Source organism: Pseudorca crassidens, chromosome 7, assembly GCF_039906515.1.
Source record: "Pseudorca crassidens isolate mPseCra1 chromosome 7, mPseCra1.hap1, whole genome shotgun sequence".
NCBI classification, from domain to species: Eukaryota; Metazoa; Chordata; class Mammalia; order Artiodactyla; family Delphinidae; genus Pseudorca; species Pseudorca crassidens.
In genome coordinates, this window is record NC_090302.1 from 109,828,496 (window position 1) to 109,899,262 (window position 70,767).

General features: G+C 48.7%; 1 protein-coding gene and 1 long non-coding RNA gene across 4 annotated transcripts; one reads left to right on the forward strand and one right to left on the reverse strand.

The window, feature by feature from the left end:
• Positions 1-12,376: 12,376 nt before the first annotated feature.
• HAND2 (heart and neural crest derivatives expressed 2) lies at positions 12,377-15,176 on the forward strand. Its single transcript, XM_067745352.1, has 2 exons — positions 12,377-12,941; positions 14,274-15,176. The coding sequence occupies exons 1-2, from the start codon at positions 12,387-12,389 to the stop codon at positions 14,370-14,372; spliced, it is 654 nt and encodes a 217-aa protein (XP_067601453.1). The 5' UTR covers positions 12,377-12,386; the 3' UTR covers positions 14,373-15,176.
• A 20,381-nt stretch (positions 15,177-35,557) lies between these two features.
• On the reverse strand, positions 35,558-39,378 carry LOC137228220 (uncharacterized). Of its 3 annotated transcripts, XR_010945206.1 has the most exons (4): positions 37,218-39,378; positions 36,998-37,065; positions 36,320-36,569; positions 35,558-35,893 (listed from the first exon to the last, which is right to left on the reverse strand). It is a non-coding gene; the product is annotated as an uncharacterized lncRNA (long non-coding RNA). The 3 variants fall into 3 exon arrangements; XR_010945204.1 differs by having other exon boundaries at positions 36,998-39,378; XR_010945205.1 differs by lacking the exon at positions 36,320-36,569 and having other exon boundaries at positions 36,998-39,378.
• Between the last annotated feature and the right edge of the window lie 31,389 nt (positions 39,379-70,767).

A 70,767-nucleotide genomic window follows, 5' to 3' on the forward strand; every position in this document is an offset into this window, starting at 1 on the left:
TTTTGACATAGCTATTTTAACCCTGATGAACCATCATATTTATCCTTATGAATACTTCTTTAAATATCACTGTATCTGAAAAAGGAAAAATTCAGCTTTCAAAGAAAAAGCACTTCAACAGCCCACATATAATTCGTATTTGTAATAAAGCAAAAATAGCCGCTGATTAGATTATGTAATTTTATTGCTAACATCATCTTGACTTGACTAGCACAAGATTCAGAGAACTTAACAATGTTTGGAAAAGCGGAAAGAATTACTAGGAATGTAAGGAGGCAGTTTCTCACTTTATTTATCCCAGATTAATAACAGTTAAAGTTGCCTTGTTTCTTCCTGAAAAAGTTTTTTCACCGTTTTCTCCACAAGTTGGAGTTTATGGAAATCCTCTCATGGATATACTTTATTACTCCAGTTTAACACCAATTTGAAAAAAAAATCAATGCTTTTTGACACCAGTTATGACAACATGCATTCATTTAGAAAGAACAGTGGTATAGTAGGTTAAAGGTCCTTATATTTTAACCCAATATGAAAAGTCAAGGTAGCTAGTATTTTCTATATACAAGAATTTGTATATATTTCCTTGATGGGAATTCTTCACGCAGTGAAAAATCTATTTTAAAAATCACTGAATTGAAACAAACAAACTCAATCTATTTGGTTTTGCAGATCCAACCCATGCCTCTCCTGTTATACACAAAGAGCCAGATGCTGCCTAAGGAAACTTTCCTTTTTAGATTTTATGTTTCTGCATTCCTCCTGTGTCATATTTTGCATCCCTCTTTAAGCCATCATTTCATAACTGTCATGAGAAAAAGCATTCACTCATTTTGTCTGATTTTACATCTTCACAGAATTTTTTTTAGTTGGACCACAGCAATCTTATAGGAAAACTCCATTTTCTGGTAGGTTCTACAAAGGGTAGAATCTGAATGTCCAGTGCACTGTCTGTTTGTCACCCAGCACAAGTAGGGACTCCTATTACCTACAAAGGTATTAGGAAAGTGCTCCCAGCTGAAAGTATTTATCCAATTCCAATTGTCGTTTGAAAGTCTAAAATACTAAGGGTGGTACTGTTCCAGGAGCTACTGTTTAAAACAACGCAATGCCTGTTTAGAGGGAAAAAATCAGTACTTGAAAATCTGAGTTGGTTTAAAAAATAATAACTATGCATCCAAAAAAGAATTCTTAGAGAAACATTTATATGCCAGGCACATGTTTTTAATTTTAATATCATTAGCTTACTGAAATAAATATGTAGAGTCTAATAATTGTTTTCTATATTTTGATATTTTTATATTATTCTATTATAGTGAGTTTGCAAAGAAGCTAATGAATAACAATGAAGGAAAAATATGTATCTGTCAGGACAAAGTTGCTGTGGTTTGTAGGCACTGCAAAATGCTGTGTTGAAAAAAAATCTGTTAAAAAGTAATTGAAAACTGCTCTGATTTAAAAAGAAATGAATGTGTAGCCCTATACGATAATGTCAGATAAAAAGTAATCGTGTTCCCCGTACAGTTGTGTTTGTTGGCATTTATATAAGCATAATAATGCTTTCAGGGTATTTTCATAGTTGTTCACTTAACGTGGGATTAACATCAAAACCTTTATAATTATTTGAGATCACGAATTTGAAAGTGATGTGGTAAAACATGTTAATGGTTAAAACACTCTAGCAGTTTTAATACCAAACAGATTAACACACATGAAAGTAATATAATTTGTGCACTGAATAATATGTCAAGCCAATTCTTTTGGTGAAGAGAGAATTCTTTCTAGCTACTGCTTTGTATTTCTTATAGACATACTAAAGCAATCAGCTAGAAAACTGCATGAGAGATATACATAGGTGTGCACGACTCACGGACTTGAAATATTATTCTGTGTCTTTGTCATCGCACAATTTCATGAAACCATCATTTCTGAAGTTCGCTTTAAATAAAATTGAGAACCATAACATGACAATCTAGAAGAATGAAGGTGGGATTATAAAAAAAAAAAATGCTAAAAGAGATTGCTAATGGGCAAGAACAGCTACGGATTTCTTTTATAACCACCAGCAAAGAAATGTAGATCCTTAATGCATTAGAAGCATATTTTAATATGCACCCCAGAGTCTCATAAAAATATTTCTTTGCCTCAACTTTCCCATCTGGACAGGAGAGGAAAATGGGTAGTCATTTAGAAAATAATATGAAACTGTGGATTAATTACCCATTTTGCCCATCTTTCTTGAATTCGTATGAAAATGGACCTCACATCTCAGACCTAATTATATTACAATCCTTGTTGCACTCAGCTACACAGGTCAGGGTGGGGTGGGAAATCTTGGAAACTATACTGAACGTGACAAATGCAGGTGCCTCCCCCCAGACACGGAGACTGTGTATTAAAAGCCGGTATCTGTATAACTTCAGCTCCGCCTGAAGGGGCGGGGGTCGAGGAGTTAAATCATGTGGTTTCCACATATACAGAGAAAATCCATAAAAAGAGATTTATTATCATATTTTCTTTTTGAAAAGTAGTATTTGTTTTTGACTTTAAAAATGCTCCTCGGTATAAAGCAAATATTACAATTTTGTGAAACAGCAGCCAAGATATAATTATCTGTGAAATATAAGGCTTAGGACCTGGTTCGAGTTAACTACTGTTCTGCTGAGACCAACTAGGCTAGCCCGCAGTGGCCGAAGGAGCAGGTTCAAGGAGGACTGGGCGGCCGCGGGAGCCGGGCCAGACGCCTTGGAGCTTTATCCTCCTGCAACCGAGTTAAAGTTACTTTGCACAAAAAGTCAAACAAGAATAAGCAGCCATGGAAAACGGCACGGAGCCGGCTAGTAGGTTTAACAGCGAGAGAGCGGGAAATCCAGGAACCGCCTGGAAGTACTGGAGGAAAATGGGATGGGATGGACGAGAGGGGAACGGAAGAGGGGAGAAAGGAAGCTGGGCAAGGGCACACCCTGGATTCCACGTGCGCGCTGCACGGTGCGTTACCACTAGGTGCGCCCCAGCCGCTCGGCAGGGAAGGAGAAGCCCTTCAACTCGGCTCCGCGCGCCTCCGCACCGGGTGCAGGAAAGGCCCCCGGCCCGGCCCCCTACCCGCCTCCTCTCCACCCCCCCCCCCCGCCCCTCCCCGCGCCGGCTCTGCGGGTCCTTCCTCCGCCGCCCGGTGCGGAGAGAAAGCGGGCGGCGGCAGATTTGCCCCGGTGGCACCGAAGCCACAAGCCTGCCCGTAATTGCAAAGCAAACAAGGCTGAAATATTGGATTGGTCTCAATCGTGACAAGATCTACGCTTTTGCCGCCAATTTGTTTGTGCAGCTCTATTTAAAGGCCCTTGATTGAGGAAATGTTGAAAATAGCGGGGAGGGTTCCCTAATGAGACCTCGGGAGGGAAGCTGGGGGGGGAGGGGCGCCGTTAACCCCTTCCTGCCCGCCTCGGGCGAAAAGCCCCGGAGCCGAGCGGGGTTAGAAGGGGGAGCAGAGGTCCGTCCCGTCCCGCCCCGCGCTGTGACCTCCCGCCCGCCGCGGCCTAAACTCCGCCCGCGCTCGCATCTCCCCCCCGCGCCCGCGGCCCGCGCGGTTGGGGCCCCGAGGCCCGGTGGCGCCCTCCGGCGCGACCCGGCCCTGGTTGTCGGGCTGGGGGTCGCGGCGGCTGGAAGTCAAGGCGAGACACGCAAGAGGAAGGAAGAGAAAACACATTTATTGCGCGCAGCCTGTGCGTCCGGCGTCCATCCCCACGCGCGCCTTGATCTCATTCATCTTTCATGCGCATCCTCGCGGCCGGCGTAGCTACCCCATTGCTCAGATGCGGAAACCAAGGCTTAGAGAGACCAGTCCGCGGCGTCCGCCCGGCCAGCTGTTGCTCCACAGCTCAGGAGGCGGAGGGGCCAGGGGAGACCAGGCCGGGCTGGGTCCCCGCTCTCCATCCCACGCCGGCGATGCGGAGCCCTCGGACGTGCGGTCCAGCCGAGGAGCCTTCCCCTACTTCTCCCGAGGGCTTGGAGATGAAGGTCTGTGCCCTTCGGGACGACGTCCGCCTCCACCGCTGTTTTGGTCGCTTTCAAAACAAAGAAAATTGCAATCCGATTGCAACTGGGATACGCAGAATTCACCAGATTTCTCTGTCATCCTTTATACAAGTTGTTTAAGCACCTACTGGGTACAGTGCCTCGATTGGGCTCTCAGGGAACCCACAGTCACAGGAGGGGAAAGATGTGTGCCCAGAGATCGACCGGAGAGCAGATGGGGGTGGGGGAGAGGGCATCAGAACGGAGTTCAGAAGAAGGGAGACCTGATTTGCGGGAGCAGAGAGAAGGAAAGCCGTACCTGGAAAGGCTTCCTGGAGGAGGTGGCATTTACTCTGGGCCTAGAAGAAACCAAGAAGTGTGGATTCTTTAACATGGGAGAGACATGGGTTGTTTGCCAGCTCCGCTGGCAAGCCGAGGGGTGCCAGACACACAGCTGAGGACAATGTAGGGGTCACACTTTCGTCACCTGCTGATCCCCCAGCTGCCCCTCTGACTTGGAGAACTTGAGCCGATCGAGTCCTGAGCAATAAGTTCCAGTCTCTCTTAGGACTGAAAACCTAGGGCTTGCAGATGACACCAGTGGCTAGACTTTGACCTTTCAGGAGCCCTGGACTTGGGCCAAAAGGGACTGTTAAGGGCAGGCAGGGGCAGGAAAATGGCACTGGGGCACTCTCCCCAGGGCTCTTATTAGAGCTACACGTTCCCAGGCTTTTCCCAGAGGGATGTGGTCAGAGATGTACCTTGGCCAATCAGAAGTTTGTCTTTCTGGAGTCACAGCCAAAGGTAGACTGGGCAAATGGAGACCCCGTGTGGGGGGGGGAGAACTGGCTCCGTTGGTACTTCCCCAAGAATGATCTGTGCCTTCTGTCAGCAAAACAAGAAAAGCATCAGTCATCCGCGTCTAGTGGAGTCTCTCAATGTGTTTTGAATGGAATTCTGCTTTTTCTGTATGCAACCAATTCCTTCGTTTGAAGTTGGATGCTTTGCAATAAGAATGCAATTCCATTTTTTGTTCCTCGAGGTTTTGGCCTGTGTTAACTTAAGTGGGCACTCACACAAGTATTAAAAGGAAATCCATTCTCTCCTGGAAAATGAAACAAAGTCTCGCCTGTCCAATCACACTGCAGATATATAATCTGTAACAACAAATTCGCCTCCTGGTGCTGCGTATTTCCAGCAAGCATCCTGCCTTCTCTGTTTATGTTATAACTTTTCTGCCTGCAATTATTTTTATTTTAATTTTCTGTCCCTTTAACAGAATCCAGAGCCTTTTCCTTTAATGTTTTGTACACAACATGTTCATTTGGATAAGATGTCCTTTCCTATCCTCTTTTAGCTTGCCTTTCCTTGTGTAGCATTCTGTATCGGGAGTTTCTAATATTTCTCTCTCTCTCTCTTTTAAGAACTTGTCCCTGTCTTGCTTTATTTGTTTGTGTGAAATATAGTTTGAAAGGAGATCAGAGAGAGCAGGAGGGGTTTGTAATAAGAGAATGACCGAATGACCCAAAGGCTGATTATCTGTCATTAACTGGAGACTCGGTGTACCCAAATTACCAGGGAGACCTCAGTCTGCCGGATCCAGAAAGGCAAGCTGGAATGCAGGGCTGAACAGGCTCGTGGCGTTGCAAACGAAGACACTTTGCCAACACATTTTCTTAAGGAGGTTTCCTTCAAAACTCAGCTCAGCTTCAGTGGACAAATGTTTTAGATTCTGACAGGTTGTACACAGGTTAAAAAAAAAAAATCTGCTGAAAGACTACCTTCAGCGTTTCTGGAACGAACTTCCCTGTGTTGTTTCGTTAGGAGCAAAATTGCAGTTAATTGTCTAAGCTCCAGAGAATATTGAGAAGTCAAGCCAAGCTGCTTTTGATCTGCTGAAACCAAGCCTTGTAAACATCGAGGTTTGCCATTAATATCGACAATAAAACGGTTTCTTTTTGTTAACCTGAAACCCAGCCATCATGGCGAGCCCTCGTCTAGAAGCAAAGGCCCCGGAAGAAACTAGCAAGGGTTTGGAAGCAACTGCCAGGGCTAGAGAAATCTATCTCTGTGAATTTGCAAAGGAGGCTTCAGAACAGGAATGCGAGCCACACTGCAGTTAGAACTGGGAAGGCACCGGGGCTTCCAGACACAAACAGACCCTTCAGTCACTTGAGTGGTTTGTCCAAAGCCCTGCACTTCAAGCTGCCATTTGCTTTCATATTTTATTCTGAACCGCAGACTGTATTGCAGACTAGTTGAAGTCTATTCCTTACCATTTCCTTAGAGCGTGTATGCAAAATTACAATTACTTCCTCTTCTGCATGTTGAATGCTCTCCTCCCGGCTTGGAAGAAAATATTGCTTGTGTATGTAGGTGATTTGATTGAAACAAGAATGTGAGTGAGTAGTTGACATAAATCCTGTGAGGTGTATTTTCTTACACCACTTCTGCTCTAAACTCCATCTATATTTTACTACAAAGTAGCGAAGATCAGATTTATCATACCTCTTAGGACCACCATAATTACATTAGTAACACTTCCCATGTATATATACATCATGCCGCCCAGAGTGAGGCCCCTTCATGTGCATTATCTTTTGTTCCCTTCAGTCTGAGTAAGGATTTTAGCTTTACAGACACATGTGGATACCTGGCAAAGGTTCCCCCTTATCAATAAAGACCTTCCAGAGCAGCAGCACATTTGCCAGTTAATATGAAGATCTAGTCATTGATTATTTGGAGAAAATGCAAATTCCCACCACCCATCATAGTGGACATTAAGATGTTTCTTGTACAGTGTACACCTTAATTATTGTACACAATGTAATATGTCCGTCATATTTCAATTTTTAAAAATATTTTTCTAAAGGACTTTATTTAAGGATGAGCCAGTGTCTTATTCACCACTTTCAGGTTCTATGACACCAAAACCCCTATAATTCCAAACATTGCTGGAAGGCAAATTAGAAGCAAGGGAAGGAGAGAAAGGGGAAGGAGGTAGAGAGGGAAAGGAAGGTAGAAAGGGAGGAGAGAAGAGAGAAAGAGAGAGAGAGGGGCTAAATGCGGGGGGGGGGTGTTACAAGCACCCAGCAAGTTCCAATTTTCTCCACTGACTTAACTGTTTCCTGATCAACACGGAGCAATCAGCCCCTCCAGAGTCATCACTGCAACTGGATCAGCCCCTCCCCACCCTGTCGCCACAGATCTGTTCGGATGGGAAAGAGGAGGGACAAGGGCTCGCTCACCAAATACCCCAGGCCCACCCCAAAATCCAACAAGAAAATGCTCACGAGAAATGAAACCTCCGAAGAGCCAAGGGCAGCTCTTCCTGCCCTTCGTTTCTGAAACAGACGTGAGTCCGATCAAACTTGATTCTGCTTTGTAGTGTGTACTTCGAGCACCCCCACGTTTCTGGGGCCACTGTCACTCGCCAAAAGGTACACAAGAAAGGGAGGGGCTACAAAACCCCAGTTAGGGGAGACTCTTGCTGCCACTTCAGACAATATGTCTGGTTCTAGATTGTCCTAGAGGTTCTGGGGCTAAGTGGCCCGCAGGTACAATGACTCAACCCCACCCTCTGACAGACAGAAATGCAGAGCAATTAGGGCGTCACAAGAAGCACATCCTTGCAGCAGGTGAGGCTGGGGTGACGTCTTCAAGAACACACTGCTTTTGCTGCCACTCTCTGGGTTTCATGTTCTTTCTGGGCCTCTTAGCACGTTCTGGGGTTCACCTCACAGAAGAGCATTATAGATATTTAAAGGAATGCCCAGAGTCACTTCCACTACGTGGGTTAAGAAAATAAGGGAAAATGAGATTTGAAAGATGCTGAAGGGAATTGAGCCATAATTCCCGTAAACATAAAATGTGTGTTTATGGCCCTCTGGCCTGGTTATTTTCAGGTCCAGTTTATTTTGAGTTCTCATGAGCAAAACACAAGATACAAACTGCCCTTGCCTTTGAAATAATAAATACCTCGAAAAGATCTGTATTTTCCCTAAAAACAGACTGAAGTTTTTAAGAAAATATTTAGTTTAAACCAGATTTATTTTAAAAGTAATATCTCACAAGACCAGAACGTTTGCAAGGGAGTGTGCAGCCATTCCCGTGCCCTTTGACTCCCTTTCAGGGGAAGGGGTAGGATTGAGGGAAAAGAGACAGGAGACACGGGCCCAGAATAAATGTTGGACCCCAGTTCTGTCTGCTTAGCTGAAAAAGGCAGATGTAATGTGCATCACAGTGGGTACACCATCAGCTACAAGGATCGCAAACATCATCCCCAGCCCCCCTCCTGTGAAGCAGTCTCCCCGCCTAGGTAAGACTGGTTGCAGCTCAGCTCAGGGCCTCAGAAAAGGGCAAGATGTTAGCACGCCCTCACCCTTGCAGGATTCCTCCTGCAGGCACCCCAGGTGGCCCCCAGCCCGCATCTTCTCAGCTGCTCAGTGGTCCTCAGCCTGAATCGTGTCACCTCCCCTGGAGTACTCGGAATGCATGCCCTTTGGGGAGCAGCACACCAGAGGCCACACTATTGCAGACCAGGATGGGGTCCCTGGGCTGATAACTAAGCCAGGAACTTCCCCCTCCTTTACTTTTCCCACTTTCCCCTCCATCACCACCACTACCACCAGCTCCATCAGTAGCCCCTCAGAAGGCACAGGCCACCTAAACTGGGGGCAAACCTGAGATGGCATCTTTGCCTCACAGCTTTCCAAGGTAGCAGACTAATCCAGCATCCCACTAGACCCAGAGCAAAATGTCCCAAAGACAGCACTAACAGAAAAAGGTAGACTCGGTTGTGCATTCAGAGTGGAACTCAGCCAGTTAGGGACCCTAGAATTCTCCCATTTGTTCCCTGCCTCCAAGCCCCCTTTCTAGGGCTGTAGCCTCTGCATTTTGGCCTTCGGAGATTCATGAAGCCCTAGACCCTCGAATCACATTAATTAACTGATAATGACACTGTCAATGAGAATGGATGTTCAGATTAGCATCTTTTATGACTTTTTTCTGTCCCATGTTGTCCATCTCTTCTATCACTTGCCGGGCTCTCTGGGACCACGAAGGGGTTCGTCCATTTTTTGTTTCAATGGAAAGAGCATGGGAAAGGCTGAAAGTGGCAAGTTCTGATGCCTTTCCCATGGAGGCTCCTCGCCTCTGGTGGACACTGCATCCCAGTCCCCCGCTCAGCCCTCTGCCTGGCCTCTTCCTCCTCCTTTCAATTCCCCAAACTCCCCCTGGCCTGAAAGCAGCTTGCATCTACTTTCCCTGCATTTTTATCCGTTCCCAGCCAGGGTGCAATCATCTTACTTTGTCTACCTGCTCCCAAGGCCTAGATGTGTTTTTATAAACAGACTTTTTAAAAATGTATCAAATGTCAGAGGACTGAACTACCAGTATTTACACATTTAGGGTTGGCCTCCCCTGGTGATAATGTAAACAGAACCCTGACCACACTACCTATATTCTTTCCTTGAAGAACAAGGTCTTTAAAAGACTCTCCTTGTGCTCAAAACTGCAGACCTACCCAAGGTGGGGGTTCAAAGCTATAGGTGGCTATTTTGTTCTCAGCCCAAAGGGCACTTACCAACCAGTCTGGTTTCAGCCACTCCCCACCTCCTGTCCTCTGCCTTAACACCTCTGCTGGGGGCATCCAGGGAAACTGACCCCTTGCTGAAGGGACTGAATGGGCCGTCATGAGGACTTCCAGACTGGATTTCTACGATCCTCCCTGGGTTCCTTTCCCTCTCCTGCAGCCCGGCCACCGAAAACCTAAAACATGTTTCCCAAAGCTGTTGCCCAGGGCTCTGGGGTTAGTGGCTGGCGGCTGCCCCAATCCCTGGCAGCTCAGGAGTTGGGTACCCCCCAACCCCGCCCTCTATTCGTGCTGACCTGGCCTTCCATCCCCAACCGTGTACCCCGCAAAACGCACGCAGCAGGCAAGAAAAGGACTGTGCTCGCTGAGTCCTTTGGATGGGACTCCCTTTGCGGCCTGGGGCCTGACTCTGCCTGCCTGCCAGAGACGACGCCCAAGGTAGCGTAGTTGGTCTCCCCTGGGCGACCCTCGCCAGGCCCAGCGGCAAGTCCCAGGCTCAGCGCGGGCTCCTGCACACTCCGCGTGGGCTCCCTCTAATTTACGGCCCGCGGGCTCCTGTAGACACCCTTTTCCACACCGACCCTTTGGGCGGAATCCTCAGCTACACATCAGCCTCCCCTTGCGGCTCCTGGCCAAGCCCCGGGGATCATTTCAGTTCCTGCCACCGTCCACCACCACCACCACCACCCCCAACCTCCTGCGAGCTTTCTGGAGACGCTCACGCCGCTCGGGGCACCGCGGCCCCGGTACCCTGCGGCCGGGTGACTTACAAGTGGAGATCCATTTTCGGTTATAATGCGTTCAAGATCACCAAGGCCAGCAGTCTAAACATCCACGAGCCGTCCTCCCGGCCTGCCTCTTAAACTGGTGTTTAATGGTTCCCCTCCGATAACTAAACCTGCTTTCCACAGATGCCCGCTTTTATGGGAGAGGCAGGAATGTCGAGATGTATTTATATATTTGTTCATAAAAACTGGAAAATAAGCTCAGAACACGCTGTAAAAAATATTCAGTTACTTACCAGACTGGCTAGTTAAACCAGGGGAACACCGATACCTGCCACACAACAAATTCGGGGAATCGAGGTGTCTGCGCTTTGAAATAGCTCAAGGTCTTCCTTCGCTGGGGCTGGTGTCCCTGAAGAACATGGAAGTAAAAGTATTTATAATCGGCTTGGCCGTCGGTCCCGGGGTCTCCACCATGATCTCCAAAAGCAGCCACAATAACATGAGCTACCCAAGACGGCCCTGGCCTGGGTAACGTGATGGTGGGTAAGTCCAGCGACGCTGTGGCGGGCGTTTCCAGACCGTGCCCAGGTCAAAGCCGCAGCCGTGCCCCGCCGCGCCCCGCGCCCCGGGCCCCGGGCCCCGCGCCCGCCTGGGCTGGAGACGCGCCTCCGTGGGGACCGCCCGCCGCCTCTGCTCCCGGCCCCGCACGGAACTGCGCCCGCTGCCTTCTGGTTTTCTTGCCTCGGTTACCTACAAAACACTTCGAAAAGCAATATCTGCTTCCTTTTTTTTTTTTTTTTTTTTAACCAGAAAAGAAAGCGGAGTGATACCGTACCTGGTTTAAGATTCTTCGATATTTGAGACTTGGGGGGAAAATATTTTAATAGTGAAGCATCTGTTAAACACTTGCATTAACCTCCGGCTGATAAAAAAGTTTTTTTAACCCTCCCCCCCTCGTTTTAATTATCTTCTGGTTATGAAGGGGCAGCCAATCCTGGATGAGGACCTCGGCAATTAGCAAGGAGAACATCAAAAAGTTTTATTGCAGAGAGCGCGAGGCGCCGCCCCCGCCGCCCCGGGATTGGCGTGAGGAGCCTCTGACGACATATATTAACCCGAGCGGCCCTAAAGATGTAGCTGTACATGGAGATCTCGCTGGGAAAATCCTCTTGCTCCCCTCACGGTGTCCAGTCCCGGAGAACCGCCGCCGTCGCCGCCCGGGAGCTCCCAAGGCCGCCGCGCAGACCCCTCCGAGCCCCAGCCGCAGCCTTCGCGCTCCAGGGCGCCTGCAGGGCCCAGATCCTTTCCCCCGAAAGAAGGAGAGGATCTGAGAAAATGGATGCACTGAGACCTCTCTGAAAACCCTCCGAGGGAGCCCGAGAGGAGCGCGGGACACGTTACTCGCAGCTAAAATCACATTCAAGGACCAAAACAACAACAACCAAAAATTCATTAAAACAATAAGCGCCCAAGAACACAGATCAGGCTGGTGGGGGGAGGGGAAAGGGCGGGAAGGGGAGGGTCGCATGGAGGTAGCTTCACAGTGAGCAGTCGACCCCGCCGGCTCCTCCAGCCGCGGCTTGGACTCGCCCCGGGACTCCGAGTAGCAGCGGCGCCGGGCGCGCGGCCGGGGCGCGGAGCCCGGCGACTCCTCCGAGCAGCCCAGCCGGAGCCCGGGCACCTTTGCATGAGCACGAGAGGACTGTGCCTGCCCGCAGACGCCCGGGAAGCAGAAGCCCGCGAGCGGGCCGTGGAGCGAGGCGGGAGCCGGCGGCGGCGGCGGCGGCTGCCAGGGGCGCACGGTGCCGGGACCACCTCGCCGCGCCCTATGGGGAGCCGGCGGCCGCGGCGCTGCTGAGGCGGGCCCCGCGGGCCAGGCGGGGGGCCGGGGCCCGGGCTGCAGCAGCCCCCTCTGCGGCTGCCGGGCCGGCCGGGGCGCCCGGGGGCTGGGGGCTGGGGGGTGGGGGAGGCCGCCGAGCGCCGGAGCGGGGCCCCGGGCCGAGGGCGCGGCGGGACTGTGCGCACGCTGGGGCGCGTGGAGGGGCGCGGAGAGCGAGATGAGTCTGGTGGGGGGCTTCCCCCACCACCCGGTGGTGCACCATGAGGGCTATCCGTTCGCCGCCGCCGCCGCCGCCGCTGCCGCCGCCGCCGCCAGCCGCTGCAGCCACGAGGAGAACCCCTACTTCCATGGCTGGCTCATCGGCCACCCCGAGATGTCGCCCCCCGACTACAGCATGGCCCTGTCCTACAGCCCCGAGTACGCCAGCGGCGCCGCCGGTCTGGACCACTCCCATTACGGGGGGGTGCCGCCGGGCGCCGGGCCCCCGGTCCTGGGGGGGCCGCGCCCGGTGAAGCGCCGGGGCACCGCCAACCGCAAGGAGCGGCGCAGGACTCAGAGCATCAACAGCGCCTTCGCTGAACTGCGCGAGTGCATCCCCAACGTGCCCGCCGACACCAAACTCTCCAAAATCAAGACGCTGCGCCTGGCCACCAGCTACATCGCCTACCTCATGGACCTGCTGGCCAAGGACGACCAGAACGGCGAGGCGGAGGCCTTCAAGGCGGAGATCAAGAAGACAGATGTGAAAGAAGAGAAGAGGAAGAAGGAACTGGTCAGTACCAGGGGGCAGCGGGCAGTGGGGTACGGGGGACCGGGAATTCCGGTCTCTTTAAAGTTGGGCTGAGCAACGGCACTCCGCGTTCTTTGGCTGCGTCTTGAGCCAAGGTTGCTTGCACCAGGTTCTGGTCGGGATGGTTTCCCGCAGAAGCGGAGGGGGTGGGGGAGGGTGTCAGCACGCGGAGGAGGTTAAGAGGGATGCTTCGCGCTGGTGATCTTACCCGCGGGTTATCGCCGCTCCCCCCGGCACTCAGGGCGGGCCTCGCGGACTCAGGGTCCGGCTTGATCTCCCGATCGCACTGGCCCGGACCCCTCATTCCCTGTCCTGTAGAGCCTTCATTTGGCCTCCAATCCGATCTTGCTTTCAGATATTTCTAAAATAAGTTGCTCAGAAGCGCTTGATGCCAACTATTTCACTAGTGATCGCATTTCCCCCTCTTGAGAATGAGGCAGCCACTGATCCTAAGAATCTTATGCTTGTTCTGATTTCTGTGCCGGGAAGACGTCAAGGTAAACATTAAATAAGTACTTTTAACTTCAAAATGCAGTTTCTCTTTGGCAGTGAGACTAAAATGTGACTTCCCGGATGAGTATACTTCACCGTATTTCTTGTTTAGTTTGCATGAGCCTGTACGTTTTGAGACAAATAGTAAATATTACCTTGGTCACTGTAATTGTTGTTAACAGTAACAGGAAATTATAACTGAAAATTAGTTTTCTCAAGTTCCTACCAGGTGCCCAGAGGGTAGTGGTGTTCAGAGCAGGGCTATTGCCACGAAGGGCCTGGAAAATTATCCCATTTGTCGAGGTTTTCTTCTCTGGGGCCTATGGTGCTTTAGTCGCTACTCAGTCCCCTGAGTAACCGGAGATTTCAGAGGCCTTGGAAGGAGAGGCACTGCCGAACCGAGCCGGAGGCCGAGCTGCATGCGGACAGGCCCAGGCCAAGGCAGGGGCACCTCACCCCATCTTCCCTAGAGCGCGGAGCTGGGGCTGCGATGACCCCCGCTCGCGCCCCTACATCTGGATTTAGAGAGAAGGCCCCCGGTTCCTCCATAAACGACATGAAAACGGGTGGTTGTTTATAAACCTGCCGATCGGGAGTTGAGCGCGGCCGGCGTCTGGAGGCCCCGGGCGGGAGCTAGGGCAGCGGCCAGCCTCCGTAGCTCTTCTGCCGGGGCTGGGACTTGAAAGCATCCCACACGTCATCCCTGGCTGGCTCTCTTACTCTCTCCTTTGGCCGGAAGAAGAGTGGGGGTGGCGTGGAACCGGGTCTCCTCTCTGATTCTCTCTTTCTCTTTTTCTCCCCCTCGCCTCCCCCTCTGCCCAGAACGAAATCTTGAAAAGCACAGTAAGCAGCAACGACAAGAAAACCAAAGGCCGGACGGGCTGGCCGCAGCACGTCTGGGCCCTAGAGCTCAAGCAGTGAGAAGGAGGAGGGAGAGGATAGAGGAGGAGGAGAAGAAGAAGAAGAAGAAGAGGAGGAGAGTGCGAGCCGGGCCCAGGAGCCGGATGCAGACCCAGGACTCCGGGCAAGCTCCGCGCGCTCCGCTCTGAGGACTTCCTGCATTTGGATCATCCGGTTTATTTATGTGCAATGTGCCTCCCTCTCTTTGCCCCCCTTCGAGGCATCCGCTCCCCACCTTCCCCTCCAAAAACAAAGTGGATATTTGAAGAAAAGCATTCCATATTTTAATATGAAGAGGACACTCCCGCGTGGTAAGGGATCCCGGCGTCTCGTAGATTCTCTGTTTGTGAATGTTTCCTCCTGGCTGTGTAGACACCAGCGGTGCCCTCTCCCCAACCCCTTCCAGATAAAGACAGCGGACAATAGTGTGTATGTGAAGTGTATCTTTAATACTTGGCCTTCGGATATAAATATTCCTGGGGATTATAAAGTTTTATTTCAAAGCAGAAAACGGGGCCGCTAACATTTCCGTTGGGGTCGGTATCTAGTGCTGCCGTTTCATCTGTGGTGGTTCCCTATGTGAAGATGTTTCCAACAGCTACTTGTTTTGTGCACTTCCGTCCTCTAAAACTAAGTGGAATTTAATTAATATTGAAGGTGTAAACGTTGTAAGTATTCAATAAACCACTGTGTGTGTTTTTTTACAAAACCCCAATCTTTTAATGGTGGATACCTCAAAAGAGTTTTGAAAACAAAACTGTTATACTTGTTTTCATTATATTTAAAATATTCAGAAGTAAACTAAATTATCATGATTGCCTCTAACTTTGTTTGATAGAGTCAGTGGTTCGGACCAGTCATCAACGTGAGCTCCCGGCCTCGCAGGGCTGGCGAGGAGGCCCTTTAAAGAGAAGTGTTCTTGGTGAAAATCCTGCCAAAGGGCCTGGGCGCCATCGAGTCCTGCCTCCCTTCCCTCTGCCCCTGGCCCCCAGGAGAGCACTGAGTGGGCTGTGGAAGGAGGGTCTGGCTGGAGAGAGGCCTGGGTGGTTTGCTCAGAAGGTGGAAAGGTGTCCTTCTTTTCCTGAAATCAACCAGATGCCATTGGTGGTGGTGGGGGGGGGCTTTTGTTTGAGGAGCCATTTTCGGTTGAAGTCGTTTTGGGGAGAAACCCACGCGTTACTGCAGCCGCAGGAACTAGTCTAGAGTTTTTAATTCAAAATATAGGGCTTTCATCCAAGAAAGGGAAGAAAAGACCAGGAGAAAGGAGGTTTTGGCTGGTCGTCTCGATGGGGGGGTAGGTGGGGAGAGGGGGGACTGGTCTGAGCAGGCCGGGGGAGGGGGAGGCCCTTCGGGGGAAAAAAGTCCGTGATTAGGTAACCAGGAATTCTACGTCAAGTAAGAAATCGCGAACGCGACCGAAGATTTAAAGGGGGAGGGAGGGTGGAGTGGGCGCTAGATTTACAAGGAGCTATAGGGAACTCAATATTAACTGTGCAGTGTCTGAAGTCCTCCCGGCCGCAGGCCAGGCCAGCCCGGGGCTCCGTCCCCAGCTCTCAGCCGCCAGGACTCCCCCCCGACCCCCGTCGGAGGTTCGGGCTCCGGGAGCCCAGGCACATCCCGGAAGGAAGTCCCCGAGGTTTCCTTTGCCCGTGGGCTTGGCCAGAGCGGAATCTCTGCTCTAAGAGTCGGAGAAGCTGGAGTGCCGGAAAGGGCTCGGCAGGCCGGGGAGGGGGAGCGGAGGGAGGGATGGGGGGGTGCGGAGGGGGGAGGAAGAAGGGCGAAACTTATTAAAAAGCGGTTTGCTTCAGGAAACGCCGCGTGTACAGATCTGGGGCTAGGGAGGCTGGCCAGAGGGTTTCCACCTTGGAACCCATCCTCGGGGTGATGTTCTCACCTCGGCCTCGGGCACGGACCCTCCCCCGCCATCCCAGGGGTCCCACTCTGGCGGGTGCCGCCTCTGAGCCCACCGCCGGCAGCCGGCGAATTCGCTAGCGCCGGGCGGGAGGCGGGCGAGCGGCGCTGCGGGGTTCTGCTGCGGGCGGCCGCCGACTCGAGGGCGCGGGGTTAGAACAACTCGGCCAAAGCGATCTGAACTTTCTCCCCTCGGGTCAGCCGGCGCTGGGCCAACATGGTGGGCGCGGGGCTGTGTTTACGGACACTTGCCTTTGTTTATAACGCTGGGGGGCGGAGGGAGGCGCGCCCTGATTTTCTGTGACTCTCGGGATCCCTGTCCGTTTGACCGAGGGGCTCCCTCCCTCTCCCGCCTCCAGCCGCCTTTTACTTTAATCCGTTCGAGAGAAAGATTCCAGATCCTAGGGGCGGAGGGATAGAGTTTACCGAGGTAGTGGCGTGCACGGTGGTGGAGGCGGTGAGGTTTTCAAAACAGGAGCCCCAGAGCAGTTATCTTCACGTGCCTGTGTTGGCTGGTGCGGGCCTGGCTTGGCTGTGGTCTTCCTCGCCACCTGGGCCTTAACGCATTGCTGCCGCTTTAACACTTTTTCTGGTTTGTTAAGCACCAGCAAAAGGAAGCCAGAAGACCCTGGCAGCACCTTCGCTACGAGGCCGCCGGCTGCTGCACATGCTTCTAAACCTGCGCTCCAGAAACGCGGGTCTGGCCTCTTTGTCTGGCCTGGGCCCTGCGCTGCTCGCCCGCTCTCCTGCCCGCCCGCCGCCCCGCTTCCTTGGGCTCCGCAGCACCCAGCCCCGACATCTCCACCACCTGGACGTTCCAACCCAGCGGCCACCTCAACGGGCCAGACATCCGGCAGACCCGACACGCCAGGGTGCCGAACGCCCTAACTGGGCGAGCGCACTACCCGGCCGAACGCTTCAGCAGCAAGACACCCCAGATTGTCGGTCACTCCCGCCGCCGCACGTCCCCACCCTCCCAGTGCGCAGTGCCACCCCACCTCCCGCCCCACGTCGTCATGTCCCACCCAGGGCACTGAGTGGTGGGCGAGGCAGGCGTTTCTTCCACGCTTCCATGCTTTTCTCTTCTACACGTTTCTTTCTCTTTTAACTCCCTTTCTTCTTTGCTTTAAAAAAAAAAAAAAAGTTTCCAAGCTCCTGCCTTGTGGGACCGGCTAAAAGGCCTCTGTTTTAATTGCTCGGATAATGCAGTTGCTGCCATTTTGTTAAAAGCAATCACTCCTGCAGCGAAATCACAAGCTCTCTAGACAGGCCGGAGCCGACAAAAATGCAGGATTTGACGTTAAAAGCTAAATGGGAAGCTGGGGCGGCGGAAGGTAAATTGATGGTGGATCTGGTTGTCAGGGCCCGGCCCCAGACCGCCGCGCGGGGCGAGAGCCTGATAACCCTGGAGCACCGGCGGGGCGAGGGCTCGCCGCCGTGTGTGTGTGTGTGTGTGTGTGTGTGTGTGTGTGTGTGTGTGTGTGTGTGTGTGTGTGTGTGTGTGTTCCAACAGACCCATTCTCACCTTCTTGGGAAGTAATTTGGGAAACTCGACAGAGGGAGACCCGAGCACTCCCTTCTCCCAACCCCAATTTTCCAGGACTTTTCGCCCCCCAGGCAGGACACTTACTGTGGCTTTCAGAGTTGTTTTGGGTTTTTTTTCTTCTTTCTTTTTTTTTTTTTTTCAGGTCGACGTGCCAAGATGACAGCAAGATCACTTGGAGTTCTTCTTGCCTTCTAAATCCCGGGGCCACACTCTGGGGGCACGGTGGGAAGCTCCATCCTCCCAGTCGGTTAGCCAGTAGGTGCGGGCATCTAGGAAAGGTGGGCCTCTCACCTAGGCTGCCCTCGTCAGGGGCGGTAGGACCAGGCGTCCTGGTCGTCTCCGCGGTGAGGTGAGTGCAGCAGTGGCGCCAGGGACGACAACCTTCGGGCCCCTTGGAAACCGAGTGTGCAAGAGTCGGGACAGGAGGGTGGCTGCATCCCTGCCCCCTCACCTGGGCCGCTGCTGGCCGCCGTCCGGGGCTGGTATCCCACACCCCGTTGTTAAGGTAGCAAGAGGAGTGAGTTGCGTGCACGCGGATTTCGCAGGAAGGGGGGCTGCGGGTGAGAGTGATCTCGAGGCAAAGCCACAGGCAGCCGGAGGAGGCCTGCGAGCTGCTTCCGAGACTAGTTTTGCAGCGAGAGCCCGAGCCGGCTGCGAGGGCCTCAGGTGTGTGTGCGGGGGGCCGTAAACTGGGCACAGGATGCCACAACAGCCGGCACTGCAATTGTAAAGCGGCTCTACGGAGCGCAGGAAACGGCTCAGCTCTTCCTGCAGCTTTAAGGAAACTGCGCGTCTCGCGCTGCGCGTGTGGCCGGCGGTTTTCTCCCCCACGGCTGCCCTGCGTGCTCCCTGCCCGCGAGTCCCACCCACGCGCCTGGATTTGGAGACCAGACTGGTGGTAGGTGCCAAGCGGAGACGATGAGGAAAGGAGGCTTGGGGCGTGTGCCCCGGGGAGGGCTGCATCTGGACCCTAGGCGCCGCCTGTCTCTTTCGGATCTGTTGACCTGAGGGGACCCTTTCGTTCGACCGGGCCTGACTCCTCGGGCCTGTGGGAGCCCGCGCATCCCTCGGAGTCAGAGACCCTGGAGCGGCCCCGAGGCCCCAGAAGCCCTCTTCCCCGGAAGCCCAGTTGTGCTGTCGGGTTTACGTCCACGGGGGGATGGGGGACCAAGTGTTGTTTAACACTTTGCCAAGAGAGGAGGGGAGAGGGGCAACTCCGGGAGAGGAATCCATCCCACGTTTGGGGGTGGACGGCTGGAAGCAGGCACTGCCCACAGTGGGTCCGCGGGTGCCGCCCGGCCAGACTCAGCTCCCCGGCGGCGGCCGGTCGGCTGGTGGCGGTCCAGGGGCGCGGGGCACTGACTCACAGGCGCACCGACGAGCCTCCTCTCCTGTCCCCGCCACCCTGCCCAAGCCAGCTCCCTGCTGGAGCGCGCCCCCCGCCTCTCCCCAGAACCGACCCCCCTACACACGCATTCCCTTCCAATTCTCCCGGCAGTTGGGCCGCTTTGATGATCAGATGGTAGAGCCCTGATTACAAATTTATTCCCGGCCGCTCCGTCCGTCTTTATCTCCGCTATTAGGGCCATCTGGGAGTGATTAGCGCCGCGCCCGCGCCCGGCCGCGCTGCCTATCTCGCCGCGGCGGGGCCGGAGCCTGGCTGACGTCAGGGCAGACGGCTCGGAGCCATCCCAGCCGAGCTGGGTGTAATCGGCGACCGCGCGGCCAAGTCCTCCCGGGCCAGGCCGGCAGCTGGAACGCGCCGCCCGCCTGCGCGCGGGGACTTTCTCAATATGTATTTTTAGTCCAGAAGACGTTTTGTTTTCCTTGTTGGAGGTGAGGTGTGGCCGGGGAACGTCTCTACGGGCCCCCTCCCCACTTTAAGTTTTCCAACTCACTGCATCTGGTGAATCCGGCCTGGAAAAGGCTCCTACGTCTGGCCCTGACCAACTGCGGTCCTCTGCTATCCCTGGGCCGGGATACTGCTCTCCTACACCAACAGCTGCGGCCCCTGCAACCATGCCCATGCTGGCCGGGCTGCCAGGAGGAGGTGGCTCTTAGGGATCCAGGGGGCTCTTAGGGCCGCTCTCCTGGTACTGGCATCCGCTTGGCCCCTACAGCCCTCGAGCCAAAATAGTGGGAGTTTCTGCCTAGCGGGGCGGCCGGGCAGACGCTGGTTATGCAACAGGATGTCCCTCCACGCCTCCGTCTTTGCACCTGCTATTACAGCCCAAAGGATCTGAGAAGCAGAGGCTCTGGACCCTCTTCTGCCTCCCCCTCCCCCTCAGGAGTTGTCCTTGACACAAACCCTGACATCCTGCAAGGGCAAGGTTGCCCGGCGGCAGCTTTGTCTCCTACTATGTCTCAGTGCCCAGAGCAGAGGCTGGGTATATTTGTACAATTACTGGGTGGGAGGACGACACTCCTGACCTCCAACTCTTGTGCCCTGGGGCACTGGCCTGGTCTTTGGGATGAATCCAACTCCAGAACCGTTTGGGTCGGAGCTTCCCACACTTACCTAGTGATCCAAAATCCCCGAAGAACCTGATAAAGATATAAATTCAGCCCCCACCTCTACCAGAAATTCTGATTCAGCCAGTCAGGGGTGAGACCTGAAGTCTGCAGTTTTCAAAACTCCCCTACGGGATTCCGGAACCACTTCCTGAGGCCACACACACCCACTGCAGCCAGCCCCTCGACCTTGGCACTCTCTCAAAGGCCCATGTGGAACAATGGATGGGTCCGCATGGAGATGGCTTTCTCCGGGGAGGGTGAGGCCTGCATTATTTATAGTGTCTACTGGGAGAGAATTGGCCATATCATGGATCAGTCCCACACCTTGATTTAACTGGGCAACGGCAAGGATTCAAAGCAAAGCCAGAAGCTGCTATTTATTTCGGCACAGGCTGCAAAGGCCGAGCTGATTGTTTACTCAGAAGCTACAGATAACTTAGCTAGAGGGAAAAGAAGTCATAGCCCATGATTTGAGCGTAGTGATAAGATCTATTTGGGCAGCCAAGAGTATCTAAAATAAACAGGGGATCCGGTCGAGAAAACGTCCCAAATGTTCACCCCTCCTCGATTCTTTGAGGCCACTCAATACGGCAACTTCCAAAGTGTTGTCTTGTAATCTAGAAGGGAAGAGAACCCTCTCCTCCTAAGTCTGTGAAAGCATCACACTGAGAGAGCTTAGCGCCCCCTATCCCCTCCCACACACCCCTATCCCCAGCAGAGGGGAGAGGAAATATGGGGGCGGGGTGGGGATAGAGAAAGAGGCTTTTAGAGACTGAATCCATAATAACTGGAGGAGGAGGGGCCTATCTGAGCTCCTAGAGGGGGGGATCGCTGCAAGAAGTAGTTTCCCACAGCGCTGGTTAGTGGCTTCTCCAGGTTCTGCCTGAATGGTGGAGACCGCTCAGGCAAATAGGCAGTTTTCTGAGTCATTCAGACCACTCACAAACAGACAAAACTAACAACAGCAACAACAACAAAACCACATTGCTTCTTCCCATGCACTTGCACTTAGCATAAATGAACTTTTACTGGAATTAAATGCAATGAATCAATGTGGTCCACGGGCCCAGAGAATCCCTGTGTATATTTCTAAGCAAAGGAGGCAGGCTTGCAGGCAGCTGAGTCATTTACATAAAGGATCATAGGGTACTCACCAGACTCCCCCCATCCCAACTTACAACCCCGCTTTCTCAAATAGTATATTTAATGCACAACTAATCCTGAACAACCAGACTCAACCTGATATTTCCCTGTGAGCAGATGGAGGGTTTCAAAATGTCATTCCTTGTAGCACCAAATCATCTTTCCGTTCAATGGTGAGCAAGGACTAAAGAGTCAGGGAGACCTGCAGATTTTTCTGTAGGACGTGGGGTCATTTGCTGCTTGCTTGTTTGCTCGCTCCCCCCGCTGAAAGGACTCAGAACAAACAGTGCACTTACTCGGGCAAAGAGAGTTTTCAACCTTCCTTAAGTACATTGCCTAGAGAAGAGGCCAAAAAAGGTATCATTCTAAATTAAGATGGCAGTAAATACCTCCTTCTGGAAAGATGGAAGCCAGTGACCACTAGGCCAGTGCATGACTGCCTTCTACTTAAAGTGAGTTGTTGTTGCCTTGAGCTGACATTTTGTCTTTAGGATAAGGCAGAAACGCAGGAAACAAAAAACGTGTGTTTGTTCCTTTTAGTTTTGAAGAAGAAAACGGAGGCTAAGTCTGTAAGTAGGAACTTGGCGACGAAGGAAAACTGGTGCGGTTTTACTGGGAGAAAGTGTCCGCCAAGCCGCCTGACCATCGCCCTCCCTTTGCAAATCTGGTTTTCATATTCTCCCTCAGTAATCACCCAAAGCCATAACTGTCTCTGAAATTATTCATTAAAGTCATTTTCAGGGATTCTCACAGGATGACTCTTTTACGTTTATGATCTTCTGAGAGCAATGACATCAGCCTCTGTCTATTTTCCGCTTTTAATTAATGTGCTGGGAAGACAGAGGGGCCGGGGCTCTGTCCGTGGGGAGGGGACGGGCGGGGGGAGGGGGTGGAATTCGCCGGCCGCTCTGCTCCCGGCGCGGTCAGCTGAGCCTCGGCGCGCAGACATCCTTTGATTAAGGAGGGTATTTCGGGGAGTGCAGGCTATGCAGAAGATCACGGCTGTGCCCTGTGGTGCTGTCAGCAGTGACAGATCCCAGATGGGGCCGCTACTGTATGGCAGATTGAGTTTCTCAGCAGAAAACTCACCCTCCCTGCTAAACGTCTTCAAAAACCTTCTCCAGATACTCCAGGTCGCTTCGTGTGAAACTGAAAAAGTCCAACCCCAAAGTTGGTTTCGCGTGCGTGCCTGTAGGTTAGGCTCCCCCGCCCCTTCTTTTTTCTCTGCACTTCCTTCTCCTCTGAGCATCTTCGACCCGAAGGGCTACCCGGCTGCTAAGAGCGCAGACCTGGCGGGCCTGGTGGTTCCCGTTCGCCCGGCCCAGCGCCGCGCCGTCGACTCAGCACCAAGGGGTCCCGAAGGCAATCCGGTGGGTAGGGGCGCGGCGTCTGAAACTTGGGGGCAACTCGGAGCGCCCCAGGCAGCCGGGGTGGACGGCACGGGGAAAGCTGGGGGGTGGGGGCCGCGAGGATTGAACCTTAGGAGGAAGCGGAGAGCACCCAGCCTGGCCTCCTGCTTCCCTGGCCCGTTTTCCCCGGCGGAGCGCCGTCCCGCCAGCCCCGGCAATTTCAGGGGCCGCGCCAAGCCCGGGAAGGGGGCGGGGGCTGCCTCCGGGACCGGGAAGGGCGTGCAGGCCGCCTCGCGAGCCTCCGGTGCTCCGCGTGATCCGGCGTGGGGAGATGCGGCGGCGGAAGTTGGACTGGGGCATCGCCCAGGTGAAAGGGGGCGCAGCGCGTCCCAGCTTTCCGCGCAATCTACATCCGCCCACTTGAGAGCGGCCGGCTGCAGGTCCGGGCCCCAAGTTTCTCATTCCTGGACACACATGGCGTTGGAAACTCCGTTGCAGAAACATTTGGACTTATGTTAAACCTTTATTTAAAAATTAAACAGCCCCGTCGCTACCTCCTCAGAGACGATGGAGATTCCTAGCCCGGTGCCGGCCCCTCCCGAGGGTGCCTAGGCCTGGAGAAGGGGGTGAACGGCGGAGCGGAGCGCGCGCGGCACCCCGATTCTGCTCGGATTTCTAGACCCCACCCATCCCTACCCCACGATCCTCTTAACTGGGGCACTCGGCGTGTTCCCACGGGCCTGGGCCGGGGGCGAAAGAGAGAAAAGGAAGGAAGAACAGAGACCTGGAGAGAGCGAGTTTTGCTTTAATTTAAAGAGACACTGCTCTCTCCATCAAAATACCCATGCAGCCGCCTCCACGTACTCCCACACCACCCCTCCCAGCTTGGAGAGCCTCAGTTTGGCTTTCAAAAGAGTCTCTATGGAACCGAGAGAGGAGCTAAAAATACCGCAGACGCGAGGCCCAAGGTGCTGGCGGTGGGGGAGAGCTGGCGGCCACCCCCAGCCCCGGCCTGCCCTGGAGGGACCGCCTTCTGCACCTCGAGGGCCCGGCTCGGGCTTAGCTGGGCGCCCGCCCGGCAGCCTCTGGGCGACTTTCGCCTTGTCTTTGCGCCCTGACCCGGGCCTTCTGTAGCCAAGCCTTCGGGTCCAATCTCTGGTAAAATCAGATGCCACGCTTTTCACGCTCTCCATTCTTCCCTCTCTGCAGACTCAATCTGAGAAAGCAAAGAGGTAGGACCGCTAGATCCTATTTTATGTCAACAATAGCCCGGTCTCGCAGGGTCCCGCCACACTGTGTATAATGATCCATATGGATGTATGCAGTTGTTTGCAGTCCGGGGACACAAGATGATTTGGGAGAAACCTGTGAACCTCTATTACAACCCTCTCCCGGAAAAAAAAAATCTCTCAATTATTTCCCCTACCATTCCCCCTGGTTATCAGGTAAAATCACAAAACTCTTTATACAAGAGCAAAACACACACTGCATTTCAAAACTCCCGCTCGCCCCCTTCAGAAGGCAGCTTTTATTTTCACGGCCCACGCTGGATGAAAGTGGTTTATTTGGGGTTTTTTTTTTTTCTTGTACCCACATGCCCTGTAAAAGTTTTCAGTGCACGGGCCCGCCCCCCCGCCCCCACGATGACCGCAGGGCCTTGTTTCCAGACTGCAGCCCCAGCCACTTGGTTTTTAAGTCCTCGCCTGGAGCCGAGGTGTAATTGCGACCCCGCCCGATCCGCGAGCCTCCCGGGGGGACGTTTGGCCGGGCCTGCGCTGGGGCCGGGACCTCCCAAGTGGCGGACCTGGGAGCCGGGAGCCGCGCGGCCCTCTCCCTCCCGCCTCCTTCCTCCCTCCCTCTCCTGCGGACTCTGCTCCTTTACTCCGGGTCTCCATCCAGCTTGCCCGTGCCACGGGCGCACAGCATTTTCTCTTCCCCTCCACTTTTTTGGTTTTCTGTTGCCCTCTCTAGCATCTTTTTACCGCTCTCTCCATCGCCTTCACGTTGAAATCCCAGGCCCAGAGAAGCAGAGCGGGGCTTTGTCTGAATCTGGAGAAACCAACTGAGAGCCTCTGGCCCGGCGGGCGCCGCGGCGGAGGCGCAACCGGGCGCGCTTCTGCGTAACGTCAGCGCGCGGGGTAATTTACCTTCCCCGGGCGTCTGTCAATATGACTAATTTCCACAGGGGTCAAAAAGCCTTTCTCCGGCAGTCCATCTTGGAACGCTCTCTTACGCAGCAGACCGGGTTAGTTGTTTTGTTTCCAGCCCTAGAAATAAATACTCTTGGGGGCGTCCCTGCCTGGGGAGCCCGAGAGTAGCAGAGGAATATATACACGGTGTCAATTAAAGGCAGTTTTCCTTGAACTACGAACTGTGATTGGGCTTAAACGACAGCGACCTGCTAGCCTTTTAGTTCACATTACCTAACTCGTCCTTGATACCAATGCTTTCTTTAGAAACAGGAAATCAAAAAAGAGGGAAATAATTATTGCTCCAGTTTCCCTCTGTTGCGTGTAGATCCCTATTGAAACATTTTCTCCGCGTTTCGGGGTGTGATTTAAACATAGAGTATGCGCTCGTGGCTTGCTAATCTGGCCTAGACAGACGATATATCATCCAGGTGGCATTTTACAATAATTTCAAAACTGGTACCAACTTCTAAGTGTGAGATCAGTGCTGCGGATTCAATTCTCCGGGACTCGATATAGGCGGTGAACTGATGCTGGTTGCGTATAACTCCGACTCACTTAGAGAAATTGGCTGAAAGAAGCCAAAGTGGCTGTCGGCGACGGGCGATTCCCGTCTGCAGAGCCCTCTCCTGTCTGGAGCAGGGCACCTAGTCGCAGTCCTTGGATGCTGGGGGGAGGTAAACCTCTCCAACCCGGTCCAGTGGGAAGTGAAAGTCGCCAGAAAACCCCATTTTCCTCCCTCCTAGGCTCTGGCCCTGAGGCCGCAACAAGTAAACTTCACCGAGTGAAAATTTTAACAAACTCTCTTGAAAAGGCACGTCATTTCCCCCACCCCTCTGTGGCCTGTGGTGAGTAAATGCTTGGACCTTGGGCAGTTAGAAGATTCGGTGGACCCACCGGAAACGTAAGAACTAAGAAAGCGAAGCAGCAGAGAGGAAGCGTCTCCAAAGGCTGCTTTCACTCGCGGTCCCTGACCTCCGCCCGCAGGAGTGGGTGGCACGGAGCCCCACGCCGGGACGCCGCCTCCCACCAAGACCCCGCTGATCCGCGCGCGCGCGTGCACACCTTCTGCCTCTCTCTCATCTGCTGGTGCATTTAAGACCTAATGAAAGTATATCCTTTAGGGAAAAGACTGTCTATAAAACGTGAAATATAAAGAACCCGTTTGGATATTCCCACTGCCGGCCAGACCTGAGATTGAAGGGTTTTTTTAGCACAGATACCTTGACTCCTTTTGCTGCTTCCATAATCACTCTGCTATTTTTAACTAAATGTTGAGACTTTGTTCCAAGTGACCTCGGCTCATTCCCTGTGGAAGGAGGAAAAGCCTCCAGCCTGAAGATATATCTTCATTTGGGGGAAGGCCTGCCTGGGAGGGGGGAGGGGGGAGAATTGTACTTTCTATCCCTTGTCATCTTTGGAAAACCCTGGCTCCATATATTCCAACGGCCACAAACAGAAGGGGAAACCAAGGACTCTTTCAACTCCCTCCCCTTCCTTCCTGCCCTACCGTTTCCCCCAAATACCACCTTTGGGGGTCTCAAAAACATTGCCCTGCTCTTTCTACTAGTCCCTCTTCAGAAATCTCTCCCATTTTTCGATATAACCGACTTCCTCCTTAGAAATTACATAGTTAACCACCTGTTTTCATGAGGAAAAGAGGGTCCGATTTTGTGTTTGGGGGAGGATTGTTTATTAACACGAGTGGGTAGAACGAAGATAATCCCCCTTGTGATTTTCCGTATACCATAGCTTTACATAAAAGTTTTCTAAGTCCCTTTCATTTTGCAGTTGACCTTTGCCACAGGAATGGTTTAAGTTGTTTACTAGCGGGAGCTAATGCCACCAGAAAAACTGCAGATGGTGTAAACTCTAGTGTGAGCTGATGGGATGGGTCCCCAGTGGGCGTGCAGTTATTTGCATATTTAAAATTTTTTATTGAAGTATAGTTGATTTACAATGTTGTGTTAATTTCTGCTGTACGGCAAAGTGAGTCAGTTATACATATATATTCTTTTTCATATTCTTTTCCATTATGGTTTATCACAGGATATTGAATAGCATTCCTTGTGCTATACAGTAGGGGCTTGTTGTTTATCCGTATTTGCATATTTTTTAAAGAGCAAGGCAGTCTAACTTAAAGGGTTTTTTGGCATCCAGGGACCATTTAATGATCTGGGGGTGGAGTGGGTTGATTGTTCAACTCACTGCTTAGTTGATCCGTTCGTTTCTGAGTTAACATCACTAAGGGAATTTTTACTCTCTTTTTGATTTAGGCTTCCTGAGTAGAATTTGACTCACAAGAACTTTTGCAGCTGGTTAAAGCCTAGGGAAATGGGCAGATGTCCTAGGGTGAAGTGTTCAGCCCACCCTGAGAGGGGTAAGGCGGGAGTAGGCTGACAGGCAGCCATTTCTAGGGAAGGGTCTTGTCCTCCGTTACAAGAAATTGTCCACTTTCAAGCATCTATTAGGAAGCATCAATCTTTCCTCTTCAGTTGTGTTCTAGCTCAGCCTTTCCACTTAGGATTGAGGGTTTGGCCAGTCCTGCAAGTCAGTGTTTCTAGTAACCTGGCTTAACTGGAGGGGCAAATGGCTTTCAATTGGCAAATATTCCCATCTGAGAACAGGAGAGGAGTAGTGTACATTCTGCCTCACCTAAAGTTTTATACTTCTGCATTAAAATATTATTTTCTAGTCAGATTTCCAACTTATGACCCATTGAGCAAAACAGAAAGTTTTATTACATGTTTTTCAATCCCATATTCTCCATAGATGGCCTCTAGATCCTCAAGATGTGATATCATGTCTCAGTGTACTCAACACCTAATGTCTCTCATATATGCCCTGATCAGTTCACTTCTCATGAATTCGCAGTACCATTCTCATGGTTCAAAAATATACAAAATGTCTGTGTGAATAGCCTTTCTCTATCTGTCCAGTTTCTTTCTCATTGTTATTAATTTCTTGCATATTCCTCCAGAGCTTCCTAATGCATAGAAAGCAAATAGGAGTAGAACTGCTATGGATCTGGAAGGCTGCAAGTTACTCCATTTGTATCTGTTCTGCTGATCAGGAGGGATTGGAGGATGGGGGCAGATCCCTGGAAGCTTTGAAGAACTTGAAGAGGCTCAAATCTGGTTAGAGTGTGAGATGCCTCCCAATTGCAATTTTAAAATATCTGGGAAAGGGAAGACAGGGCACATGCAGAACAAATGATCCCTAAGGCTCCAAACTGGATTGTCTTTTCTCTGTTGCTGAATCCAAAGAGTAAGACAAAGGGGAAGAAGGAAAGGAAGAAAAGCAAGCAGAAAGAGTGGCATTATCAAATTTAGAACTGTAGGAATGTGGCTTCTCCCTTTTTGATGTGTCCCCAAATGTGACACACACACACCCAGTCAAATTTAAAAGGACTAAACTGTTATGTACCAAGGAAATCACAAATAAACTTCCTCCTTTCAGAGAGGTTTTGCCATGTTCTAGCCTGCAGATATTTTGAATGGGTTATAAATGCAGTGGAGGGTGGCAGGGAAGTGACTGGGAAATGCACCTGTATTTTAAAACAGCTGAGATAAATCCTGCAGTGTAATAAGTTAGTATATGTAGACTTGATAGACCTCAGGCGTTTTGTCCTTTACAATTCAATGAGACAAAAATAAAGCCAGGGTTAATTGCTCCCTATACAGAGCAGATGGCACCTCCAGTTACGTCAGTTTTATCAGGGCAGTTCTCAGAGAGGCCAAGTGGTCTTGCTGTCCAACAGTGACTGACCCTGACCATCGTCTATCTAGGAGGCAGATGCAGATGGAGAAGAAGACATGCCTTGTAGGAAAAGTGCCATGCACAGGGGCCCCTGCCAGAGATGGGGCCAGTTCTGCTATCTGGGGTGTTCTGTGACTTCTTGGTACCTGGCCAGAACTGCAGTTGCTAAATTGGCTCAAGCCCAAACTCCTCCCCACCATGCCTTCCCTTATCCTTGTCAGTGGGATTGAAAGCATCTATAGCTATTACTGTGAGTGTGTGTGTGTGTGTGTGTGTGTGTGTGTGTGTGTGTTTTCAGGGACAGGATTGCTAAGTATCCACGCCTTCCATTAATGCCAAAAATCTCTTCTTTCACTTTGGGATTCTCCCTGCCCCTCTCTCATAGTAATACTAGATGCAATAATAACAATAAAAGCTCACTACTGATTCTCTTTTCCTCCTCTGAACAGATTCCTGCCTGTCCCTCTTAGGGACCCACTGCCAGGTTTTAGCCTTAGTTACTGTGGTTAAGCCACCTTCTGAAGGGGGGTAGCTTTCAGATCACCCACTGAGTTCAAATGATGTCCTGGTAAGACCAAAGGGCATTGGTAGGCAAAAAGGACCCCAAACCCCTGCCCTCTACAGCTCTGGAGCTGTTCATCAGACTGGAATCCTAAGGCTCACAAAACTCTAATTAATGTGTGCATATGTTGGCCAGCCTCTTGACCAGTTTTATGAGGTTTCACTGGCGGTGCTTGAATCGGCAGGTCAGATGAGGATTAAGGGTCCTAATGAGTCATGTGACCATAAGTGGTCTTGGATGGTGGCTGTGATCAGGAGACCTACCCCTGGTGTTCTCCACCCTGAGGGTCTTTTCATGCCTGCAGGGAAGGCTGGTCTGGGAGGGCCAAAGAGGACACTGGCAGAAGTTTAAAATGTCCTCCTCTTCTTGACACAGGACATTATTGGAATATGTGTGTATGCATTATATATATATATATATATATATATATAATCTTCAATCGTTCAGAAATACAGAAAAAAGTTTTGTCTTAACAGTATAGCATTTAAGAATGGAAATGGGTCTTGGGAGTTCTAACCCCTTCTTACGGATGAGAAGACTCAGACTCAAAGATGCTGCTGGTTCCTGGCCAGCATGTGCCACTAATGAGTGAAACTGGGGGTGGTGGGTTCCTCTGCTCTCCTTAGATAGTTATTTCCAGGGATCTCTCCTTTAAGAAAGATGAAGGTATAAATAAGGAGGAGGTGGTGGTAGGAAAAGTTTTGAAGGAAAAAAAAATGATGTAGAGGACCAGGAGGGAAGAAAGGTTGCCAGAGAAATGATAATCTGGGGGTGGGTTACTGGAGGCCTATCTTCATATTTCTTGAAAGTCTTTACTGGACTCCAAGACAGCTGTTAGATGCTGATGTTTTCACAACACAGATACTTTGTCATGTGTGTGTGTGTGTGTGTCTGTCTGTGTCCGTGTGTCTGTGTTTAAGCCAGTCCAGGAGAAGAAATTCTTCTGTCTTGGGAAAAAAGAGGGAGTGATGTTTCCAAAAGCGAAGCAGCTCTCATCAAAAGCGCTGGTGGACCTGGTGACAACACGGACACGCGATTCTCTTAGAGCCTGGAAGTTGTCAGGAGGGTACCGGGTTCCGGGCGGCTGCACCCCTGGGCCGGAGAGGGGCTGTGGTCGGGCCAGGGGACTAGTAACGATTCGTAGGGAATCCCAGAGGAAGGGAGGCTGGTCGATCACTGCGACAGAGAAAGGCGAGGTGGGGGAGAGGAGAGCGCGGGAGGAGAGACATGGCGCGGTCACGAAACACGAAACCGGGCTGCTGGATTCTACAGGGAAACAGTCCACCCGCACCGCCGCCAGATGCGGTCAGCTGTCCCGCCTGAAGATTCTGTTCGGGCTCCCCTCTGCGTGGCGGAACCAAGAGGTGGTTCTTGGTTCTGCCCACATTCACGCTTTTAAAAATATTCTTTCATTCTCTGGGCGTGGGTCTCGGTGGGGTCTGAGGCTGGAGGCGGTCCGGTTGGATACTGAGAGTCCTTGGGAGCCATGGGCAGTCCTTCCTGAAGCCTCAGAAACAGAACCGGACAAAATGAAAAATCAGCAGAGAAACTAAACAGCGCCCACAAGCCATCCTTCCAGGGCTGGGGAGCAGTGTTCAGGCCTCAGAGCTCAAGTTCGAAATCCGAATAAATGGAGCCCGGTCTTGGATTACGCCCCGGGGACAGCATTTTAATGTCAAGGTAAAATATGCTTGTCATAGTCGCTTGTGGGCCCTGAAGCACCACTAGAATCTCCGTTTAATTAAGGGGGCAGGAGAGGAGAATTACCAGCTAATTAAATCCAAGCCTATCTGTAATTCTCCCTCCGCCGCTGCCGACTTTTAACATGCGAAATTACTTTTTTAACGTGCCTGCCTATGAGTTTTTAAAACACAGGTTAAAACTAAAGGAGAAACTAGGGGACCAGGGGCGGAGGAGAAAGAAGAAAAGAATAAAAAGAAAGAAAGAAGGACGGAAAGAAGGACGGCTTCCGGGCCGAGTCAGGGGCAGCGGGCGGCCTCGGCCCGCGCTCTGAGTTGGGCCACGAATGAAGCCGTTTCCTCTCTTTCCAGAAGTTTCGACTTCTCCTCTCCTCCCGGCCAACCCCCTCGTAGCTCGCTGACTTCAGCCCGAGCAGAGCTCAGGAGCTCGGAGCAGGCCCAGCGGCCCAGGCCCGCGCGCCGGCCGGGAGCGGTTCCGGGAGCCGCCGGGGAGGAAGTGAGCTCACGGGGAAGGCAGGCTCGCGGCGCGGCGCCGGCAGGCTTGGGGATACCGGGGAGGAGGCCGGGGCCGTGGGACTCGCCTCGCTCTCCGCCGCGCACTCGCCGCGGGGCGGGACTCGCGAGGCTCGGGCTTCCAGGACAGAATCCGGAGGCTGGGGCCCGGCGAGCTCCGGGTTCCCAGGGTCGCGGCCCCGGCCCAGCTGCCTCACCCTCCCGTCGCGTGAGCGCGCTCCCGGCCCTCCAGCGCGCGCCCGCGTCCACCTCCCCTCCGCTTGCGTCCGCGCCCCTGCCAACGCCGTGTCCTGGAGCTTGGGTTTACCCTCCGAACGTGGAGCTGTTTGCAGGAGCTAACCAGGGCGACCGCGGACACCCCCTCGTGAATACGCTCAGTCCTCGTGCTTCAGAATAGTGAGCTGCGGGTCTGTCTCCAAACCTGTACCGTCTGCCACCGCCCGCGCCGTCACCCCGCGGCTCCACTGCAGTCCTGTCTGGGAAAGGTTGATAGAGCGAGGCTGGCTGTCTCGCCCTGCACGAGGCCCCGAAAACAGAAAACGGGAGCGAGCGGTACGAGCGTTTCCAAACTGACGAGGCGCCTGACGACGCAGGGACACCTGGCCAAAGGGAGCCTTCTGCACCTCGGCCTCCCGGGCCGCGATGCTGCTCCAGCCAGACCGGTCGCGTTGCGTCGGTCCGGAACCCGGCTCGGGGCAGGGGGTGGCGTGGGGAGGGGATGTAGCTCTAGGCTCTACAGGCAGACCCCAGCCCCGGGCTTTCTCCAGGCCTCGCTGGAGGGCCCTGCCCTCGCCCGAGGAGAAGGTGCCTGGGCGCCGACGCCGCGCGGGGGCTCGGCCCGTGGCCTGGCTCCCGGTGAGGCCGGCCCGTGGTTCGGGCGTCAGACAGTTAGGGATTGGGGAGGCCTGGGAGCTGGGAGAGTCCGAAGGCCTCTGTGGGTCGGGCGTAGGGGTTATGGTCAGGCCGTGAGGACGGGTCCTTGTCTGCAGGGCACCGTGTGGGAACGCTGGTCGGGTTTATGTGCTGTAGATCTGGAATCGATTGGAGAAATTTGCATCAGTCAAGTAAGACCTCGCCTTTTCACCTCCATCCACCTCCTGCAGAAAGCACCCGCATACCTCCTGGCATCTCTACCCAGTGGATGGATAGGTTGTCTCATAAAATCAGTAAAATCTTGTTTACTAACCTAACCTATGGTTATCTATTTTAAAACCCCAGGTCTTCCTCTGTACATTTAGGGCGGAGGTAGTGAAGCTGTCCTGTGTCAACCTGGGCGGTCACGAGTGGGTGCTTTACCCAGGTTCCCCGGGGTGCTGTCAGCTTGCCCTCCCCCGGCCCCTCCCGACGTCTCGATGCGCACCCTACGCCCGCTCCGGTCCCTCCTCCCTCCCCCAAAGTCCCCTTTGCGCTCCCTGCCCGCAGCAATGCCTCCTGGCGCCACGTGTGGGGCAGCCGAGGCTCTGGGCCTTGCAGGGCAGGCCGCAGAGGGGCCTCGCTGCCTGCTTAGGAAACTCTCCGTTTTCCCACAGTATTTCACATTCATATTACTTTTCACACCCTGTTAGGCAGTGATAGCACTGGACCTGCTAAATACTTCCATGCACCAAGCCAGCCCTCCAAGGACCACGGCCTTCACCGGCCTTCTCTTGGTGATGGGAACAATGCCGGCCTTCTCAGCATGAGGCCTCGTTGGCTTCCTTCTTCTCTCCTCTCCTGGGATCTATCTCCAGACCCCAGGAAGGTGGTGCCGGTGGTGGCTCCTGGGTAGAGGCGCACAGGTGTGGAGGAGGTCTTAACCCTGGCCTTCAAGCAGGGTGGAGGGAGCGGTTGTGGGAACAAAAAGCCTGCGGGGACTGTCCCGACTTTTGGTAAATTATGTGCGACTAGACGGGCGATTTTTCAATGAACAAGGCCTCGCTCCGGGCCTCCAGCAAGACAAGAAGTAGGACCTGGCCTGCATCGTAAGTCCTGCCTTCCCTTCAGGAGCACCGGACCCAAGGCGTAGCATCTGGGCACTGGGGTAGAGGAGTTAGAGCCAAGCGCCCAGGCAGGAGCGCCTCAGAGCAGAGGAGAAAGCAAGTCAGGCCGGCGTGGAAGCCACAGCTCCCCGCACCAAGAGTCGCTAGCTCTTTGGCTGTCGAGTGCACCCTGTTGAGTGGCACTCGCTCCCAGACAGAGGGCTGCAGGGGTCTCAGAGTCCAGGTACAGTGCACTGGACCCTGATTGGCGCGGTGAAGATCATGGTCCCAGCCCTCTCCTGAGCCTGCGTTCCTATAGGGTGCTGCGGAGCCGGGAGGGGCCTGGTTTGCCACCTGAGCAGGACTGAGGCCAGTGGCCCTGGGGCTTCAATCTGAAAAGTTAAGGGAAGGTAAGAGTGATTCTCTGCCTCTCCTCCAGGACCCCACCTCAGTTCTTCCATCAAGGGGGGTAATGAAATCTGCCTGCCCTCTACCTAGGGAGACGGGGTGGGTGGGGTGAGGGGAGGAACTAACTTCTAAGGAGAGCCTGTTATGTGTGGAGCATTTTGCAGGCTGCATATTGTTTAATCTTCACAAACTGTAAGAGGAGTATTTCCAAACCCTGTGTGACTGCAAGGAAGCTGAAGTGCAGAGAGGAGGGACCTGGCCAGAGCCACAAATCTGTGCCTGCAAACAAACTCCAGGTGCCCTCACTACCATGCTGTGCTTCTAGCAATATCCTGGGAGCTGATGACACACTGAGGGGTCCTGCAGCCTGGCCAGGTCTCCCGGTGACCTTGAGAGGGAGTTGAGCTGCCTTCCATGAGCCTCTAACATGCACTCCTAGAGGGTGATTGAGGCCATGGGAACTTCGGGAGCAGGGACTTGAAGCTTTGGGCACTGTACAAGCTGTAGGGCCTTTATACCTATTCCTCCAAAATACCCATGAGAGCCAAAGTTACCAGACTCCCTTACTCAGCCAGGGGAGCCCAGAGTCCACCACACATGTCCCTCAGTGTCACTTTTCTTGCCCCACCACACCGGCATTGAGAAGATTTAAACTCAAATTCACTGGACTTGTTTCTGCTTTACCACTAATATCTCAACTGAATCCAGAGCTCTCCCCTTCAGCCTGGGGAGGCCTGGGAAGGGATTAACACGGTTCCTAACTTCCAAGGGCCACCTCTGCCCTTTCTCCACTTGTCAGGGCCAGAGGTTATAGTCTGTCCAGTGAGCAAAAGGGACCACCCACCCCTAAGCTGGGGGGAGGACTTGACCGTGGGGCTCTGGAAACCCACGTGTCAACTTTTGGCAGTGAAACCCCAGGAGCTCCAGCTCCCAAACATTGTTACTTGCGTCCCTCCACCTCCCAGCACTCATTGCCTCGTGGTGTCCTGGACTCCCCTTCCATCTACAGAGAGGCGGTCTGGTGACTGCTTGAGAAAATGCCTAGAGTTTGGATTTGAGGCATTGTGCGGAAGGTAGGATGAGAGAGCGAGAGAGAAAAGGCAAAGCCAGAAGGCAAGGGAGGAGGGTGTGCGGGCCTGTGGCAGGAGGCAACTGTGGATTGGGAGTTGCTTAGGGAAGCATTTCTTTTTGTTTCCTCTTCTCCGACAAAGACAGTCCCAGCCCAGATCCTCTCCATCCTCTAGTTACTTTCTCCTTTCCCTCTTTCTTTACTCTCCTGATGCTGAGCCTGGGCAGGAAGAATCATGGAGCAGGAACCCACATCCTTCTCCTCAGGGCAGTCTGCTGCACACAGTAGCGACTCCAGGTGCACACAGGACAAATTGTTTTAAAGAGTCCCTGCAGCCATACTCATCCCTGTTGAGCCCTCTCTTCCCTTTGGGCACGGTGGGGAAGTTCTGGGGCAGTTCCTGAACTGCTGGTTAATCTAAGAGCTCTGGACGCTCATTTCCCCTGGAGCAGTGTTCCAAGCTTAGAGGCAGCCAAATGAGTGGTCCTTATTTTTTAACCCTGCAGGGTATATTAATTCATTTTACAGTCATGGGGGGAGTGGGAGAGAGGGAGTGACTATGATGATTTCCTAAACGCCAATTAGTAAGTAACCCCTCTATCCCACCATTGCGTTTAATAAACAATGATTGATGATCTGACTCTGGTGACAAACAAGGCTGATAGACAAGTACAAACCAAGTTAGAAAGCCGCAGTGCGCTGGTGTATTTCTCCTCTATCATCCTCTGGTATAGTTTCTGCCCCTACTTGTGGCTGGTGGGCCACACTCAACTTTAGGAACCCCAAGTCCAAGAGGCTGAGCAGAGACTGAGACTAGGTTGCCAATTTGAGTTGAACTTGATCTTCCCGCCTCCAAGCAGGATGCCGCGACCCGGAAGTGATATCTCCTCGCCTGTCAGGGATTCTGGCAGTCTGGAAACTCTAAAAATCAAGAAATTCAAGAAGGAGATGAAAAGAACCAGAAACTGTAGTAAGAGAGGGAAAGCAAAAGGAAAACAATTGTGCACAAAAATCGAAGGGCTTTCGGAATTCTGCCTGCGTTTCCAACAACCCGAGTTAAAGCTTGTTTGTCTCCACTTCGCTGCGTTTCTCCACGCGGTTTCTAGCGCGCAGTTCCCTTGCTCAGTATCTCTGGGGTTCTTTGCGTGGGAAGGGCGCTTTCCAGCGCGGCTGGCCTCCTGGAGGGCTCTGCCCACGGGCGGTGGTAGGAAAGCTGGGGTCGCGGCCTGGTGGTGGGGGGAAGCCCCGGGGGGGGTGGTGCGGGCAGGTCCGGGCGAGGCCCTCACCGACCAGGTACCGGAGGGGTGCCCGCGCCGGCCGTCCCAGGGGAGCCTCTGGGCTGCTCACCGTTCCGGACAGCTGGGGCCAGAGTGATCTTATTACAGTTATTCATGGTCAGGATGATTTCTTAAGCCAAGACCAAAAATAAATGGCTCCAAGCGAGCACGCCAGTGCAGCTGCGCTCTGCGCGGTGGCTGTGAGTGGGGCTGGCACCAGCGACAACGTCCCCAGCTGCTGCTTCGGTATCACTCCGTGCCGGCGGAGAGGCGCACGACGGCGGCGGGCTGTGAGCTGCTGAGTGTGCAGTGGTGCGGGGCTGGAAGGCAGTTACGTGAAACAATTCGACCACACCGTGCTTATGGTCGGCGGAAATAGAAGACATCCCTGGCATACTTAAGAAGACTTACTACCCCCCCCCCCACTTCCTCCAAGAGGCAGGTTTAAAGTAAATCTCTCCTTTGCTAAGGATGACACCGCCCCCCGCCCCCCAAAGCATTCAAGAGTTCGGACAGATCTGCGACTCTTGTAGAATCAGGAATGTAGCGACGATCCAGATTGAGCCCCTTGCCAGAGGCTGAGTGGCAAATGCCTTAATGCATTTCGGGGCCAGGTGCACCTGGGCTGGATCCTGGCTTCTGGACTTACTGGCTTTATGATCTTGAGCCAGCGTCTTGGCCTCGCCGGGGTTGTTTTCGCGTTTGAAAAATGGGGACATATGCCCAATAAGGGTTTGAAAGTTCCTACCTCCTAGCCCTGGTGATCCTCATCGCTGCGTATTTATTCATCTTCGGGGAAATCACCGCACTTTCTTCCTAGAAACGCGGGAAACGTGACGGAACTGCCATCCCCTCTTCCCACCGCGAGGTGTGGCTTCCTAAGCAACGGCCTCCCTCCCCCGACCCGCGACTCTGGGGTCTCCAGGTCCTTCCCTTGGGTCTCACAAGCGCCTTGCCCCGTAATTTACATTCTCCGACCGGCGGGCGAGGTCTGATCCTTGCTTTCTTGCGACTGCTCTCCAGCCTGTTCTATAACCCTCTCGCTGCACGTCTGGAAAGCCCACATTAGAACGCCCCGGAGGATGATCCCTCCAAGCTGGCCGGAACCTGCGCAAAAACCCGGACTCGCGATGCCCGTGGAGCAAGAGCTCCTATCCACCTGCCGGGCGGGCCAGGACCCACGTGCGTGACTAGGGGGCCTGGGAGTGGGAACGATGCGAGGGCCAGCTGGCCGCAGGGACCAAGAGGCGACAACTGCACTGGCCCTGGAAGAACCCAGGGATTTGGGCCGTAGGGAGCCGCGTGGGCCTGGGCTCCTCAGCCCCTCCTCCGCCTTCACCCACGCAGAGAAGGGTTCAGGATTGGCGGGTGCTGCGCCCCGCTAACTGAGCGCTGCTTCCCAGGGAATCCTGCATTGCGGGCCAGGATCCCTTTAAAATTTTTTCACTAAGGAGAGTTAAACACCTTGCATATATTTCCATACTGGTCACGCCCTAATTATGGAAAATCGCGTTCCTCCTGCTGATGGGGCAGGAGGGTGCCGGGGCAGCGGAAGACTCTTGGAACTATACATAAATAGAAAAAAAAAATATTCAGTTTGGACCGTTTGTGGAGTGTCCGGAACCGACAGGTTGGCGGCTGGAAACGGGGGCTTCTATGTCACCTTGCAGTTGAGAGCTGGGTAGGCAACAGGTGAGTGAGATTGGGGCTGCCCCTGTAGGAGGTCAGGACTCCTTCCTGGGCTCGTATTTGGCCAGCACCACCATTCAACTGGGACCCAGTAAAATCTCTTAAGCTTGCAGACTTGGAAAGGGAGGAAGGTAGCCAGGCAACGGAATTGCGGAAACATCCTCTGGGTCACATGAACTTTACTGCAGATCAGGAAGTTATCTAACAGCTGCCAAAAATCTTCTGACTCCAGAGCTCCAAATGTTGACTGTTTCTCACACCTCACCACCGGAGTCTGCTGCCTTGGGGGTTATTCACATTTCCTATTCCCTTTCTGCTTCAATCTACCCCCACCTGCCTGGTTGCATTTGGCGATGATTTCCTTTTGTCCATTCCCGATACCATGTGGTTCCCATACTTACCTGGGCTGGCTCTTTCCCCACCCACCCTCCGCAGGGGGAATTCCAAATCTCCTGAGGAGGGAAAGCCGGGTTGAGAAAGGGTCAGAAAAAGGAAGCCGAGCCTAAGGCCAGGCGTGCAATATTATATTCTTCTCCGGGTGACTTTGAGTCATTCCAGAAAAAAAGTGCAACAAAATAAGTAATCTTAATGGGCCCCCTCCCTTTCTTCCACTAACGCGCTAACTCCCAAGTCCTGAGCCAGGTTCACGGGCAGGAACCTGGCCTTCTGTGGCCTGGTATCCCCAGAAGGGGCTGGTCAAGATCTGAGCACACAGTAGGCCCTGAGACAACTGATCCTGGTTGACAGACGGATGCTCTGAAGAAAAAGGAGCAATTGTTTGAGAGCAACTGTAAGTAAAGGCGCCAGGTGTGTCCAGTTAATTTCAGGCTCACAAAGGAGATCACCTCAGGAGGATCTACTCCCACTTTCAACACATCGACCAAACACGAGGGAGCCCGCTTCAGCTGACCCATTGAACGGACAGGGCATCATTATGACTTCTGCCGACAGTGTTCATCTCCTGACCCTCGAAGCTCGAGGTGAGCTGAGCCCGCCCGACCGAATTCACACTCAGACCAGCCTCACTCCAGACAACCAGGAGCAGACACCTTCCCGGAGGCGAGAGTGCAGAAAAGCCGTGTCTTCTGCGCCCAGTGAATTTACGCTAGCTAATGGGGCGCCCGGGCCGTGCCCGAGTACTCGCTACCACGGGTGGGGGCGGGGATGCTGAGATCGCGCCCTGATCCCCCGCTTCCTGGATTCCGCTTCTCTGGGCGGGCGGAGAGCAGACGCTGACTTGCTTGAGCACTGGAGCTTGATCGTGACTAACTGGAAGGGTCCTGCTGTCCCCCACCCGGACGTTACTGTCGGCTAAAGTTGTTACAGCTCTTTTTCGGCGCTAACCTTCCCTTACGCATTTGTAGCTACCCACAGACGCCGACTCCGTCCGCGTGGTGCGCACCCCGGAAGAGCTCGTGGAGACCCGGAAGCGGCGGGAGCTCCGACGTCGCTGCTCTCGCGGGCTAGCCCTTCCCGCCCCGCCCACTTGCGAGGCGCCGGGGTTGTCGAAGCCTCGCGTCGCGCGAGACCTGCGACCGCGTCCGCGCCGCCCTCCCGCCCGGCAGCGGGGGCTTTCCCGCTTCTGGGTGCCGGCCGTTGGCGGCTGTTGGCGGCCGTTACCTCCTCGTTCCCGGGAGGAGCCCGAGCGGATTTAGAGTCCTCGGAAGTCCGCCGTGCCGTCCGGCCACGGGTAGAGGGAGGCAAAGGGAAGGAGGACTTGACAGTGGGCCCGTGGGGGGCCATTCGGTAAACTCCAAAGAGCCGAGGGTCCTGAGGTAACTCCTAACTCTTAACCGCCGTGGGCAGGACGCCTCGGGGCCAGCCGGGCCGGTGTCCGCGACGGGAGAGCGCGGGGCCGCGGGCGTCGGGACAGCACCTCGGTCCACGTGGCCGGCCTACTGGGGGCCCGCACCCTGGCCTCGCTGTTTTCCTGTCTGTGGGGCTCAGGCGCGGTTGGAGAAAGAATAATGTCTCTACTTTCAGGAAAAACATCAAAGACCGGAGCTGCGCAATATGGAGCGCACATGGCGGTCTCCGAATGCCGGGCCTGCCAAAACATGTTTCGCAGGATTTTCTTCCTTACCTTTTTGTCCATCCCCGCTCCGCCCTCACCCCAGGCTTTTCTTGTTTTCTCCCCCAGTGGGAGGGAGCCACGGGCTCGCGAGGAGGCTGCGAGGCTATCCACGACCTTTCGGGATGTGATGCTCACCCGGGAAGGGGCTGGGGGACCGCAGAGCCGTGACTCGCCCGGGACCCAGAGCAGAAGCGCCAGGTCGCTTCTGGCATTTTACCTGCAAAAGCAGGTAAGTTTCCTGCTGGTAAGCGAGCCCTTAATGTCACGTTACACCAGCTGAGTCCTCAGGCCTCAGCGCCTTGCTCTCCTTAGGTCAGGGCTCTTCAATAGTTAATGAATATTGAATTGAAGGGAAGGAAAAGCCTGCAAACCTGGCTTCAGTTTACTTTTTACTTCAGTCTAAACAAGATTTAGGTGCAAAGCTTCTCTTTCTCATTAACAGTTATGTTAAAATCATTATTACTGCTAAACAGTAGGAGACCGGTATCGCAGTTCTTTAAATAACCTAGCAGAGAGAGGCAAGGGACAGTTGGCTCAAAGTTCAGGCGGTTTGCTTCAGGAATTTATTTCTCAAGGTGAAATCTCAGAATGTGAGGGGTCATTAAAATGGTCTAGGTTCAACTTCTGAACTTCCTGGAAGGTGATCTGGGCCCTAACTAGGTAGTTACTAGCCCAGGGCATAGGCTAGGATGGAGCTGGGGAAGTGCTCTCTCTCCCAGGCTGATGCCTAAGAGCTCACTGCCCCTCACAGCCCTCAGTGGAAGGACAAGCTGGATCATTTCGTCTCTTCTCGCCACTTCTGTTAAATGGATTGCTGTCTCCTCTGAAAAATGATCTCAGGCTATTCTCCTTCAGCACATTTACACGTAGGGTTAGTATTAAAGGTAGGAGTAAATTCTTGGGGGCTCCCATTTAACAAAAGATCCATGCCGTCGCCAGAACATGCAGCTTTTTCTAATGCGCTACTGATGATAGTGGGGGAAGGAAACACCGCCGCACATGGAGCTGGTTAAACATGAATCTCATCAAATCTTCCAGTGTCTGGTGACTTATGTGGCTTATATACCCAGACCGGTGGGCAACTTACCTGACAAGCAGTTAGAAAATCTGGATTTTACACCTGGCTTTGCCATCAACCTGCTGCATGTCCCGACCAGTCAATTTCTCTGGATTTATTTCTCTCTATATATACACGTTTTTAATTTTTATTATATGTGTGTATTATATATTTGTGTGTATGCATACGCATGTACTTATGTTATTAATTTTTAATCCTGGTAATCTATTGGTTCACAAACCCAATTTCTGTTTTTATATTCTCTGATGCTGTTGTATGTATTAACATACAGTGAGTCCCTTACCCCTACCAGATGAAGAAGCAACAGAGCCAACACCGACACCCTGCTTATTCCTGTATTAAGTTAATAAGTTAATCAATGAATGTTAAACCTGCATAGTTCTTTAGAGCTGCTTCTGCCCCTTCTTCTTACAGATGAGCACACGAGCCCAGAGAGCTGATTTCCCCCGGTCGCACAGCTAGAGAGCCCAGGATGGCTTCTTGCTCAGTGCCATACTCTGTGAAAATTATTGGAGAGACGGGCCAGGTGAGCATGGGTCAAGTCTCTAGGATATTTCCTTCTACCACCCAGCCATCCACATTCCTCACCCCACTTCTCATTCAGAACAGCAATACCCAGACCAGAACATAATAGTCTTGGATTCAGGAGTACAAATTTAAGGCAAAACTCGAAGTCAGCACCGTGTCACTTGTGCTGCGCTTCTTTAAACATTCCTGCTCTATTTTGTGGACTGTGAGCCCACAAGGAGCTTTGGGCCAAGGTTACAGGTCCTCTAATGAGGATACAGCCACAAGTCTCACATGTCTTTAGAGTCTCTTTAGAGGTAGAAATCCATGATCAAACTTAATAAAGAGGCAAAACAATAATTAACAAATTTATAAAGTAAAGCCAGTGTTCAGACTAATATTTCACTGATCCTTTTCCCTCACACAACACACTCCCAAATTATCAACATTGGGTGCAGGTGGAAGAGCTAACAAAGCAATTATCCAGCATTAATAGTAAGATGGTAAAGCTGCTCTTGCTTGCTTTGGGGAAGCACCTTCTTGATGTGAGATAAGGATGTGGGGAACTGTCTGCCATGTTGGATGTTAAGTGTGGGTGCTTTCTCCTGTCTTGGTCGACCTTGATGAGCCTGTTGATGCTGCCTGGCTGGAATCCAGAGTGTTTCAGAGGAACAGTTGTAATGTGTTTCCCATGGGTGTGTAGCGCAACAGGCAGTTTCTCTGCACTGAAGCAGCCTCTTCCTCTCTCACCTGCAGGCTGGGGGACCTTGACAACTTGGAGGCTAAAAGAACCCCACATAGCACCAGGGCTGAGGGGGTCTCCCTCAGCAGGGAGCTTAGGCCTGTGGCAATGGGCCACCCAGCCCAGACAGCCACTCCAAGCTGTTGCCCTAGGTAGGACCGGAGCAAGGATACCCACCTTCCACCTTTGAATCTGGGCGATTATGTAAGGTGTTCGTTGCAACTCTAGCTGTGCAATAGAGTACAAAGAGCTCTCTGCCCATTCCTCCTAAACCTCATCCTCAGGGTCCTGTTCTGGACCATTTCTCTTCCTATATGAAAACCTCTCCCTGGGCTATAGTCAATCCAAATACTTCCTGAGATGGTTATAAGGATTAAATGAGAAAATCTACTAAACGTGCTTTTCACAGTGCTACGTGTGTAGTAAGTACTAGATGCATGTTAGCAATGATTATCGTTATTACCGTTATTGTTTTTATTAGCCATTCTATGGTTTCACGTGACATTGATGGCGTATTTTTCTACAATTCAGACCTCTTCTAGGAGTGCTAGACCCAAATATCCCACCCCTTGCTGGAGGACATTTTCACGTCCTAAGTAGATGTACTTAGATTTTGAAAACTCGTCACGCTCAGAACGGAATGTGTTTTTAGTCCCTGTTGCACACTCATAGTCTGTTCTCCTAGGCTCTATGAATGGCACCACCATCAGTCAGGAGCTAGGCCGTAACCTGGCAACTCCCCCCAGGTCCTCCTATTATCTTTCAAATCCACCCTCTCTACCTCCTGCCTCAGTGATGACAGGTACTGAGTTTGCGTCATTCCATTATTGCTCCTACTGCCAGTGTGCTCTCCAGTCTGTGCTCCCAGCAGCCGGCGTCATCTTTATATAATGCAGTTTGATCATGTCATGCCCCTACTCTAAATCTTTCATTCACTCTGCATAGACTTCAGGAAAACCCAAATGCGAGCATGTGATGCTCCTCACATAACATCTCCGTTCTCACCACTTTCCCTTCACACACGCTGAGCCCTGGCTCTGCTGAACTGTGCTGAAGAGCCCAGTTTCTTTTGCCTTCATGTCTCTGCACGTGTTGTCCCTCTGCCTGCTGCACACCTTCCTCCTCATCCATAAGGTAGAAGGATGTCATTCTCCTTGTCCTTCAAGATTCCACCTGGGTGTCTGCTCTTTTTGGGCTCAGGCTGACTACAGTTTATATTCTACAGGCGTGTCATTTCTCTTTTCCACTAGGTGTGAGTTCCCGAAGGCAGTAGAATAGGTCTTTAATCTTTGTGGCCACAATGCTTTACTGGCATACAGTGGGTGTCCATCACGTGTTTGCTGAATATGAGAATGGCCCAGAATTAGAATGAATATCTTTGGTATTATAGCTTCTCATCATCAAGATTTGGGGCAAGTTATTTTTTTCTGAACTGCAGTTTTTTCACCTGTAAAGTGGGGATTAATGACGCCCCCTAATGTTGTGAGGGTTAAATGAAAAGTGAATGGCAAAGTCTCCAGTAAACTGTGTAGCACCGTACCTGAGTCATTATTATAATAAATGCAAACCCACATTTCCCGTGCATGTACACATTTCCATTCACGCACGTAATGTGTGCCTGTTACATGCATCCATGTGTCTGTTGGTGCACCTTCATGGTTACATGGAAAAGCAGCTTCCAAACGTACCTTTCTCTAGATCCTCCCCCCTTTAAAAGGCCAGCTGAAATAGGTGGATAGGTAATTACTTTAGATAACTAGTTCAGGTTAGTAGTAGTGTCCTCCATTGTCCTTCTGTGAGTTCCTCACATCCATGCACACAAACAGTGCAGATTTATAGAGCTCTGAATGGGTGTTAGAGTCCATTACCATTTTTATTACGACTGTGATTGTACTTTTCTACTAAAGCTGTAACGTCGAAAGCACCTCCCGGTGGGCTTTAGTTTTATTTTCACAAAGGTCACTTGTAGCAGTTACTGAACATGTGGTTTTCCCCATTTTGCATGTGAACAAACCCAGGCACAGGGGGTTCCTTTAACAAGCTGCCCCCTTTCCAGTGCTGCACCTGCGTGGAGATCAGAGCCCCTTCTGTCTCCTTTCTTTTCCCGCAGGTCAGTGTAGGAAGTTTGCGCAAAATAGCTGATCGGTAAAACCAGCCAGAGCCCATCAAGGCGTAAATTGACCAGTGCTGATAATGCTTTGAGTTGCCACAGTTATTTCTGCGCTTCGGGCCTGCCCTAAATGTGGAATCTGCTCTTCTAACATCAGTAGCGAGGGAAATTCCTTGGTTTTCGGTTCCCTGGAGGGTAATTGCCTGTCCTTCCGCGGTGCGCGGTTGCCAACTGCCCGGCCGCCCCAGGGCTTTGAAGGGGGGGCGCCTTCCCTCCGCAGTGCCCGTAGCACCTCGCCCACTTACTCGACCTTCTGCCTCTCCTCGAAAAAGCCAGGTGGCGCCAACCCTCAAGCCAGGCCCGAGCCCAGGGCGCAGAGCCGGGAGGAAGGGTGGGCCGGGCTGGCGCTCCCTCCCTGCACCCTCCGCCCTCCCCTGCGCACCCCTGGAGGGATACGAGGTGTCCTGTGTGCCACATGCAGCTTGGGGAATGGAAGCAATTAACGCCATGAGGTTTCCTGGCTCTTTGCGGTGTTTTCGGTGGGTTTTGATTTGGGGAAGGAGGGCGCGGAGCGGGGCAAGCCCGTTCCAATCTGCCAACATCCTGTGTCTGCCTGTCTGCGCTGCAGATGACGCGGGGGCCCGCACTGCGGGGACAGGAGAGGCCCCGGTGTCGTGTGCTGGGCCTACCTGAGATGAGGGACAGAGTCGGTGCAGGTCCGAAAGAGGCAGAACTGGCCCAGCTGTGAAAGGAGGGCTTCCAGCTGCCCTCATGTGACAGCTGAGGGTCTGAATCTATTAGGAAAGGCACACGTTTCAGCTTTCAAACCCCGTTTTTTATCCTTGAAATGTTTCCAGTCTTTGAACTGCTTTTATTTAATAGGGAGAAGAGAGAAACTCAATTATGCGATTATATCCATTTACTTGATTTAAACCAAACTACATTGAACAAAAATGTTTGTTGAAACTTAGAAAATAACTGCTTATCTGGTAATGAGAGTTTAGCCATCCACACGTGCTGCTGTTTCAAATCATCACCAAATTCGAAGTTAAGATGAATCCAGTAAAAGTAATTTTTTTGTATTTGTTGGAATACTAGGAGCATAGCGTTGGAATTATGGCCTGTAGCGATTTTAGGATTTTAATTGAAATGACAGTAACACACATACAAACACAGAGCTCTCAGCAATGCTGGTCACAATGAGAGTGTGCTATTAATGCTGCCTTCTCTGGGGTGCCGCTGGTGAGTTTATTACAGCGTGGACTTCAGTGTTTTTCATACCACAGGTTGCCAACCATTAGTAACTCAGTAACGTGGGATTTGACTAGCATTTTTAAAGTGGAATAGAAAATATTAGAAGGATGTTAAGGATATTCTTTCATAAGTCTTTCTTCTCGTGTATATATACGTGTGTACTGAGTCGCAGTGCAAAATGTATTTCTTATCATGGGTTACAGTAAAAAGTTTGAAAGCTATGGTTGTAGAAAAATCTAACAAGGTTCCCATCCATGTTACGCTCTTGAAGTTTGGGGTGCAGGGTTGGGGCTCCTGCCGCCTCCTGGTGCTCTGCAGTGAACTAGAGGGTATATGCCCCCTTGTAGACCTGACACTGAGCATGACCCTCAGGGAAATGAGATCGGGAGGTGGGTATTCAGTTTTTAAAATCTCAGCACAGTGGGTTCTTTCCTGGTTACAAAAGTAATGCTTGATAAGAGATCACATCAGGCCTCAGACCCCGGGAAAAAGATGGGCATGGAAGAATGAGATGGAGCCCCAGGCCTCAGAGAGGAAGGTGGCAACAGGAAGATGGGAACAGAACCTCTGCAGCAAAATCCAAAGAAGAATTCTGCTTCTTCAACCTGGGTGTGCAGGGGGAGGGGCAGCTGGAGTCAGAAGTCTTGGAACGGGGAGTCTTTGTCTTAGCTTATCTTAACAGGGGCAGGTAGAATAGTCTTAGACCAATTTAGGAGCTCAGGGATTGACACGGGGCACGAGGAATGCTTCTGTCCCTCATCTTCCTCTCTGCCCCAGTGTCTAAGGGGAGCAGATACTACAAGACTTTGATTAAATCGTGTTTACTAGAGGGGTAGGTTTTTCGTTTTAAGAGTCGATGGCTCCCTTTGGCTTTTGCTCCTATTTCCTGGTATAGGAGCCTGTCCTCAGGAATGTCAGCCAGGCCTGTCTTTTTTCCACTCCAGATACTGGAATTGGTTACCTGAGCCAGATCCAGATTGGGTATGGCCTCCCTTCTCTCTCTTCCCCTGCAAACACGCTGGTCATTGCTTTGACCCTGTCCCACGTGGTCAACCAGAGGGAAAGGAGACGTAGATTTGGACTTTGGGGCAATGGACCTAGCCCAGGCTCCATCTTAGCCTGACCAGACCTCTGCTGAGATGTATGCCATGTTCACCCTTAGTAATCAGGTGGGCATTGTTTCCACTTTCTCTTGTTCCAGAAATGTCTAATTCCCAACTGCAGGGGTTCTCAAACTTTGGCATGCAGCAGAATCAGCCAGAGGGCTTGTTAAGCTACAGATTGCTTGGCTCTACCACCCGCCAGCTTTGATGCACCCAGGCTGGGGTGCGTTTCTAACACATTCCCAAGTGATGCCGGTGCTGCTGGCCCAGGACCAGACCTTGAGAACCAGCGGTCTGTTTTGAGAAGGGTGTTGGGGGAGAAGGTGACTGGCAGGGCAAGAGGAGAGCCCTCCTAAGATCTTGGCCTTAATACCACCTTAATTCCATGAAGGCTGCCTGCCCCTACCCCAAGCCAGTCCCCTGACAGTCAAGGCTGCCAGGGGATCACATCTGGAGGAGGGTGACTCAGTAACAGCGGCTCTGACTGGTTAGTCTGGGGACTCTCCATCTTGAGGGGACTCAGGAGAGGAGGGGTCCAGGGCACCTTACTCTTGACAGCCACTGAGGACTGTGGTTGCCTGTCCCTGGAGGAGAGCCATGCTCTTGCCGATGGAACTCCTTGTGCTGCAGGGCCTGGGGTACACAAGCTAGAATTCCCAGTAACTTCTGCAGCCAGAGGCAGGATGCAGGGCAGGTTCTGATAATGAAATGCAGTCACATAAGATTTGAAAGGCAGAAAAGAGGAGGACGCTGTCTTTCCTCAGCTGTGTAGGTACCCAAGAAGGCTCTGGAAGGCATGAGTGTGGGCAGTGGCTGCATCCCATGGCCCACTGCCTGGTCCCCAGCTTAGAGGGTATGGGGGCTCTCACGGCTGCTCCTCCAGCCCTTCCATGTGATAGCTTGTATTAAATCCCTCTGAGCTTGAAAGATCTGGGGTGTTTTCCGTTTCCTGTATTGAGCCCTGACTGACATTGGGAGAGGACGGTCTGGGCATAGAGTATGGCGTAGACCCTGCAGCTGGTGAGGTGACCGTCCTCGGCGGGGGGACCTTTGGGGGTGATGAGCCAGGGCCAGGAGAGCTTGCCTGCTGTCCTGAAACCTGCAGCTTGTTCTGCCTCTCTCACCACAAAGCCTCCCTTCTCCCAGCTTCCCTCTCTGGATTTTGCAGCAAAGCAGGAAAACCAGCAATTTTTTTGAGAGTGTAGGCACACGTTTTCGCTAGGGCTCCATGACTGTCTGCTCTGCCCATTTTGTTAGTTAATTGAATATTGTCCTGTCCTGTGCTCTAATTTCTGGGCATTCACTCCCAGTGAGCCTTTACCCTAGTTAAGGGAAGAGAGCGAGTTTTTGGTTTCCAGCCCGGGACTGAACAGCAAGTGACTTGAGCAAGTCAGCCTGGCTCAGTGTGAACGCAGTGCTGGATGGGCGCTGCCGATCCCGGCCACAGTGGCGGACTGTGGCTAGACTCCGGGGCCACTTCCTCCGTCTGCCTTGCTGCCTGGCCCCACCTTAACGCCCTGAACTGCAGCTCTTATTCCGGAGCTGATTCTCTGGCTCAGCAGTTCTTCCTGAGCAGAGACAAGACTGAATATATGTCCCTTACTGATTGTTGTCCAGGAGGACTTGGTTGCTCTGGTCTCACTGCTCTCGGGCGCGGTACCCCTCCCTGCAGGAGGAGACGTCTGCTGCACTTGGGTGTGATCATGTGAACTTGCTCTGGCCAATGAAGTGGGAGTGGAAATGACTGCCCTTGGTCTGCACTTGGTCTTCAGTCCCTCTTGCTACACGCCAGCAATGATGTAGATAGAGGCAGCGCCGCAGTGATGACTGGCTGCAGGAACCCAGGAGGGACATGGTGCTAAAACTTTCAAAAAGTATTAATTCTGTATTAGTTTATTGATTTCTGTGAAGTGTTTGGGACTTTAGAGGCCTAATACATTGCACCTCTCACCCCAGCCCAGGTTTAGTCCAAAAAGGCTGGTGGTTCTTCCAAATGCACCAACGGGCAAGGTCAGGAAGGGGTGCAGGGAGTTACTCTACAGGCGGTCCTGTCCCCTGAAAACTTCGGGGGAGGGAAATAGGAGAGGTTTCTGAAGGGATTTCATCACTGTAGAATTGTATCACTCTCTGTATCTGAAAGAATTTTCTGGAAATAGAAATATTAGGAGAGGCCATAAAAACGTTAATTCTTGTCTCATTTTCATTCTTCCATATTTGAAAGCCTAAGGAGGCCGTTCAAGTGATGGATCAAGGCATTAAATAAAACTTTAAGCAACGGTAATCCTAACCGATAGAGCAGCAGCTCCATAGTAGGTGAACTGTGGCCTGAACATTAACAGGGCAGACTTTCTGCCAAGTCTGCGAGGGCCTGGCTCCTCGTTAACTGATGGCCGGTGCTCCCAGCACAGTGCTCTGCTCTGGCTGCTGATCCTGGGGAAATGGCATTGTTTTGAAACCCAGTGCTCTCAATGAAGCAGTTCCTGGCCTTGAAATGTGCGGAAAAATACTTAAAAGTGCGATGAAAAACTCGTCTGTTGAAAAGCCAATGACTTTCCAGGGTTGATTTTTAAATAATAGATTTGTTTTATTTGACACTTTGGTAAATGCTTTAATAAAACGTAACAAGGTCAAAGAAATTGTACAGTGTGTTTTATGTCCCACAGCCTGGAATATCTGAACTCTGTGCTTGCAAATGAGCATCATTAGTAGTGAAAATTTTGTTGCAAAATTTTTCATGGACTGTTTTGGAGTGTCAGACTTCAAGGCGCTATCACAGAATTGGCAAGGTTCAAGGGATTTTTACTGACTTAATAACATTTTTCTTTATTGTCTCCATAATCACCTGCTTCATGAACTGTGGCTAGAGCAGATGTGGCAACTGGTAATTTTCTTAGAACCCAAGTGCCATTATGTTTTTCCATCTTTTGATTTCCATCATTTCTGGGAATTGTTAGTAGATGGAATAAAAAGAGAATACATTATAAACAATTCAAAACACTGAAAACAAAATTCCTTGGACCTTTTACAGCTACCACACATGCAAATAAATGTGGCTTTGCATTCCAATGGCATTTGAGTGGGGATTACATTTTCCTCATTAACCTCTTTCTTAACCAAACAGTATTGTTTTTCAAGTCTCTTTTATCGAAATCAAGTTTGACATTTTAAATTAATTCACACTCAGTTCAAGTGAAGAAGCAGAATGTCTTCTTTTGATCCCAGTCATTTGTGCAGTCCTGGCTGAACTGTGCCAAAGTAGGAAGGCCTCCTGGTTTACCATGAAATCGGGAGGTTGGTTATATTCCTTGCAAAATCAAAACATTAGGGTACTAAGTATGTTTTTTCCTGTCCTACTAAGGAAAGAGGTGGAAAAATTAATCATGGATACACACCTGAGATCTGAAGTGCTTGCCTCCCAATGGCAAACTATTTATAAAGTGAATGTACCTACTTCTAATTGAAGGAACAGCCAATCTGTCTTCCATTGGTCATAACCAGTAATTCCTCTGCTAATATGTGGACCTTAATTTGAAGCAGTGGGAATCTTCTCTTTTCTCCAGGAAAGTCAATAGAGTTGTTTAGAAAGACTGTACAATTTCGGTAGGAGGAGAAATATAACAAGAGTTTTTAAAACTTCTGTAAACACTTATGCATGTATCTGCAGTTCTTGCCCTGTTACAGAACAAAAGTATACATCGTTTTCATTGTTGATATTTGGCAGTAGATGGTGAAATATTTGTGTGTATTTGGGTATGTCTAAGTAAAATGAGAGAGATGTTAAAATATCTCTCGGTCCGAGTTACATGCACCAATTTTAGGAAACCCTGTAGCAGTTGCTTTCACTATGCTGTTAGCTCTGTCTTGTTTTGTCAAGATTTCTTTTTCATTCCACCGTCTTCTCATGCATTATTTTCACCTCCTGTAATCCTAGCTCAACGTGGCATGAGTTAGAGTTGGAAAGAGAAGCAACACTAGTTTTCTTAGTGTCCACAGTTTCAAAACACACCCTTTCATGTTATTTGACACCATTTTCTACATGTGCTTTCTTTAGAAAGTGGAAATATACATTGTTGAGAGTTTGTCAGATGATACCATATTGCAAAATGTTTGCAAAACTGAAATATTGACAACATGCATGTGATTCCAAAAGGGCCTGCTTGATTGAAAGCAGTTGCAGTATTTCAGCATGAGAATATTGCTCATCCTTTCTGTTTTTAGATTCTACAGAGCATACCTCTGGACTTCTGTCCGCAGAAGGCAGTTTCTACACAGCTAACTTGGAACAGGTTAGAGCTAGACTCTACAGCTTCTATTCCTGCAGTAAGCATTCAGGAAAACTGCTCTCCCCTGGTCATCTCTAGTTCATAGGAGGCTGAATTCCCCTGCCTGCCTCTAGTGTCTAACACCACCTACTTGGCGTAATCATGCTTGTGCCATCCCAGCGTGTGCTGTGGTCGCCAAGATGCAGCTGTGCCCTCAGTAGGTCCTTTGAAAAGATGCTCCTTCAGAATTGATTTGCTGTTCACGCCTCAGCATCCCAGCTTGGCTGACACTTAGCCTACTTCTGCGAATGACACCAAAATCAGTTCTGCCACTAACTAGAAACAAGGCCGTTTCCATTGTGAAAGAGTAATAGCCTCATGAAAAGTTGCATTTGCATACTTGGTGATGATAACAATTAGAATTTTTTAAAAAAATTTTAAAGCCTAAGTATGTAATATATGTGATGTATGGTGAGAGATTTTTTCAAAAATATAATGTATTTGACATCTCAATTGCCTTTTGACTAACACAGAATTAGCATCCTGAAAATTGATCAAAGAAGGAGAAAAAAATTTTACTTTATTTTTTCATTTGCAATACACTTCCTTTGTCAAACTACTCTCTTAACTAATAAGGAAAACCATCCACAGCAGTGTAGCTCATCTTTATTTGAATTTCAGAAAAGCTACTGTCCCCAACTATTTTCTGAACTTTTCAAAGGACTTTTTGCTGTCTAGCTTCATCTTGTTTAAAGATGTTAGAGCTGTGTTGAGATTAATATCAGCAATCAGAAAGTAATATCATAGTCTGGTTGTCATTGTCCTGTATAGACATGCTAGAACTAGATTGCCTGTGTTAAAAATTAATGGATTAGGGAAGAGAAGCATTCGGACTCTCAATGATGGGGGCTTCAGCTATCCTGGCATCTGCCAGATGTCTCATTTTCTAAACTCAGAACCTCTGATAAATTCATGATTTACCTCAGATAGTGCTCTCAGCCCCGGCTGCACGTTAGAATAATCCCAGACTTCTTTTTTAAAAAATGGATAGGCAGGCTCCACCCATTCTACCCTGAGAGCAGAATCTCTCAGGGTAGGGCCCCAGACTTTAGTTTATTTGTTTGTTAAGTGCCCCCGCCCCCTAGTGATTCCAGCGTGCAGCCAGGTTGAGAATCGCTAACCCACATGATAATTTCATCTTTCAGAAGGGAGAGGAAGTGATGAAGAGGATTAACACCCTGCTTCTAATTCTGGCCACCTCAGAGGCTCTGCACGGAAAATCAGAAGTGACAGGAATCCTGGAAGAGGGCCACCTGGCCATCAGAAAATTCCAGAGAGATGTGGTCACTGCCAGACATACAGTCGGTTAGTTTGAGTTTTTAATTATCTCAGGAAATTATAAAAGCTTGACTTTGACCCCCTGGTCTGAGATTCCAAAAAGAATCAGGGGAGAGTCCTCAAAATGAACTTCTGATGCTACAGTTGTAAATGGTCCAAAGCGAGGGTGGGTCGGGGTGGGGAGGAGAAGAAGAAAAAGGAAGGAGGTAGCCAAGAAGATTTACTCTCTTTGTGCAGGAAGCTGTTTGTTGAGATCAGATATATTTTTAAATGGTGTATGTAAAGTGTGAATGATGATCTGGGAAAACAAGGATGGATATAAAAAAACTGCCAAGAACATGTGAGAAAAGAGTCAGAAAGACTAAATCCAGAAGGAGGCTAACATTCCCAATGATGAAGAGGGCTGTCAGAAACAAAAGCAAGTGTAGAATCCATGCATGGCTGGGATGGCGTTTCATCCATGTTATGTCAGCAGTAAAGATACAAGGTGACCACTCCCTCAGACTCTATGTTACACTTTAGAAAGGATGGGACAAAGTTTGGTAAGAGGGATTGAAGAATAAGATCACTTAGGAGCAAATGCTCGCTGTCCTAAATAAGTTGAAACATTGGTCTGGAAATAACAAACCGAAATATTAATAGAATTTTCAGGTGAAATTGCTTTAATCATTAAAAATATGAAGATTGTAAGATGTGCCTGAGGAGTGTTCCACATTTTTTTTTAAGAGGGAAGTAGAAAATGTCTTTGAACTGTAGACTCAATGACCTGCTGATTCTTCAGTTCAAAAATTCTAAAATTTACTTTAAAATGCAGTTTGAATGCAAGACTGCCACGTTAAATTATACCTATGACATAATTAACAAAGAGAGCAGAGACAAGGAAGCATAACCTTTGAAATAATCTAATTCAAATTCAGAAAGTCATAACCCTTGAGAATTCGATAAAAGCTTAATACACTCTTGGAGTAGTTAAATAATACAGTGTAACTGACCACTCCAGAACTTAGTGGCTTAAAGCAGCTACTATTAATTTGCTCACAATTCTGTTTTCCTGGGCCCAGCTGGCTGGTTTCATCTGGGATCCCTCAGGCAGCTTCAGTCATCCTTAGCTTAACTGAGACTGGGTGGTCCAGGACCTCCTCAGCCACATGCCCAATGGTTGTTGCTGGCTGCCAGCTGGGGTGCCAGGGCTTGTTTACATGGTGGGCAGCCTTCCAGGAGAACGAGGGCAGAAGCAGCAAGGTCAAGGTTTAGAAGTCACATGACATCACTTATCACTTCTGCCTCATCCTGTTGGTCAGGGCAAGTTGCAAGGCCACCACATACCCAGGGACAGGGAATCACATAATACCTTTAGATGAGAATTGTTGCTGCTTGTGTGTCTAATCTACCACACCTCTCCTCAGAGAAAGGCTCTACACTAATACACATGAAATAGTTTAATTTCAGGGGATTCATGGACCCTTTCAACCCAAGTTAAGAGTCTTTAACCATTGGCATATTTAAGCAAGGAAATTGAGGTCCAAAGACACTAAGGACTGTTTGTTGAGTATACAAGCATAGGAGAGTGGGCTCTCACATAGGTGTCACAGCTCCCAATCCTGTGCTGTTTTCATCATGCCCAATTGATAATCACCTCATTATTATCGGAAGTGGATTTTAGCAGTTTCCAAAGTCAACTTTTGACAACCAAATCTGGACAATTTAACTCAGATGTATACAGTAAAATATAAGTATTTTATTTGATTTGCATATTCTACACATACCTCCAGATAGGAAAGTAGACTGGTTAAAATAAGCAGACTAGTTGCAGCCCCAGCTTGCTGAACTCGCCAGATGCATTTTCCCTTTGTCAATTAGCAAGTCATCAGTGGAGCCATGAAAATATCTAGTTCCCTAAAGTTAATCTTTTTTAAAAGCATAACTCACTGTGCTTTTTATTTTAATAAAGAATTATACTTGGTTTTTCAAAGCTTTCATCAAGCTGGTATATTCAGCCTAAAAGTATGAAAACAAATCAGCGTCTGCAGTCAGCCATTAGGTAATTATTCATTCTCTTGCTCCTGTCTTTGTCATTTGGGGTACTATTCTAGCTTACAGTGGTCGTGCCTACCTGGGCGAGTAAATTGGCCGTCAGTGGGTTCCCAGAGCTATGTGTTGTAGTCCCCTTATCCATTCCTTTTATGGTTACTCCATGCCCGTGTTCAGACCTGGAGCAACATAGAGTGCTGTGGACATGAATGTCATATTGTCCTGAGTAATGAAATGAGATCCAGGCAGCACCCCGTGACCAAGAAGGCGGGCATTACTGTAGGTGTGTGATGGCTGCCGGACTCTGGCCGTAAATGTATTGAGCCACACACCGGAACTGAAACGGGGGGTCCCTTGAAGTAACTTCTTTGTTTCTTTTTTTAAGAAGGTCGAAAGACATGAATGAAGACATACTAGTAACCAAGCATGGTGTATCAAGCCTAATTAGGAATAGAAAATCACTTCTAAAATCTGTGTCTGTTCATTTTCCTTACTTCATTTGTTTTTGTTTCGCCCTCATCTGTGATTCATTTGCCTTTCGTCATCTTCCACAATGGCTTCTGCAAGAATATCCGTCTGGAAACCTACAGTGTGGCTTGCACCCACTTCAAACATTGTTTAAAATCTCATTTATTATTTTGTACTGTGGTCTCACTTAAAAGCCAGGTTACTGAGACTGCAGAGCACATACCTTTAATTCCCAGGGTGAGAGGGCGAGGGAGAGGGAGCAAGCCTGAGAGTGTGCCGGGGTGGGCTGAGCTAGCGCTGTGAGACGCCCCACAGCAGACATGCCGGGAGGACAGAATTCAGAAGCCTTACAGGCAACTGAAGTCTCGAGACACAGAAAACTGGAAACTGTCCAAACCTGGGCTCCATAGAGGATCGAAATGTGATGAAGACCAGGACTGGTATTTGTTTTTTCCAACCAGAGGTTAGTTACTTAACGACCACATTCCCAGGATTACAAGGATTTGCCCGAATAGCCAAGGGAACACTTATCTGCAGTAGAATTAGTGAAATGAAGAGATGGGATTCTATGTGAGCTGCCTGTTACAGGAGACTGTATTTAGAACTTGAAATTAACACTGGGAATAATATTAAATTGATATGAGCAGATGAAAGCTATATTAATTAGGAATTATGTTTTGGTAATTATCTTAAATTTTCAGATACTAAAATCCAGGTGTTTGGGGGAGCCACTAGGGTTTAACATCATTCCTTTAAAGAAAAACAAAAGCAAGACCATGTGGGGAGCATCGCAGGCCAGGAGCTTAATCATACTCATTCAGCTCACTTCCTTGCTCCATGCCCAAATAGAAAATAGGCACCTACAGTGGAAAACTGCTTCCGGGCGGGCTGTGCTGCCTTGGACAAGGGCTGGGGGTGCTCTGCTGAAGCACCTCCACCCAACACGGTGCAGAAACATTTTGTGAACAGAGGAAAAGCACAGTGATAGCGATTGAACTCACTAATGGTGGAGGTCCTCATACGAGTGGAAAATTAGGATGTTCTGCTGAAGGCCCCCAGTGGCTCCGTAACCTTTAGAGAGCTGGAGGGAGTAAGGATGGCTTTGCATGTGGGGCTGGAGGTTCAGCTGCAATAAATGTAACCTTGTGGTGCAACTGTGGTTCTGTTTCAAACCCTCATTCAGTCACTTCAAGACCTTTCTCGGTTTCTGGTGTCACACGCAGATTCCGGGGAGGCTTACACAGAGCCAAGCACTGGAGGGACTCATCTGATCCTCCATAGTGTCTGTGTGCTCGGGGGACACTGAGTTGCCCATCAGCCTGGGTTGTTCATGGTCATAAATTCAATCCTGTGAGGTTGCTTCAGCTCCCTCTGCCTGCCCTCAGCTCCTGTGCCTCTTTCTGCCACTTCCCCACCACTCTTGGGCACTCAGCAGTTGTTCTTCTGCTCGTACACTCACTGGGGCCTGGGGATTTTGTGAGGCTAAGACCTGGGGTGGCCAAGACATGGCACAGAGCCATATTTGTCCCTCTTCCAAATTCTTGCCATTCTCAGGGCTGTACCAGGAAGCATGGTCCAAGTTTCCCCTTCTGAGATCTGTGAAGGTTTTGACCATTCCCCAAGAACAGTGAGCAGGGCCTTTCTCAGAAACCCATCACTGCCTGCCTCTCCTCCTGGCCTCCCTTGCTGCTTCTCCCAGCCTAGGAATCTTTTTATGGGCCTCAGGGCAGAAAAGACTTGCTTTCAAGGTCTCCTCTGCCACTGAGTGAGTTTTGTTTTGTTTTAATTGTGGTAAAATACATATAACGTAAAATTTATCATTTTAACCAATTTTAAGTGGCATTAAGTACATTCCGATTGTTGTGTGACCATCACTGCTCTCCATTTCCAGAACTTTTTCATCTTCCCAAACTGAAATTCTGTCCCCGTTAAACACTAACTCCCCATTCCCCACCCCCAGCCCCTGGGAATCGGCATTCTGCTTCGTGTCGCTATGAATTTGACTTAAGTACGTCATACAAGTGGAACTGTACAATATGTGTCCTTTTGTGTCTGGCTTATTTCACTCAGCATAATGTCTTCAGTGTTTATCCGTGTCGTAGCCTGTGTCAGAATGTCCTTCCTTTTTAAGGCTGAATAATATTCCATTGTATGGATGGAACACGTTTGTGAGACAATGGACATTTTGGTTGTTTCCGCCTTTTGGCTATCATGAATAATTCTGCTATGAACACTGTTGTACAAGTATCTATTTGGGTCCCTGCTTTCAATTTTTGGAGGGGTCTATACCCAGAGGTAAAATTGCTGGGTCATGTGGTAATTCTAAGTTTAATTTTTGAGCCACTGCTATATTGTTTTCCAGAGTGGCTGAATGCACAGGGTTCCAGTTTCTCCATATCCTTGCCTGTCAGTGAGTTCTAAGAGAGGTGCTCTTGGCACTTGGGGTCAGCCCTTCCTTGTCCTGCAGGATTTTCCCCGCTCTTTAGCATCCCTGGCCTCACCCACTATTTTTAGATGATGGAATAATGTCCCCGGTTGTTGTGAAAAACACCTACCCCCCAACTAGTATACAACGCCTTTCAAATATCCCCTAAGGGGTGAGAAGAAGCTGCATAGTTAGAACCCCTGGTGCGATGCCTGAAAGCTTTGTTTCTGGAAACTCAGAAACCTGGAAGAGGCTCTTTTTTCTCTGTCTTGCTGTCACATCCCTTCCTTGATTCAATTAGTAAAGAATGAGGTAATTTAATTGAAAGGAAGGGACAAGAGGAGGAGGGAGGAAAGAGAGATTACTATTTCAAAATATTGACTCACTACACAAGGATTTCTCATCTTGTTTACTTTCTTCTCTTTAATAACTACAAATGTTTGTGATCTTTATTTTCTTGTCTGATCAATTTAGATTTTCCAAAAGGCCCTAGACTTGTCATACATGTCCTTCAAAAAAGCATGTGAACTGTATTAACGCAATGAATGCAGTGTCTCCTTACTTTAACATGCTCTGTTATACTACTTCACTTTGACACCAGGCAGGTGGGTTTTCCACCCATCAAGCAATTCTGCAACACCTGCTGGGTTCCTACACTCTAACTCAATTCTGATAACTGCCTAGCTGGAGAGAGCATCAGATCCCACAGGTTAAGGGTTCAGTCCTGCTAGACTGCCCCCTCCACTTCAGATGCCAATCATAAGTGCAGGTTGTCACCTGTGCTTTTGACAAACTAGCCATAAATCAGAGGTGCCCACAACCCCCTCCTTGAGTTCAATTAATTTTCTGGAGTGGCTTACAGGACTCAGAGAAGGATTTTACTTAACTAGATTTGGTAATCTAGCATAAAAGGGTATAACTCAGGAGCAGCCAGATGGAAGAGGTGAGTAGGGCAAGGCCTGGGGAGGGCGAGGAGCTTCCGTCCCTCTCAGAGTGACCCCTCTCCCAGCATGTCCACATATCCCTCAACTCAGCAGCTCTCCCAACACCCTCCTTGGGGTGTTTTGGAGGCCCCACCACATAGGCACAATTGATTAAATCACTGACCGCTGGTGATTGATTCGACCCCCAGCCCCTCTCTTATTATAAATCACAATATCCCACCGCTCTTTCCTGGGACGTGATACTGGTCTAGTGACTCGTCTCTAGCTGTAGCTTACCCACAGCCGAGTGATCTGCAGACAGCTGTGACCTGTCAAGTCTGTTGACACCTCATGACCACAGGTAACTCCAGGGACTTTCAATTAAATGATCATTAAGTGGCATCCCTTAAAAACAGTGTAATTGTAGACCGTGACCAGTAAATAATCATAAGAATTCACATATCATCATGTGGAGGAGCTACTAGATATTCTAAAATGTAAAGAATTTCTGACTCTCGTTCCTCTTCACTTAACCTTTATGTTTTTACCTTAAACTTTGTTTTTATTTTCCTACTTTCTAATGTTCAAGTGACCTGCTTCCTTAAGTGGTTAAGGGCTTTGAAGTCAGAGACCTGGCTGCTTTCAGACCAAGGGATTTACTTTCTGAGTCTGCCTCCTCATCCACAAATCTCTGGATTTACGCAGTGGTTCAGTTCCTTAAAACTGGTAACTTTTTTTTTTTTTTTTTTGTAGTACGCGGGCCTCTCACTGTTGTGGCTTCTCCCGTTGCGGAGCACAGGCTCCGGACGCGCAGGCTCAGCGGCCATGGCTCACGGGCCCCGCCGCTCCGCGGCATGTGGGATCCTCCCGGACCGGGGCACGAACCCGTGTCCCCTGCATCGGCAGGCGGACTCTCAACCACTGCGCCACCAGGGAAGCCCTGGTAACTTTTTTTAATTAAAAAAAATTTTGTCCTTTATTTTTTAAATTGAGGTATAATTTATATATAGCATATTAGTTTCATGTAGTGATTCAATATTTGTATATATTGCAAAATGATCACCACAATAAGTTTAGTTAACATCACCACCATACATAGTTACACATTTTTTTATATTTATAGTTTATTTACAATATTGTGTTAGTTTCAGGTGTACAGCTTCAGATTCTTTTCCATTATAGGTTATTACAAGATACTGAATATAGTTCCCTGTGCTATAGAGTAGATCCTTGTTGTTTATGTATTTTATATAGAGTAATGTGTAGAATTCTATATCCAGCAAAAATTATACCTCAAAAGGAGAAATATTTTATCAGACAAACAAAAACAGCTGACTCTGCAAGAAATGTTAAAAGAAGTTCTTCTGGGAGAAGGAATATGATAAGGTACAACTTAGATTTATATAAAGAAAGGAAGAGCATTAAATAAGGAATTATGTAAGGTAAAATCAAATACTCTTTATTTTTCTTCTCTTTTCTGTTACGGTTTGTCTGTTGAATATAGTTCCCTGTGCTATACAGTAGGACCTCGTTGTTTATCCATCCTGTATCTACTAGTTTGCATCTACCAACCCCATACTCCCACTGCATCCCTCCATCACACCCTCCCTTCCCCTTGGCAGCCACAAGTCTGTTCTCTATGTCTTTGAGTCTGTTTCTGTTTCATAGATAAGTTCATTTGTGTCATATTTTAGATTCCACATATAAGTGATATCATATGGTATTTGTCTTTCTCTTTCTGTCTAACTTAGTATAATCTCTTGGTCCATCTATGTTGCTGCAAATGGCATTATTTCATTCTTTTTTATGGTTGAGTAGTATTCCATTGTATATATGCACCACATCTTCTTTATCCATTCATCTGTTGATGGACATTTAGGTCATTTCCATGTCTTGGCTATTGTGAATAGTGCTGCTGTGAATACTAGGGTGCATGTATCTTTTTGAGTTATAGTTTTGTCCGGATATATGCCCAGGAATGGGATTGCTGGATCATATGGTAATTCTATTTTTAGCTTTCTGAGGAACCTCCATACTGTTCTCCATAGTGGCTGTATCAGCTTACATTCCCACCAACAGTGCAGGAGGGTTCCCTTTTCTCCATACCCTCTCCAGCATTTATTATTTGTAGACTTTTTAATAATGGCCATCCTGACCAGTGTGAGGTGATACCTCATTGTAGTTTTGATTTGCATTTCTCTAATAATTAGTGATGTTGAGCATCTTTTCATGTGTCTATTGGCCATCTGAATGTAATTAAATAATGCTTAGATTAAAATAATTTTCTTCTAAGGAAAAAAGACAAAGCAAAAGATGCATTCCAGTCGAGAGGAAAAATGTTAGCTATGCCTCCCTACCTTGGGGTATTACATGAACAGTTAGGCAACATTCTAAGTGAAAATACGTAACAGTTCAGTTTATAAATTTTTTAAAATTTATAAAATAAAAAATTTTGAAGTCACTAACAATGCCAGGTGGAGTCACAGGTGACGTTAGCCCAGCCCCATTATTTTAGAGCTTCCTTACAAGAGTCCTTGCCTGCAAAGTCCCTGCACCAAAACATTCTTTAACTTGGGGGCCTTGCTCTGTATTGTTTACGAGCAGTTACTGAGAGAGGAGCCGGGCATCCCTGTCCAACTGAACCTCCATTTGGCTCCTTTGTTCTTTGCATAAACTTTCACTTCTTTATCTGTGGGATCCTCAGTTATTAAACAACGTTTCTTACTCCTGGTTTCATCTAAAATTACAGAATAAGTAGCTCCTGCGGAAGCACAGGAATCCATAGAGCCTACTCGCAGGCTATCAGGATAACCGTGGTGTCAACAGACAGGTGGCAACCGTCTGTGAAAACCCTGACTCCTGGCCGGGCTTCGGAAGGACTAGTGAGAAAATCAGAACAATTCTGCAAACGTTATTAAATGTGCTAACCTGAAATTACTGCTTATTTATTTTCGAAGGTTGAACATTTCTTGGTGATTCCCCCACTCAGAATTTCGCGTGCATGGGAATCAGATCTAAGGCTAACTTCAAAAGGCTGTTGTGAGGATTAATTGAGGCAGTGTATGTAACCTGCCTTGCCTAATGCCAGAACTAAATAACCATCCAATAAAAAGCTCTAAAATTGTGATGGTGAAGATAATGGTGCCAATAATTCTAACACTGATGTAATTTTTTTTTTGATGTAATTTTTTAAAAGTTGGTTCAAATCGGTAAATACTCAGAAATTCAAGTTTTAACAGACATGTTTGTTTTTCTAAATCACAAATCTAACCTAAACTATCTGCTGTGATGTCATCATTACCAGCAGGATGTATTCAGACTCCCCAGCCCAACACACAGAAGCCTTTAGGATTCAGCTACCGTGAACGCCCCTGATTCAGTCAGGAACCCCCTGACTGCCTTCTCCAACCCTCACCCCTCCCCTGATGCCCAGACATATCAGAATCTTCCGTGGTCCGGTGCCCCTGCTGAACCCTGCCCCTTGGCCATCACACACAGAGCGCCCTTTCCCTTTCTCTCTCTGCCCAGTAAACACTCTGCCTCATTCTCAGGATCAATCCCAGGATCTGTTGAGAGCCCTCATGTCCCTGCCTGCAGGTAGCTCAGCCTCTTCCTCATGGGCATTCCTCCTGTATCTTATAGAAACTTGTCTCTCATCTCTTCTAGCTAGGTGGCTGCAAAATTTATTGTCCAAATAAGGACACTTTTGCAAACAATAGGGAGCTTTTAATTAGTTCATTGGGACTACAGGTGTAAAGGGGTCTGCTCTACGCTAGTAGCATGTGTGGTCATCTTACCATTAACACTATTTCATGCATGCGTGTATTGAATCATTATGTTGCACACCTGAAACTAGTACAGTGTTTTAAATTTAATTTTTATTTTATATTGGAGTATAGTTGAGTTACAATGTTGTGTTAGTTTCAGGTGTACAGCAAAGTGACTCAGTTATACATATATCCATTCTTTTTCAGATTCTTATCCCATATAGGTTATTACAGAATATTGAGTAGAGTTCTCTGTGCTATACAGTAGGTCCTTGTTGATTATCTATTTTATATATAATAGTGTGTATATGTTAATCCTAAAATCCTAATTTATCCCTCCCCACCCCCAGCCTTTCCCCTTTGGTAACCATAAGTTACGAAGTTTGTGAGTCCATTTCTGTTTTGTAAATAAGCTCATTTGTATTATTTTTTTTAGATTCCATATATAAGTGATACCATATTTGTCTTTCTCTGTCTGACTTCACTTAGTATGACAATCTCTAGGTCCATGCATGTTGCTGCAAACAGCATTTATTTATTTATTTATTTATTGTGGTACGCGGGCCTCTCACCGCTGCGGCCTCTCCCGTTGTGGAGCACAGGCTCCGGACGCGCAGGCCCAGCGACCATGGCTCACGGGCCCAGCTGCTCCATGGCATGTGGGATCCTCCCGGACCGGGGCACGAACCTGCGTCCCTTGCATTGGCAGGAGGACTCTCAACCACTGTGCCACCAGGGAAGCCCTGCACATGGCATTTTTTCATTCTTTTTCTATGGCTGAGTAATATTCCATTGTATGTATGTACCACATCTTCTTTATCCATTCCTTTGTTGATGGACATGTAGGTTGCTTCCATATCTTGGCTGTTGTAAATAGAGCTGCTGTGAACACTGGGGTGCATGTATCCTTTCAAATTCTATGTTTTGCCAGATATATGCCCAGGAGTGGGATTGCTGGATCATATGGTAGTATTTTAAGGAACCTCCATACTGTTCTCCATAGTGGTTGTACCAATTTACATTCCCACCAACAGTGCAAGACGGTTCCCTTTTCTCCACACCCTCTCCAGCATTTATTGTTTCTAGATTTTTTGATGATGGCCATTCTGACTGGTGTGAGATGATATCTCATTGTAGTTTTGATTTGCATTTCTTTAATGGTAAGTGATGTTGAGCATCCTTTCATATGTTTGTTGGCAATCTGTATATCTTCTTTGGAGAAATGTCTATTTAGGTCTTCTGCCTATTTTTGGATTGGATTGTTTTTTTGATATTGAGCTCCACGAGCTGCTTGTATATTTTGGAGATTAATCCTTTGCCAGTTGCTTCGTTTACAAATATTTTCTCCCATTCTGAGGGTTGTCTTTTCATCTTGTTTATGGTTTCCTTTGTTGTGCAAAAGCTTTGAAGTTTCATTAGGTCCCATTTGTTTATTTTTGTTTTTATTTCCATTTCTCTAGGAGGTGTGTCAAAAAGGATCTTGCTGTGATGTATGTCATAGTGTTCTGCCTATGTTTTCCTCGAAGAGTTTGATAGTTTCTGGCCTTACATTTAGGTCTTTAATCCATTTTGAGTTTATTTTTGTGTATGGTGTTAGGAAGTGTTCTAATTTCATTCTTTTACATGTAGCTGTCCAGTTTTCCCAGCAGCACTTATTGAATTGTCTGTCTTTTCTCCATTGTATACTCTTGCCTCCTTTATCAAAGATAAGGTGATAATATGTGCATGGGTTTGTCTCTGGGCTGTCTATCCTGTTCCTTTCATCTGTATTTCTGTTTTTGTGCCAATACCATACTGTCTTGATTACTGTAGCTTTGTAGTATAGTCTGAAGTCAGGGAGCCTGATTCCTCCAGCTCTGTGTTTCTTTCTCAAGATTGCTTTGGCTATTCAGGGTCTTCTGTGCTTCCGTACAAATTATGAAATTTTTTGTTCTAGTTGTGTGAAAAATGCCAGTGGTAGTTTGATAGAGATTGCATTGAATCTGTAGATTGCTTTGGGTAGTAGAGTCATTTTCACAGTGTTGATTCTTCCAGTCCAAGAACATGGTATATCTCTCCATCTGTTTGTATCATCTTTAATTTCTTTCATCAGTGTCTTATAGTTTTCTGCATACAGGTCTTTTGTCTCCTTAGATAGGTTTATTCCTAGGTAATTTATTGTTTTTGTTGCAATGGTAAATGGGGGTGTTTCCTTAATTTCTCTTTCAGATTTTTCACCATTAGTATATATAGGAATGCAAGAGATTTCTGTACATTAATTTTGTATCCTGCTTGCTACTCTACCAAATGCATTGATTAGCTCTTGTAGTTTTCTGGTAGCATCTTTAGGATCCTCTGTGTATAGCGTCATGTCTTCTGCAAACAGTGACAGTTTTACTTCTTTTCCTACTTCGATTCCTTTTATTTCTTTTGCTTCTCTGATTGCTGTGGCTAAAACTTCAAAACTATGTTGAATCATAGTGGTGAGACTTGGTAGCCTTGTGTTGTTCCTGATCTTAGAGAAAATGGTTTCGGTTTTTCACCATTGAGAACGATGTTTGTCATATATGGCCTTACTGTGTTGAGGTAGCTTCCCTCTCTGCCTACTTTCCGGAGGATTTTTTATCATAAATGGGTGTTGAATTTTGTCGAAAGCTTTTTCTGCATCTGTTGAGATGATCATATATTTGTTCTCCTTCAGTTTGTTAATATGGTGTATCACATTGATTGATTTGCATATATTGAAGAATCCCTGCATTCCTGGGATATACCCCCACTTGATCATTGGGTATGATCCTTTTAATGTGCTGTTGGATTCTGTTTGCTACTATTTTGTTGAGGATTTTTGCATCTATGTTCATCAGTGATACTGGCCTGTAGTTTTCTTTTTTTGTGACATCTTTGTCTGGTTTTGGTATCAGGGTGATGGTGGCCTCATAGAATGAGTATGGAAGTGTTCCTCCCTCTGCTGTATTTTGGAAAAGTTTGGGAGGGATAGGTGTTCTCTAAATGCTTGATAGAATTCACCTGTGAAGCCATCTAGTCCTGGGCTTTTGTTTGTTCGAAGATTTTTTTTTTCACTATAAGAAAATTTTTTATGATAAAGGATAATGTTCTGTATTACAAATATTTGGACATTCTTAACAATTATTGTAGGTTCCTATATATTCATAGGAAAATAAAATCTAGGTCCATTTCTTTTTGTATCCTTATCTTTATGCTGGGAAAAGGTGTGTGGCATATAAAGTTTGCCAATTATTTTTAAAAGAAGAATGAAGAAGATGTAGCAAACTTGAACATGGAATCAAAGAGATAGCTCAACTTAACACTTGAAACAATGCCCAGCCCCTTTGAGAGGCCCTGTGCAGAACACAAAAGATGTATAAAACATGGTTTCTGTTCACACTTCTAAAGTTCTATGATATAATATCCAAATATTTTAATTCTTTTTTTTTTTTTTTTTTTTTTTGGCCACACAGTACTGCATGTGGAATCTTAGTCCCCCATCCAGGGATTGAACCTATATCCTGTGCATTGCTAGCATGGAGTCTTAACCACTGGACTGCCAGGGAAGTGTCCCCAAATATTTTTTTTTAACATCTTTATTGGGGTATAATTGCTTTACAACAGTGTGTTAGTTTCTGCCCCACAACAAAGTGAATCAGCTATACATACACACACGTTCCGGTATCTCTTTCCTCAAGTGTCTACCTCCCTCCCACCCTCCCTATCCCACCCCTCCAGGCGGTCACAAAGCACCGAGCTAATCTCCCTGTGCTATGCGGCTGCTTCCCACTAGCTATCTACCTTACGTTTGATAGTGTTATATGTCCATGCCTCTCTCTCGCTTTGTCACAGCTTACCCTTCCCCCTCCCCATATCCTCAAGTCCATTTTCTAGTAGGTCTGTGTCTTTATTCCTGTCTTACCCCTGGGCTCTTCATGACATTTTTTTTTCTTAAATTCCATATATATGTGTTAGCATACAGTATTTGTCTCTCTCTTTCTGACTTACTTCACTCTGTATGACAGACTCTAGGTCTATGCACCTCATTACAAATAGCTCAATTTCGTTTCTTTTTATGGCTGAGTACTATTCCATTGTATATATGTGCCACATCTTCTTTATCCATTCATCTGATGATGGACACTTAGGTTGTTTCCATCTCCGGGCTATTGTAAATAGAGCTGCAATGAACATTTTGGTACATGACTGTTTTTGAATTATGGTTTTCTCAGTGTATATGCCCACTAGTGGGATTGCTGGGTCATATGGTAGTTCTATTTATAGTTTTTTAAGGAACCTCCATACTGTTCTCCACAGTGGCTGTATCAATTTACATTCCCACCAACAGTGCAAAAAGGTTCCCTTTTCTCCACACCCTCTCCAGCATTTATTCTTTCTGGATATTTTGATGATGGCCATTCTGACTGGTGTGAGATGATATCTCATTGTAGTTTTGATTTGCATTTCTCTAATGATTAGTGATGTTGAGTGTTCTTTCATGTGTTTGTTGGCAGTCTGTATATCTTCTTTGGAGAAATGTCTATTTAGGTCTTCTGCCCATTTTTGGATTGGGTGGGTTGTTTTTTTCTTATTGAGCTGCATGAGCTGTTTATATATTTTGCAGATTAATCTTTTATCAGTTGCTTCATTTGCAAATACTTTCTCCCATTCTGAGGGTTGTCTTTTGGTCTTGTTTATGGTTTCCTTAGCTGTGCAAAAGCTTTGAAGTTTCATTAGGTCCCATTTGTTTATTTTTGGTTTTATTTCCATTTCTCTAGGAGGTGGGTCAAAAAGGATCTTGCTGTGATTTATGTCATAGAGTGTCCTGCCTATGTTTTCCTCTAAGGGTTTGATAGTTTCTGGCCTTACATTTAGGTCTTTAATCCATTTTGAGCTTATTTTTGTGTATGGTGGTAGGGAGTGATCTAATCTCATACTTTTACATGTAGCTGTCCAGTTTTCCCAGCACCACTTATTAAAGAGGCTGTCCTCTCTCCACTGTACATTCCTGCCTCCTTTATCAAAGATAAGGTGACCATATGTGCGTGGGTTTATCTCTGGGCTTTCTATCCTGTTCCATTGATCTATCTTTCTGTTTCTGTGCCAGTACCATACTGTCTTGATTACGGTAGCTTTGTAGTATAGTTTGAAGTCAGGGAGCCTGATTCCTCCAGCTCCGTTTTTCGTTCTCAAGATTGCTTTGGCTATTCGGGGTCTTCTGTGTTTCCATACAAATTGTGAAATTTTTTGTTCTAGTTCTGTGAAAAATGCCGGTGGTAGTTTGATAGGGATTGCATTGAATCTGTAGATTGCTTTGGGTAGTAGAGTCATTTTCACAGTGTTGATTCTTCCAATCCAAGAACTTGGTATATCTCTCCATCTATTTGTATCATCTTTAATTTCTTTCATCAGTGTCTTATAATTTTCTGCATACAGGTCTTTTGTCTCCTTAGGTAGGTTTATTCCTAGATATTTTATTCGTTTTGTTGCAGTGGTAAATGGGAGTGTTTTCTTGATTTCACTTACAGATTTTTCATCATTAGTGCATAGGAATGCCAGAGATTTCTGTGCATTGTTTTTGCATCCTGCTTGCTACTCTACCAAATTCATTGATTAGCTCTAGTAGTTTTCTGGTAGCATCTTTAGGATTCTCTATGTATAGTATCATGTCATCTGCAAACAGTGACAGCTTTACTTCTTCTTTTCCGATATGGATTCCTTTTATTTCCTTTTCTTCTCTGATCGCTGTGGCTAAAACTTCCAAAACTATGTTGAATAAGAGTGGTGAGAGTGGGCAATCTTGTCTTGTTCCTGATCTTCGTGGAAATGCTTTCAGTTTTTCACCATTGAGGATGATGCTGGCTGTGGGTTTGTCATATATGGCCTATATTACGTTGAGGGAAGTTCCCTCTATGCCTACTTTCTGCAGGGTTTTTATCATAAATGGGTGTTGAATTTTGTCGAAAGCTTTCTCTGCATCCATTGAGATGATCATATGGTTTTTCTCCTTCAGTTTTTTGATATGGTGTATCACATTGATGGATTTGCATACATTGAAGAATCCTTGCATTCCTGGAATAAACCCCAGTTGATCATGGTGTATGATCCTTTTAATGTGCTGTTGGATTCTGTTTGCTAGTATTTTGTTGAGGATTTTTGCATCTGTGTTCATCAGTGATGTTGGCCTGTAGTCTTCTTTCTTTGTGACATCCTTGTCTGGCTTTGGTATCAAGGTGATGGTGGTGGCCTCGTAGAATGAATTTGGGAGTGTTCCTCCCTCTGCTATATTTTGGAAGAGTTTGAGAAGGTTAGGTGTTAGCTCTTCTCTAAATGTTTGATAGAATTCTCCTGTGAAGCCATCTGGTCCTGGGCTTTTGTTTGTTGGAAGATTTTTAATCACAGTTTCAGTTTCAGTGCTTGTGATTGGTGTGTTTATATTTTTTATTTCTTCCTGGTTCAGTCCTGGAAGGTTATACTTTCCTAAGAATTTGCCCATTTCTTCCAGGTTGTCCATTTTATTGGCATATAGTTGCTTGTAGTAATCTCTCATGATCCTTTGTATTTCTGCAATGTCAGTTGTTACTTCGTTTTCATTTCTCATTCTGTTGATATGAGTCTTCTCCCTTTTCTTCTTGATGAGTCTGGGTAATGCTTATATGGATTTCGTTTATCTTCTCAAGGAACCAACTTTTAGTTTTATTGATCTTTGCTGTTGTTTCCTTCTTTTCTTTTTATTTCTGATCTGATCTTTATAATTTCTTTCCTGATTACTTTAGGTGTAAGGTTAGGTTATTTGAGATTTTTCTTGTTTCTTGAGGTAGGATTGTATTGCTATAAACTTGCCTCTTAGAACTGCTTTTGCCGCATCCCATAGGTTTTGGGTCGTCGTATTTTCATTGTCATTTGTTTCTAGGGGTTTTGTTTTGTTTTGTTGTTTTGTTTTTCTGTTTTTTGTTTTTGTTTTTTTGCGATACGCGGGCCTCTCGCTGTTGTGGCCTCTCCCGTTACGGAGCACAGGCTCCAGACGCGCAGGCTCATGGGCCCAGCTGCTCCGCGGCATGTGGGATCTTCCCGGACCGGGGCATGAACCCGTGTCCCCTGCGTCGGCAGGCGGACTCTCAACCACTGCGCCACCGGGGAAACCCTGTTTCTAGGTATGTTTTGATTTCCTCTTTGATTTCTTCAGTGATCTCTTGGTTATTTAGTAACGTATTGTTTAGCCTCCGTGTGTTTGTATTTTTTAGTTTTTTTTTCCTGTAATCGATATCTAGTCTCATAGTGATGTGGTCGGAAAAGATACTTGATATGATTTCAGTTTTCTTAAATTTACCAAGCCTTGATTTGTGACCCAAGATACGGTCTGTCCTGGAGAATGTTCTGTGAGCACTTGAGAAGAAAGTGTATTCTGTTGTTTTTGGATGGAAGGTCGTATAAATATCAATTAGGCCCATCTTGTCTAATGTGTCATTTAAAGCTTGTGTTTCCGTATTTATCTTCATTTTCGATGATCTGTCCATTGGTGAAGGTGGGGAGTTAAAGTCCCCTAGTATGGTTGTGTTACTGTCGATTTCCCCTTTTATGACAGTTAGCCTTTGCCTTATGTGTTGAGGTGCTCCTATGTTGGGGGCATAAATAGTTACAATTGTTATAGATTCTTCTTGGATCGATCCCTTGATCATTATGTAGTGTCCTTCTCTGTCTCTTGTAATAGTCTTTGTTTTAAAGTCTATTCTGTCTGATACGAGAATTGCTTCGCCAGCTTTCTTTTGATTTCCACTTGCATGGAATATCTCTTTCCATCCCCTCACTTTCTGTCTGTATGTGTCCCTAGGTCGGAAGTGGGTCTCTTGTAGACAGCATGTATACGTGTCTTGTTTCTGTATCCATTCAGCCAGTCTGTGCTTTTTTCTTGGAGCATTTAATCCATTTACATTTAAGGTAGTTATCGATATGTATATTCCTGTTACCATTTTCTTAATTGTCTTGGGTTTGTTTTTGTAGGTCTTTTCCTTCTCTTGTGTTTCCTGCCTAGACAAGTTCCTTTAGCATTTGTTGTAAAGCTGGTGTGGTGTTGCTGAATTCTCTTAACCTTTTCTTGTCTGTAAAGGATTTAATTTCTCTGTCGTATCTGAATGAGATACTTGCTGGATAGAGTAATCTTGGTTGGAGGTTTTTCCGTTTCACCACTTTAAATATGTCCTGCCAGTCCCTTCTGGCTTGCAGAGTTTCTGGTGAAAGATGAGCTGTTAGCCTTATGTTTTTGTTGATTTTACTTTGCTGCTTTTAATTTTTTTCTTTGTATTTCATTTTTGATAGTTTGTATAATACGTGTCTTGGCATGTTTCTCTTTGGGTTTATCCTTTATGGGAGTCTCTGCACTTCCTGGACTTGATTGACTATCTCCTTTCCCATGTTACGGAAGTTTTTGACTATAATCTTTTGGAATATTTTCTCAGACCCTTTCTTTTTCTCTTCTTCTTTTTGGACCCCTATAATTCGTATGTTGGTGCCTTTAATGTTGTTCCAGAGGTCTCTGAGACTCTCCTCAATTTTTTTCATTCTTTTTTCTTTATTCTACTCCCTGACAGTTATTTGCACCATTTTTTGTTACAGATCACTTATCCATTCTTCTGCCTAAGTTCTTCTGCTATTGATTCCTTCTAGTGTATATTTAATTTCAGTTATTGTATTTTTCATCACTGTTTGTTTGCTCTTTAGTTCTTCTAGATCCTTGTTAAATATTTCTTGTATTTTCTCCATCC

Bases quoted from the DNA above. Each gene is read 5' to 3' on its own strand.
- HAND2 (XM_067745352.1), top strand. From the start codon at position 12,387: ATGAGTCTGGTGGGGGGCTTCCCCCACCACCCGGTGGTGCACCATGAG. The intron at 12,942-14,273 runs GTCAGTACCAGG...CCCTCTGCCCAG, and splicing joins AGAAGAGGAAGAAGGAACTG to AACGAAATCTTGAAAAGCAC.